A 72,089-nucleotide genomic window follows, 5' to 3' on the forward strand; every position below is an offset into this window, starting at 1 on the left:
TCTCTCACACAACAATTCCGTTGTGTCTTAGCGAAAGATTGAGAAGGAGGAGGAATATTTATGAAAGGAGGAATATTTGTTGAAGGAGAAATATTCTCATCTTTGGTAGTTGGAGGTGTAGGTTGAGGTCTTTTAGGTTGGACAAGAGGATAGGTGGGCCTCTTCTCTCTATAAGAGCAGGGAGGCAGAACTGTACTATATAAAGAAGGAATGTTTGGTGTAGGAAGGAGACCAGGTCCATCATGAGGAGGAGGTACAGGTCTAACCTTAGGAGGAATATTGTTATTCTTCTTAGGAGAAGGTATAGTCTCATTCATTGGAATAGGTTGGGAATCTTCCTTAGGAGGAGGGTTAGTTCTATCCATCAAGGAAAGAACCACATCTTCAAGAATGATAGGAATGCCAAGTTTTGAAGTTATAGGTTGGCTTAAGGATAAGATCATATCTTTCTTCCACTTTTGATAAGATTGAAAGAGAGCATCGCTTCTTGGTGGAAGAGATTAGAATTGTTTAGGCCAAAATAAATCAATAGGAACACTAGGGCTTCTCTCGGCTAGTCGAAATAACCTATGGTTAACAATTATGATTTCTCCATTGTGGGGAAATTTCAAACATTTATGGATTGGAGAAGCAATAGCCTTCATGGAAGATAGCCAAGGATAGCCCAACTTCACATGAAATTTCTCAGAGGAAGGAATGATAATAAAGTTGTCATCCATAGTTTTAGTGTGAACCTCAATAGGAAGTGTGATAGAACCAATGGAAGGACAAGAGATTCCATCAAATAAATTAACGACCACATTAGTGTCATCATAGATTAGTTTATGCAAATGTAAAGTGAAAAGATACTCCTTAGTGATGACATTAACTATGCAAGAGGGATCTATAAGCACACCACGACAAGGCATTTCTTGAATCTTTGAAACTATGGGCCCATAAGGTTCTCTAATGGTCTCACTCGGGTCAAATGTGATACATAAGTCCTTAGGTTTTCATTATTTCTCTATCATATTCACCAAATTCTGAATTGTAGTAGTCACATCAGAAGGAGAGAAAGAGGTATGTTCAGTCTCAATCACGTTAGAGGTATGAGAAGGTAAAGGATCGGCAAAAATATTAAGATTTTGATTAGGAGGGGCTATTGATTTGTTTCCCTTATCATTCACACATTCCACAGATATATTATTATTATAAATCAAATATTGAATCTTACTTTTCAAAGCAAAACATTTCTCAGTGTCATGACCTAGTTGACGATGAAATTGACAAAAAGAATTATTATCAAAGTAGGATGAGGCTGCCTTAGAAGGGTCAACTGTTTTTATTGGAGGAAGTTTAATAACATTTCTTTGTAACAACTGAGACATAATTCTATGTAAAGATTCATTTAAAGGAGTAAATTGTCTTTCTCTTCTGAAAAATTTAGAAATAGGAGGCACACCTATTGTAGCATTCACATTGTTGTTGTTGATGTTGTCATTGAATTTGATGAATCCTTTACTTGGTTTGAACTTTGCAAATGGTTGTTGAACACTGTCACCCTTATCACTTGGAGCCATAGGAGTGGATTTCTCGAGTTGACTCATAGTCAGTTGATAATTGTGAAGTGTTGGGCACAACTGAGGAAAGGAAGTAAACTCAGAAAGGAGAAGTTTGTCTCTAATATCTTTTTGCAAATTAGAAATTAAAATTCTTTGAATATCATTATCAAGAACTTGAAAATAAATTTGAGAACACAAATGCTTATATCTACCAATGAGATCAGTCACTTTTTCTTTAACACCTTGTTTAAAATGCATTAAATCAGTCAAAATGATTTTAGGACCTATGTTGTTTTGAAATTGTTGAATAAAAGCATTTGCTAATTGTTCAAAAAAAGTAATAGAATAGGAAGGCAAAGAGCAATACCATTGTAAAGCCTTATCTCTTAATGTTCTAGTAAACAATTTTGAAAGTAATCTTTGATCATAAGCAAAGTCAGTACACAAAGTTTGGAATATCTTGACATGTGTTAAAGGATCACCTTTTCCATTATAGAGTTCCAATTGAGGGACTTCAACATGTTTAGGAGGGACAACTCTAACAATATCAAGAGAAAGTGGGCTCTCAACATCGAACGTGGGCATACTAAACTTGGATTGACTCATAGAAGAGATTTGTTGTTGCAATGATGACACAATTTGAGCAAGATTATTAATGGTTGATTCGATTGAAGAATTCATATTAGATGTGTTTGATTGAGAAGGTGGTGTGATGTTGTTGAAAGAAGGCATTGATTGAGAATAAGGTGGAGGAACACTATGGTAAGTAGGCATAGGAGATGATTGAGTAGGAAATGGGACACTAAAAGGAGGAATAGAATGATTGGATGAATTTCCCCCTTGCGTTACATTGATTGGGTGAGAGGAAAGGGGAATACTTATTTAAGGCATGGATAAGGATGAAGGGCTTATTGAAGAAGAGGGATTTCCCCCATGACTAATGGTTGTAGGTATGATATTTTGAGTTGATGTAGTCATTATATTTGAAGTGAAAGTAGGAATACTAGCCATTGGAGTGGTCAAAGGAATATAATGATTGATTTATGTAGAAGGTTATGAATAACCTAAGTTCTCAGCACAACTCTTTATAGGCATGACATTAGAATCAACAATATGATAAATGCCACGCAATATATCAATTCCATTCTTATCACTTTGAATCATGCACTTGAGACCTTCAATTATTGGAAGAGCTTCACTATTAGGGCATCCTTGGGACATCCATTGTTGAGAGTTGTCAAATTGATTATCCAATTTTGAAATTTGATCAATAGATACTCTAGTCAAAGCTTCTTCATCATCATTGGAATCATCAATTGGATAAGTAAAGATGTTATTAGGATGAGAAGAGTTAGCATTATGCTCATTGAAGAAGTCACCCAAATTAGGCTCCATCTCCTCGATAATTAAACCTCGGGAAGCCTTAATCTAATGCTTTGTATAACGAGGATAGTATAGGTAGGGCTAATAGTGGTAAAACTCATGCACTAGGGGGAAAATTTGAATTTTAGGAACAAAGTTTGCAAAATTGAATAATGCAAAATTCAAGGAAATTATGATTACACAATTTGAACTTTGTTGAAAGGAGAAATGACACAATTTCCAAAATAATTTAAGAAATTGAGTATTAAAATTAGGGCCAATGGAATACCACTTAATTTCAAAATTAAATTTGTCAAAATTTGAATTTTTAAAATCAGGGCAGATTAACCACTTAATTTCAATTTTTTCCTTGAAAGTTGTGATATTGAAATTGGGAAATATTTTTGATTTTAGAGATAGCAAAATTCAATAAAATCAGCCAATTTTCTGGATTTAAGCAATTAGATACAGTCATAATAGTCTCCTGAAATTTCGAGAAAAAAGCTAGGGACTGTGTTGAAAGTGCACACAGTCCTCTCAACTTTTTTGGAAATTTTCAGGGATGAAAGTTACGGTGATTTTAAAGCTAACCCCCAAAAATTGGTTGATTTTACGAAGTTTAGATATGCAAAATTAAGGTTTGAATGTGAAAATAGGACCCTATTAGGGTTTTGAAAAAGACAAGAAATTGAATTGCAAATTTGAAAAAGGTCAAACCTAATGGATAGGGCCACCTTGAAGAATGTTTAAAAAACTAAAATTGATTGAAATTGATTGAAATTTGTACAAAATCCAATTAATTTTAAAAATTAGGGTTTTAGGAGCTAACCACTAGATTTTAAAATTTTGAATTTTGGAAAAGGGAGGGAAATTGAAAATTTGAATTTTAAACAAGAAGACAAATTTGAAAACAATCCTAAATCTGAAAATTAAATGTGAATTGAATTTTTGCACAAGTTCAAGTTGATTTTTAAAAATTAGGGTTTTGACAACTAACCACTTAATTTTGTAAATTTGAATTTGCAAATTGAACAAGACAATGACGAAATTGAATTTTTCAACGAAATAAATTTTTAGATCTAAAATAATAGATAGCAATTTTTAACAAGACACAAGTTCAATTCCAATTTTTGAAAACTAGGGTTTTGATTGAATTAACCACTAAGTTTTGTAAATTTGCAGGAAAACTAAACTTGTGAATGAAAATTATGCAATGATTTATAATGGTAAGCATGTAAGATGTCAGGTTCACCAAAATGTAATGGTGGTGAAAGAAGGTGATGAAGAAATCAAGAGGAAAGCTTTTCTCTCCTCAAGAGAAGGAGTGAAAGTTTCACAAAAGATTCTCCTTAACCTTTTCACACACATTACATTAAGAAGGGGGATAATTCACTAGATCCAATTTCAATAGGAAGAGATTGAATGCTAAGTGAATTGACAATGGATTTGGAAAGTAAAAGTAACCCCTCTTTTAGAATGTAAAAGGTTGAATTATGCGATTTAAGACTAAGTGTAAGAGAGACAAAGAAATGACCATAACTTGAGATAGGAATGTAGGATGAAGTTGTGCACTTGGAATTGGCAGTAAAATGTCGAGATGAAGCTCCCCTGCAAATTTGAGTGAAAGTTGTCAAGACTGTGTTGAAAGTGCACACGGTCCTTCGAAAAATCCGTGCGCCGAAAAGGGTGTTTCCGCCTTTGAGAATGAAGTCCGAATTTGCAAATACAATTGCACTCCTACAACCTACACACAGAAAAGAGAGGAAATAGGGTTGGGATTGGGGGTTTGCCTTCAGGTCAAACCCCAGTTTTGGAATTAACAATGATGAAAAGTAGTACTTGCAAGTAAATGTAAATGAAAGACTGAAACAGAATTCACCTCAAGGGAGGATGCAATTGAAATGTAGATAGAGTTGCTTATGTGGAATTTAATGATGAAAGAGATATCCTCTTCAATGGTTGAATCCTTGACTTGAATGCAACACCTAGCCTTGAAAGGAGACTTGAGAATGCTCAATTCTTGAAAGGATACTTGAATGCTTCAATTCTTGATTTCACTTAGGATCATAATTTCCACTTATTGAACTCATCCGCTTATTGAATTATGCCAAATGGGAGAGAGAATGCATCTTATATATTCGTCAATTAGGGTTAATTGACTGATTTTTTGTCATAGACTGACATAGGGAATTTTTTCCCACTTCCAAAATGCAAAGCCCAATGCAAAGTTTGAATGGTCGGGGCCCAAAATAGGGCAAGGAAAGGGGTACCACACCCCTTTCTTAGGGGGGACAGGGGTGCCATGCCCCTGTCCTACCCTTATCTAGGACAAAGAGAAAGGTTTAGGCAGTGCAGGATGCAAGAAAGTGCAGTTTTCAGGGATTGAACAAGTCTCAGGTTTCCAATCAAGCTTGGGGATTCAATTCACCAATGTGAAGACCCACATTTGTGGTTGAAAATTGCAAGATCACAATTTTATGATGCTACACTTGGAAATGTTTATTGTACTAGTGTTATCACACATAATTGAGATGGGCTCATTGAATGTTGTACCAATATCCTTCAAATTCGGCTTCATCCATAGAATCTATGTGCAACATGAGGATGCTGCAATATATTTTGCTTTAGCTATAGATAAAGAGAGAGAATCTTTCTTCTTACTTGACCAAGCAACTAACCGGGAGCCAAGAGAGAATGCTTCTTCTACTGTTTTCGGTTCAATCTCTAACAGTAAATATAACAAGACTTGTTCTTGAGCTACTTTGCTTCTTGTGATAATTCTTTTGTTCTTATCTCCAATAATTTGATCCACTGAATAACTCTTTTGAACATATCTTGGGGTTTTAAGTGTGGATGCTGGAGCTTTCTAAGTTTCCTTTTCTTCTTCTCCTTCTCTTGTTTTCTCTCCCCTTTTTCTATCAGCCGATTCATCAGACTCATATCCTACAAATTATTTAGACTCTTTAGAAATGTCTTCATCAACCTTCACATTTGCACTTTCAATGATCTTGTTCATCCTAGGAATATGCCTTCATCTACTCTGCTATCAAATTTCCAAGATTATCTTCATCTCTCCGGATATAGCACTTGCTTCCAAATACCTTAAAATATTTCACTGTTGGATTTCTACCATGCCATAGCTCATATGATGTCTTTCCATGTCTTTTTTGGTATAGAATTCTATTAAGAGTGTATACTATGATGTGAATTTCTTCTCTCCAATATACTTTCACAAAATCTGATTCTTTGATCATTATTCTGCTTGCTTCTTGTATAGTTTGATTCATCCTTTCTACTAAACTATTTTGTTGTGGTGTCCTAGGAGTAGACAATTGTCTTCTAATACCATGTTTCTCACAAAAGTTGTTAAACTCATCAGAATTGAATTCTCCTTCTCTATCAAACCTCAAACACTTAATCTTTCAGTCAACTATATTTTTAACTTTAGCCTTGTAAATATTGAATTTTTCTAATGCTTTTAAGTTCTCTCTTAAAAATGCAACCAATGACATTATAGAATAATCATCAATCAACAACATGAAATACTTCTCACTTTGTATACTCCTTGTTCTGGTAGGACCATATAAGTATGTGTGCACTAAGTCCAACAAAGTAGTGGATGAATGCTCCTTCCTCTATATGTTACTTTCGTTTGTTTTCCAACTTGACATTCTCGACAAATGTTGTTATGTAGTTTGGTCAGCCTTGGTAAATCTCTCACTGCACCTGATGAACTAATCTTCACCAAGTTATCAAAGTTGATATGACACATCCTCCGATGCCAGAGCCAACAATTATTGTTTTGAGATAACAAACAATGTCTTGTAGCTCCTTCTAGTTGATACATGTTTCCACTGGTCCTTTTCCCTGCTACAATAACAATTTTAGATCCCTTTTGGATCTCACAACCATCATCCTAAAAAACAACATTGTAACCATTTTCTCACATCTATCCCGTTGGATGAAAATTTTGTCAACTCAAGAAGTGTTTACAAAATTATGGTTTCAACCATAGCAACACGAGATTAAATCTCTTCCAATTATTAAGGGAAGACTCCCCTTCTGATCTATTACTCTATTCTAGAAAAATAAGATATAAATTTCTAACTCCTATTCTAACATGGGTGGTACATCATCCTATCCTCTTTTTTCAAGATAGATGCTATTCTTTCCTCTCTTTTCAAGAAATAATTTACAACAATAGTCAAGATATGACACAAAGTTCACAAGTTAACAATTGCTTCTACACTTTAATAATATTCTCTCAACACACCTTTACTTGAACAATAAGAATTTATAATGAAAATGACACAAGAACATCCTCACCATAAACACAAATGAATCCAACATAAAGTCTAGATGCCAAAGCTTTCTTCTTATTTCATCAAGTTTGTAAAATCACAAGAGGAACACAAAGTTTCACTTTTGCTCTTCACTTCGACAGAGTTTCAACATATAGATTAACGATAATAGATTCAAATTATAATGAGCAACCTCATATATATAGAAGAAAGGTGCAACATGAAACTAGGAAAATACTATGACTAATTCAAAGAAGAGTCCTTATTGACTTTGGACTCGTGCATTGCCTAAGTACAAAAACTAAATATAAAATTGACACTTGAGGTGTCAATGTCTTATTAAAAAATGCATCTACTGTGAAAAATACTAAGTATCTTTAGACACTCCATTCTAATCTTGCTTCATGAATTCCTAGACCTTTTGTAGAACTGCTTTAATTTGTTCCTTATCAGGTCCTTTTGTATGACTTGTGTAGATGGATAAAAATGACCACTTTCTTAAGTGAATATTTAATATTCATTTTAATCTCATTCCTCTATTTAATTAAATTAAATTAAATTTAATTTAATCATTCACATTCATCTATTTGATTAAATAAGTTATTCAATTTAATTAATTAAATTCACCTAAGTCTCTCATAGCCTTTAATTAAATAAATCACTTTGTTTAATTAATTCCCCTTTCTCCCCTTTTTTTAATTAAATTTACATTTAATTAAATTGTTCATTACAAATAAATAAATTTAATTTATTTATTTAAATCCCCCACTTGTATTTATGCAAGTTACATCTATTTTAATTGAAATAAAGTAATTTATTTTAATTAAAATTACCCTCCATCCACTTGTATTCTCCTACATCTCCCACTTGCCTCTCTAAATCCCCTTCTAGATTCTTCTAATCAATTCTAAATTAGCCTAACCTATCCCCTAAATATTCTCACATCCCTAAACAAAGGGAAGTCACTTCTCAAACCCTCAAAGTCTTTGAAAACCATTAAAGGCTTTATGTCTTCAACAAGTTAACCTTGAAAGTCTTCCAAACCATTAATGGTTAACTCAACCCTCTTGCATGATTAGAGACTTTCTCTCTAACTCAACCCACATCTAACCCAGGGCTCTCATCAAGCATTCATTGCTTTGACCATGGTTATTCCTTTAACCCTTGCACAAGAGTTTATCCTTTGGGTAAAAGCTTTGTCCAATGGATAACCTTAACCTAACCTAAACCCTTACCCCCTAATCTAACCATGAGGTCTTCTCAAGCATTTAATGCTTCTTACATATCCTCTCAAGCAGTCTTATGTTGACAATTGTCACCATTTTATTGGTGAGAATTATAAACATGGATTGATAACTTTCAATCCTGGCCCTTGTTAAGATTATCCAATCTTGACCTTCATTGCCCTGTTTTTCCTATAAATAGAGCCCTCATTCCTCCATTTTCATATCCAAGTCTTTAGTATCAAACTTATAGACATTTTACCCATCTAATCTAAATCATTTTAATCAAGAATTTAGCCTCTCTTTGATAATCTTCATAGCATCTTAAATAGGCATTTGCATTATCACATAATAATCATCTTAGACTAGTATAACATGTTAGGATAGTTTTGTTACTAATCCTTTCATTTTGTTATCATATCCATGCTAGTTTAAATCATGTTAGATTTAGTATCATGCATAACTAGGAATGCATCCATGCTAGATTGATCAATATCCCTTGTTTTCCTGATTGTCATCCCTAAGTCACTTTGCTCAGTGATCTGAGAGCAAAGGCATTGGCTTGAGGGGTCTTGTGAAATAGAGAATAATGTAACATCCCTTGGGAAGTTGAGTTATTCAATATAAATCCATAACTTGCACCAAGAGTCCCATTGGTGTGTGGACTAGTTTGAAATCACATTTTCCATTTCATCCCCTCACTTTTCCCGCACACATTTTTGGTGCCCACCGTGGGGCATAACCCATTTAAAAGATCATTTTTAATGCAGGACTAATATTGCAGGTACGCAAAAAACATGAATTAGTGCGTTGATACCATCCTTTAGCGCATCCAGTTTGTCTGTTGGTGCATATCGCTCACTGCTTAGCGCGTAAGACTCCAAATTTAGCGCATTCCAAATTCATCTTAGTGCATAATGTTTCTGCCAATAATAGATAACCTTGGCACATTAAAACATCAGTTCAACCTATCCATGCAACAACATAGCACATCTGGGTCTTCTGTTAGCGATTGGTGTGCTTCTGTAGCGTGTAGGGTCTGCAGATTAGCGCATAGAGGATATTGAGGGAAAAACACAGTTTGTAACCGAGACAAAAAGTTGGACTTGTAGAAGTTCACCTTTAAAATCCTTTTTGCTAACTGGTTTTTCGTTGTAGGTCACTAACATCTATTTTGCAGGATTGGAAGATTTTTTTTACTATTTTAGGCATTTGATTATTTTCTTGTTTCTAACTTTTTTTAAGTTAGTTATTAGAAGTTTTTCATTTTCCTTATTAGTATAAGAATGAACTCATTTTCCTTTGGGGTTAAAATCATCTTCTTGCTTTCTTAGGGAGAAAAACACTTCATTTTTGGGATTTAAAAAGAACAAAGACAAATTTTACTTTTGCAAAGTTTTAAAATGAACCTCACCATCCTTTGGTGTTTAAAAGGATCCACTTCATTTATTGTATAAGTAAAAGAACCTCACTTTTAAATTCTAGATAAAGCAAAAGAGGGAAATCTTTCCCCTTTCGAATTTATATTTGTTGACCATATCGAAAATTTGCTTTGTTGACCAGGATTTCTTTACTTAGATAAAAAAAAAATCATTGATTTGAAAATTAAAAAGAACACCATGCCTTTTTGGAGCAACATCTCCCAATAGAAGTTAGCAAATCACTGAATTGAAGGATAAAAAGAACTATTTTGTGCCTTGTCTTGAAAGTGGAAGGTATATGCTCTCCCCTTAAATGGGTGATCAAAAAGACAAACCACTCTTAAGCTTTCTGTAATTCAAGCATTTACATCCTTTAGTAGGCCTAGCCTCCCGAGTTGCTCTTAGAAGACCATTTAAATGGTTGGTGAGAGGGGAACGATCTAAGTGGGAAATGACTTTATCGCCAAGTGTTCCAACCCACTATAATCAAAAGTGGAGGATGACGAAAGTCCCTTCAATGGTTTTGCTCAGCGATTAGCCTTCCCCTAGTATCTTTATGATACACAAAGCCTTTGTTCTAAAGGTTGGGAAGCCTCCTGAGGGAGTTTATCACTGAAGACTGAACATGAAGCTTGATTACAAACTTTAGCAATAGAAACCTTGAGCCGAGTCAGCATCCAAACATCCTCAATATCATAGTGCAAGGGTGGGGAAGAATCCACCCCCAAGATTACTCACCATATATCTCCCAAGATAACTACCCAATTGTGAAGCAATTCACTTTGGGTTAATTTATGGCAAAAGACAGAAAAACGGGCACCCCCTAGGGGGTGACACGACTGTTTGAGCTGACGGAGTATTGAGACTAGTGGGCTATGGTATTGTTGATGACCTTTGAATAAAGAGTCTGTCTGAATTGTCTTATTTGTATCCAAACTTGTGAAAACATTGGGGATTTGAACACATCCTCGTAGAACATACACTCTTTGTTTAGAATAGGTAAAATTGGTTGTCTTTTTCTTGTCGTGTTTGCAAATTATAGTTTCAGAAAACCATCCATCAAAATCAAGCAAGTATTGACAAAATTCCAAAAATGCCAAAAATAGAGCAAACATAGCAGTTTAGCGCGTAGGAGCAATCTCTTAGCGCATCTAGAACATACTTTAGTGCGTACCAGCAAAAACATAGTGCACTAACCCTTCCAAATAGCACATAAAAGTCTAAAAATTTGGCAAACCTTTTATTAACGCTTTGTGCTACCATATTTGTGCTTTGAAGCATCAGCCTAGCACATTGGGGGCAAACCTTAGCGCTTTGAATCCAAACTTTAGCGCATAGTCAAGACATATCAGCGCATAACCCTCTCTATCAAAACAAAATTCAAAACTCCGTGTTAGCGCGTAACATAGGTAGTTTAGCGCATAGGTGGATTTGAATAGCGCATTTGGATCACACAGTAGCGCATTTGGTCTCTGTCTTAGCGTATAGGTAAAACTTGGAAAAACAAAGAGTGAGCTGAGTGTTTTTGAAGAATTTTATCATCAATCTTGAATACCCTTTTGGATCCTTAGTCAAACTCACCAATCAAAACTTGAATCAAAACATCAAGGAAATATTCCAACAATCAAGCAAGTTATTCTTAGAACAACATTTGTCAAAATCCAAAACTAGCTAGGGGTAAAACTTTCTCCAATCAAAACCAGGTAACATCATCACATTGATCAAAAGGTCCGCCAATTAAATGGATTCCATCAACTAAACATACGTAGTTTAAACTTAAGTCATCAAATCGAGTCTCCATATTGTGAAACTCTTATTCCATATCATTTGACACACTTTGTCGTGGGGGGACATCTAAACCTCCAATTGATAAAGTAGGCTTAAGTTTTCAAACAAAGTATCACAATCCAAACAAATCAAAGGAAATCATTGATCACTTGTGTATGACCACTCCTCATATTTTGAGAAGAAAAAGTCTTCATCACAAAACTAAGTTGAAGAAATGACAACCTAGTTCTCAAAAACTTGCCATAAGGAATAGATTTCTATAGCAATCGCCAACTCTTCAAATCACATTGCACCTTTCTTCGTCATATGCAATTGTATCTTCAAGACAAGTCAAATGAATTTGATGAAGAACCATTAAAAAGCAGAGCCTTTTGCCAAAAATCAACATTCAGTCAACGCTTGAATCATGGAGGAAAGATCAACCCAAATTTCTTCCCAGAAGCTTGCATCACTTATAACATAGCTTGATTTGAACCACCAACCCCCAAACAAGAAGAAGAAGAGGAGTTTGTCCCCTTTGTCATGGAAAGTTTCTACTAAGTGCCCGCCGTCACTCGATCTCAACGAAATAAACAAAGCGAATCACAATCAGAGTCTAGTATGGGTCGAAGATTATCAAACCCATTTGATTATACTGATCTAGGAGAAACAAAGATCACTAAGGAGCTCCTTCAAGAATGTCAAGAAAACCCCTCATTTAAAAAACTTATGGAAAGACTCATAGAAGATGACAAATAAAAACACATGCTCATGCTAACAAGAAAAGGAGTTAGACTTCTTGAAGACTTCGATACTGAAATCTTTAGGACAAGGTCTCAAAATTACGCTTATCAAGAACAATAGAGAGAAGAGGAAAGCCGTGACCCTGAAAACATACCTGAACACCAAAACATACCCGAACAACATAACATACCAGAACACACCCATACTCGAACTAGGGATAATGAAAGGGAAGAACCCTTCCCTCGACAAACAAATGCACCCCTGGTTGCTCTTACACAACAAATGCAAATTCTGCAAAGACAAATGCAGGATATGCAATAGGGGAGCATAGTACGATATTCCTTAAATGAAATTTGTCCTTACCCCTTTGATAGGAGATTAAACATGATACCTTTTCCCCCGAATTCAAATATACCCAAATATGATAAGTATGATGGTAAGAGTGATCCCCTTGATCATGTTCAGGAGTTTTGTACCATGAGCCTTGAATTTTCCCATGATGACACTTATTTGATGAGGATATCCCCAAGAAGTTTGGGAGGGCAAACAATGGAGTGGTTGTCTAAACTTACACCTCCCATTAGATCCTTTGATGAGTTGGTCAATAAATTTATCACACAATACTCCTCCAATATTTAGCATGCAATCACCATGCTGGATGTCTGTAATACCAAACAAAAAAATAATGAAACATTCATGGTATTTCTTCAACGTTGGAGACAGATGGTTTTGAGATATCCTTAAGATGCACCAGAAAAGGAAAAGATGGAAATCTTCATCGACAATCTAAATAGTGAGATGAGTTATATACTCAAGCTCCAACGTATACCATCTTTTTCCAAGTTAATTGAAAACAGATTCCAAGTAGAGGAAGCATGTGTCAAAAAGGGAACATTGAAGTTATTCAAAGAAGGAACTAATTCATCCAACTCTCACTTTAACAATCAGAACAACAACAACACCATAGACAAATCAAGATATTGGATCAGAAACAAAAATGTTGTTAATGAAGGAGGAACTGATGGTAATGATATGAAGTCCAAACAACCAGTATTGGCTTTATCAGGTAATCCTCAGGCTACCAAGAATCAAAAGGGTTTTAACCAAGGCACTAACACTTATCCACCAAATACCAATCATGGACCTTTAAATACAAATACCACCAACAATACCCAAGGCAACAACACAAATCAAGGAACTAATCCGAATCCCAGGGGTAACACCAACAATTTCCCAAATAGATGCATTTACACACCCTTTGGGTAATCCTTAGAATCAACATTTCGCGAACTCCTAGAAAACAAGATTATCACATTGCCAGCCATAAACAATTTCGAATCCTAGATCAAACCACCTTGGTGGAATGACTCAAATTTATGTGATTTTCATCGAAACAAAGGACATCACACAAATGATTGCATGAGGCTTAAAAACATTGTTCAAGACATGATAAATCAAGGTGATTTAATAGTTGATGGTCTCAAGATGAATGGTGATCATGACACTTTTAAAGATCCTCTTCCAAATCATAACAAAGAAGTAGCTTCATCATCAAACGATACACGAGGAGCTCGCACAAATCATCTGTACAACAACACTATCAAACACATATCAACAGAGGATAATTAGATAAACGTCATAAAGATCAAAGACAAACAAGACCATACATCAATAAATGTGACAACTCGAGCTCAAAAATATGTTTTGAAAGGGCATACATCAACATCAACCACTATCCCCAAGACTCAATATGATTTAGTAAGTCAACTGCGGAGAACTCCTGCTCAGATATACATACTCTATTTACTCAAACTCTCACCAAAACATAAGGACATTTTGGAACAAGCACTAGTTGAAACAATTGTACCTCAAGATCTGGATATTGACAAATTTCAAGCCATGGTGGCTCACATGATAGGGCCTCATAATCTCACCTTTTTCGAACATGATAATATCTCTTTGAGCCATCCACATAATACTCCCCTTCATATTGAAGTCTTAGTCTACAAACATCGAGTTAAAAGAGTACTAATAGATGGAGGAGCTGGTCTCAATATCTGTACCTTAAAACTTATCCATGCATTAGGCTTCTCTGAGCAGTCTATTGATCCACACAAAAAGATCACCATCAAGGCATATGATGAAGAAGAGAGATCATCCAAGTGAACAATGATACTACCTATGCAGGTAGGACCGATACAAAGAGACACTATGTGCCAAGTCTTAGACATAGAACTCACATACAACATTTTATTGGTCATCCTTGGATACATGAAATGCAAGCATCATCGTCAACTTACCATCAGTGTGTCAAATTCCCATATAATGGGTAGGAGATTTCTATATCAGCAGATAATAACCCCTTTCAACATTCCAATGCTATGGGGGCAGCCCAAGAAAACTTTTCCACATAATAGGGTAGCTCAAACTTCCTCAGCATTAGATCATCATCAAGAAAAGCTCAAATATTTATCCATGGATTTCAAACAAAAGATGAAAATCAAAGAGCAAGGCATGGGAGAGTACTCTTTCAAACCCATGTGTCTAACCAAATTACCAGCATCACTAAAATCTCATGGACAACCTTCTGCATTGACACATCAAGCAACACAACCCATCACCGAGTTTGATGGCAAGTTCATTCAATTGGGTACAGTAGCACATGAATCAAAAGAGAAAGACATCCTTAGTTGGCTATACAAGGATGAGAGAGAAGACAGAGCTGCTACTATGGAGGTAGCCATACCAACACAATAGTATGGAAAAGGATTCCTAATCATGCAACGAATGGGATACAATGGCAAAGAACCTATAGGAAAGTGTCAAGAAGACATTACATAACCATTGGACCCTCCTTCACAGTTTTCTAGAGACAATATAGGACTGGGATATGGACACAATCTACCCCCAAGGCAGAAGCAAAATAAATATCAAAAATCTCAGTGGAAAGCAAAGAAGAAATGCAACAAGGACTCATGGAAAGAGGCACTACACCAAGTAACAGAAATGATAAGGAAAGAGCGAGAGCACCAAGAAAAAGAGAAACAACAAGAGGAGTTGGCCATTCAAAGAGAAGAAGCATCTTATGAGGAAGTACACCAAATTCAAGAACCTATTCAAAACAAAGTAGAATCACCTCCTGAAGAAATCACTACTTCCCAAGGAGAAACAATATATGAATAGATGCAAAGAGTACAAGAAGGTTCTAATATGAAATCAGAGAAAACTACCAGACTAGTATCAATTATCAGGGATCTCTTTTCATCTTATAACATACCTATCAGCAGCACTGAAAGACTCTGGGACAATACTTCTGAAACTGATTCTAATAACTATGAATGGGGAAGCTATTCAAATGTTACTGAAGATATTCCTGAAGGTGCTATTCATACACCCCTTTCTTAGGAAGGACTAGGCACAAAGTCTAGACTACTTGAATTTGGTCCACAACATATCTACGAAGCTAAGGAAAACAAGTAGCAACACTACGAGCAAGTCTACATAGAAGATGATATCATCGAAGACCTTGACAATATCATTAACTTATCCAATATCCCAGACAACCTTAATGATACCTCTACCATGACACTTACCGCATCCGACCTCGACCCACCCAATGACTCTTTATCGCTCGTATTTCCTGATCTCATAGATTGGGATGAACCTGAATACGATGACATACCTATTTTCCCAGATGACAAATCTATTGTCCATTACCTATGTACTGTCAAACCAGAAAAAGACTCTACCAGCAAACAAAGTAACAATATCTGCAATCAGGAGGATGCCAAGTCTCTCAGTCGCAAAAATGAAAGAAATAAAGGATCAATGCTGAAAACCAGTCAATGGCAGCACTAGACCACAAAAAAGTCAAAATAAAGGACGCATATGAGGGTGAAAACCTTTTAAAAAAACCTAAGGATGAGAGACTTGACACTCTTCCTGAACACTATCAGGAGCGATCACCCATATTGATTGAGCCCACTCAATCAATCAACATTGGTACAAAAGAAACGACTAAAACCATACACCTAGCAGAATCTCTGACATAAGAAGAAAAACTAGAGTTTATCAGATTCTTCAAAGAAAAGAAAATCAATTTTGCTTGGTCCTATGCAGATATGCCCGTAATAGATCCAAACTTAATCATGCATCTATTGCTTCAGGAGCTAAGCCAGTCAAGCAAAAGTTAAGAAAGATGAATCCGCATGTAGCATTAATGGTCAAAGATGAACTAAAGAAGTTATTAGACGTCGGATTTATTCAACCTATAGACTATGCTGAATGGATTTCAAACATTGTTCCAGTTTCAAAACCAGATGGAAGCATCAGGATATGCACAGATTTTAGAGATGTTAAGAAAGCTTGTCCAAAGGATGACTTTCCTTTGCCCAACATCGACATAATTGTAGACCTCACAGCAAGCTATACAATGCTATCATTAATGGATAGTTTCTCTGGCTATAATCAAATCAAGATAGCTCTAGAGGATCAAGATAAAACAACATTCACCTATCCTTGGGGAACGTATTGTTGGAATGTCATACCTTTTGGCTTGAAGAATGTTGGAGCAACTTATCAAAGAGAAATGACGATAATCTTTCATGATATGATGCATACCTTCATGGAGGACTATGTGGATGATTTACTGGCTAAGTCCTTTACCCGGGCAGAACATCTGGGCATATTAGCTAAAATATTTCAAAGATTGAAGAAATTCCAAGTTAGGCTAAACCCTAAGAAGTGTGTCTTCGGGGTGACGTCAGGCAAATTATTAGGCTACATTGTGTCAGCAAAGGGCATTGAAGTAGATCCAGCGAAGGTACATGATATCATGGAGATGCCACCTCCCAAGAACATTAGCCAACTTAGATCTCTACAAGGATGGCTACAGTCTATCAGGTGATTCATATCCCAATTAGCAGATAAAAGTCTACCATTCAATCATTTTCTACATAAAATCATACCATTCAGATGGGAAGCCAAGTGTGCATAATCATTCTATTAAATCAAGCAATACCTAATGAACCCACTAGTTTTAGTACCACCAATAGCAGGGAAGCCACTTATTCTCTACATATCAACGTCAAACATCTATCATTGGGGGCATTTTTAGCACAAGAAGATCAAGAAGGCAAGGAACGAGCTATCTATTACATCAACAGAACATTAAATGGACATGAGCTGAATTATACATTCATTGAGAAGGCTTGTTTAGCTGTGGTATTCACCTTTCAAAAGTTCCAACATTACATGCTAGCTCACACAATCAAGCTAGTAGAAAAAAATGATCCTCTCAAGTATTTACTCAGCAAAGCATCTCTCACAGTCAGACTAGCTAAATGGGTCATGATTCTCAGTGAGTTTGATATCCAATACACAGAGCATCAGGCTATCAAGGGACAAGTAATTGTAGATCAATTAGCTAAAGCACCACTACTAGATAAGCAACCAATGGAGATAGAATTTCTAGATAGGGATGTCCTTACTGTTACCACCAAGCAATGGACCCTGTACTTTGATGGTTCCTACACTCAACATGGCTCAGGTGCCGACATCTTGTTCGTCACTCCTGAAGGACACACCATACCAAGATCATATAGACTCATGTTTCCATGTACAAATAACATCACTGAGTATGAAGCACTAGTTAGAGGAATCAAAATGGCTGTGGAATGGAGAATCACAGAATTGAAGGTCTATGGAGATTGCCAACTGGTTATAAATCAAATTAACAATGAATATCAAACAAAGGATGACAAGCTGCTGCCATACAAAAGAATGGTAGATGACGTCAAACAATATTTTGTATACATCACCTTCGAGCATATACCAAGGTTGGACAATAGAGTAGCCGATGCAATGGCTGCTATCGCTTCACTAATACAAATTCCAGAGCAACAGAGTCGTTATGAGTTTCTGGTAGAGCAACTGTTTTCCCCAGCCCATGAAAATTTTGTATCCCATGTTATCTATGCCTTAACCAGTTCAGACTCTCCTTTATATAGGACAATATATGAGTATCTTAAAACCAATACCCTACCCATTTACCTATCTTGAAATAAAAAATGCAACTTTATCTGGCAAGCCGCCCGTTATACCTTAACTGCTGATACCCTTTACCGTCGAGGTCTAGATGGTACTCTTCTTCGTTTCCATGATCGTAATGAATTTGACTCTGCTTTACATGAGCTTCATGAAGGTATCTGTGACACACATTCAAGTGGTCCTACTCTTGCTAAAAAACTTCTAAGAATGGGATATTACGGGCCGACAATGGAGAAAGACTCTTATCAATTTGCAAAGAAATGTCCTAAATGCCAAATCCATGGCAATCTTATCCATGCACCAGCACATGAATTGTAGCCATTTACAACATCTTGTCCTTTCTGTCAGTGGGGACTTGATTTAGTAGGAAAAATACATCCTTTCTCTTCAAATGGACACAAGTTCATTATCACTACAATGGAGTATTTTACAAAATAGATTGAAGTAGTCTCAATAAGCATAGTAACTGGAAAACAAATTGCCTCTTTTATTCTCAATTACCTAATTTGCAGATATGGCATCCCAGTTCTATTATAATAGACAACGGGTGTCCCTTCAAAAATTAGGATGTACGAGAATTATGTGAACGATTCAAAATCCAACATCATTTTTCTAGACCTTACCACCCACAGGGGAATGGTCAAGCAAAGACATCAAATAAAACAATATTGAAAATCCTAAAGAAGACAGTAAATGATGCAGAAAAGGATTGGCATGTACAACTCAATCGTGCACTCTGGGCATACAGGACTAGCATCCAAACACCTATAGGATCTACGTCATGTTCATTGGTATATGGATCAGAAGCAATTTTACCTCTCGAGGTAGAAATTCCACCACTCAAAGTATCTTTAAAAGGCCTCATTCCAGATGAGGAATATCGGGTCAACAGATTGCAAGAACTCGAGCTTCTGGATGAAAAATGCCAACATGCCTATAATCACCTCAAAGCATACCAGCAACGCATGTGCAGAAGCTACAACCACAAAGTCATCCCTAAGATTTTTTAAGTCAGCGATCTCGTACTCAAAGAAAATCCCAGAAGTCAACAGGATCGAGAAAAGAAGGGGAAATTTGAGCCTAACTGGTTGGGTCCCTATGTCATAATATCAGCCTATGGATTAGGTGGCTATCAACTTACAAATTCAAAAGGTGATGTACTCGATGAACCAACCAACAACATCCATCTGAAGAAATTCTATACTTGAGTGGTCTAATGCACGGAAAAAGTGAAAAATACAAAAAAAAAAGCAAAATACAAAAAAATCAAAATACAAAAAAATCAAAATATCAAAAAATCAGAAAAATAACAAAAAAATCAAAACAATAAAAAAGTGCAATAAAAACAAGTAGTGAAAACCTAGCAACAGGCGCTATTTGTGAGGGAACAACTCCTCTATCTATCATTACTCATATCTTTTTGCATCCGAAGTCAAAAATACAGGCCTTCGCCCAACACTTTACACGCAGTATTATCCCGGACATACTTAGCGGATTCATTGTCCTTGCTTATCTAAAGATCAGTTCATTACATCCCACCATGGCTTGGTTATCATTGTACATATCCACATCGATTGGTATCTATAACTAGGGGCAACATTCATCTGACTTCAAGCAAGCAAGAATTGCAACATGCCAAACAAATCCTGTCAAGCCAAAACTCAACAGCCGAGAAAACAAAACACTGACCCAATCAACAACTTCAACACACATGATGGATGATTTTCTGAAATATAATTTGTTTACATCTCGCATGAATTTTTTACTATTTTGCATTGGAACTTTTTGAATTATTGGATCTCCTCAATTTTCTCAACGATGCATCGAGCTAGAGGAAGTGGTCGGAGACTCTGATAATTTTTTGGCTTTCTATCCGTGAGGCGATCACTTGTATTGTGCAAATCTTGTCTTGAGATGTGATTCAAAACATATCATTGAAGACATTTTCCCACTTTGCGCATACAAATAGTTCAATCTTATCTGTTTATACACAAGCAACACTCAGGTCATCTTGGTTTAATTATACCTCGACGCTTGTGCCATCTTGCAATATCAAAAATCATGTAAGTTTTACTTAGGTCATTATGGTTCAATTATACCATTATGCTTGCATAAACTTCCAACATTTCAAACGCTCAATGATGATAAACAAAAACAAAGCAAAAACATGTGACTATAAGGGAATGCCAACAAGAAAAAGAGGGTGATCAATTAGTTGCATATCATTTTAAACTTGCATTAGTTGCATATCATTTTAAAGTTGCATTAGTTGCATATCATTTTAAACTTTCATTAGTTGCATATCATTTTAAACTTGCATTAGTTGCATATCATTATCATACATCTCATTTTTAAGATACATCTCACAACATATCATTATCATACATCTCATTTTCAAGATACATCTCACAACATATTATTATCATACATCTCATTTTCAAGATATATCTCACAGCATATAATTATCATACATCTCATTTTCAAGATACATCTCACATCATATCATTATCATACATCTCCTTTTCAAGATACATCTCACAACATATCATTATCATACATCTCATTTTCAAGATACATCTCACAGCATATCATTATCATACATCTCATTTTCAAGGTACATCTCACAACATATCACTATCATACATCTCATTTTCAAGATACATCTCACATCATATCATTATCATACATCTGATTTTCAAGATACATCTCACATCATTATCCTTATCATACATCTCATTTTCAAGATATATCTCACATCATATCATTATCATACATCTCATTTTCAAGATACATCTCACATCATATCATTATCATACATCTCATTTTCAAGATACATCTCACAAATCAAATAGGTCATCACAAAAACCTATCATTATATCATTGCATCTTCATCATCAATCATATCAATCAATATCAAATCAAAAGCATTTATACAAGCATCACATCATCATCATAGAAACATCATATCAATGCATAAATCATCATCCATAAACACATCACATGTGGATCAGAAAATCGATGTCATATATATATCTCAAAAATGGTCAAAATATACAAAGGATGTCATGTCTGTCAAAATACAACACAAAGATCAAAATACAAACAAAGACAAGTCTCTCAGGTATGATTATCTCCTGAGACTGATAGTCTCATGATAGATGTCCCAACTGCTGGATCTTCGAGTGGATCACGTCGAGAAGGCCCTGTAGTACCTCTGCTCTCGGTCCCCGACTGACTCCGAGCTGATCGACTAGAAGTAAAACTAGGATCCCTCTGCTCTCTAGGGACTAGATCCTCATACAACCACCTATAGTACTCAACTGCCATGTTAGTGTACCATATCTCCCTCAGTATGTCTCTCATAGGGGCACTAACTATTTCTCTTTGCAGTCTGTCTACAAGCTCCTCTACTTGACCTAGGCGCTCTATCACCGTATCTCGCTCTGCGATAATCTGCATAATCTGACGCTGCTGAGCTAGTACTTGTGCCTACAACTCCTAGACTGTCACATGCAGTGTTCAAATTTGTGAATCTTGTCCATGCGATGGTACCCTGATCTGCACTGGTACTTGGGTGGTAATGCTGCCTATCCCTATCCTAGGCCCCAGTGGAGGTAAAACATCTGATCTCTTCCGCTGGGTCGGCCGCCTAAACTCCTCTATGCCACCCACAACTTCTAACACCTTGCCTGCTCTGCCAACCTCGCTAGCTCCAAGAACCAAACCTCCCCTACCTCCATCACCACCTAGTCGTTTGACTAATCCAATTGTCCCCCCCTCTCCTCCATCTCCCCTCCCATCTCCCCCTCTATCTACTCTCTTCCCCCCATCTCCTCTCCTCCCTCCATCCCCTCCTCCACTCCTCCCTCTATCTCCTCCATCTCCTCCTCTATCTCCCAGTCTACCTCTACCACCTCCCCTCCCATCTCCCCTGTCATCTCCTCCATCATCCCCATATCCCTCCTCCATCTCCTCTCTCCGTCTCACTAGCCTCTCTAGCTTCTCATCCTCATCATTGTCAAAGGGAGGAATCATCTCTATCGGATCTGATATCCGTGCCATGAAGAATGCTACAAACTCCTTCGTCATCCCAACATCCACCACTCTGAACTTGTAATCCCATATTTGTCCAGCCAAATGCATGTACTCCTTCCCAACCGCTGCACTATCAATAATCAGACCCCACTCTAGCACATCCTGTCTCCGGTGAGCATATAAGCATGCTCCCTGCGGTTACCCTGTTGTCGACCATACTATCGCTAAACTCAGCTATGCAAGACCCTCGCAATGATAAAAGGTGTCTGCCCAATTATGTATCTCGACATGTAAACATAGGGAATCTCTAGCCCATCCTTAGCCCATACCTTGCAGTCCATATACGGTCTCCAGATGACCGTATCAATATCATCCAACACCTTCCTCCAATGCTCTAGTTTGCTCAGCTTTCACTGGATAACTATTCCTGTATACCCATATGCATAAGCTCGACCAATCGACCTATCCCTATCTGCAAGTGGCCTTGCTGTAGGAATGTGCTCCCAAGCCCACACTTGTAGTAATGTGACCCCAACTGATAAACTTGTGTATCCCAGATACACTACTTGGTGCAACTCCCTGTATAGGTGTGCTAACATACAGGATCCCCAAGCGAACCTGCATCCCTATGTCACCATGTCCTCCAACACCAATCCCCAACCACTGCCAATCCCTTCAATCTACGGTCGGGACACAAGAATCCACCTACAAAACCTGCCAGTATAGATGATAATGGAGCATAATCAAAATCTATGAAATCCTGCCAAGGAATCTCATATCCGCAAATTTGATCATCATGGAATATCCAGTGAAGAGCCTCTGTCTCATCCTCCTCTATCTGCTCATATGGAAATAATGTCCCAATCACTAGAATCCACAGAATCCGATAACAGTCCTCTGGAGTGACTATTACCTCACCCATAGCCAAATGAAAGGTGTTCATGTCACTGTGCCACCTCTCTGCCAAAGCTTTCAGCAAACCCCGGTTAATGATATACTGAGGCATGTCCAACAAAGAGGATAGACCACACCTCTCAATAACATCTCTATCCACCTGTGTCAAATGTGGAATCAAGGACCATGGTCTCAGAAATCACTCTTGCTTCTGAAGTATGCCAAGCTGTGTGTGCAAAACAACAAATGTCCAACATCAGTTCCCACATCTATCTGATATACCCAATCACAAAATCAACTTGAAACAACGAAGCATTAAATCAAGTTCTATATCAAAAATCAAGATCCATAGCGAAATCAATCCCATATCGAGAAATCAAATCAAGGACCCATAACGTAAGCACCATATCGAGAAATCAAATCAAAGACCCATAACGCAAGCACCATATCGAGAAATCAAATCAAAGACCCATAATGCAAGCAACTCACAAATCCATATCGTGAAAATCATATCAGGAGCTATATCGAAAATCAAGAATTGGAACTCATATCGGACATCAAATTCAATTGCAAGGCAAAACACAAAGATCCAAATTGAAAGAAAATTAGGATCCTCATAAAAAACAAACACTCAAATCTAGCAATCCATATCAAAGCAACAAAATCTGACATTTGGATAGCAGACACGACCTTGACACAACTCAACAAGCACCTATTCACCCCTAAATCATCTCCCTCATCTATTTTCCCCTCGCAACACCATCTTCCCACACCTTTCTAGCTATTTTTCTGCTCACGCGCTAAGATAACCCTCCCACGCGCTAGGCTGCCACCTATGGGCTAGCTAAACTCGGCTACGCGCTAAGACCTTTACTCTATGCACTAGGTTAACCCTATGCGCTACTCAAATCACCCCTCGCGCTAACCTAAAAACCCTATGCGCTAGGTTAACCCTACACACTACCCTGTTCCCCACATGCGCAAACCTGTTATCCCTATGTGCTACCCTAAACCTACGATGCACTACAAGATGACTCCTAGACGCTACCCTAGCTAAACAACCCTATGTGCTAAAGTTTGTATCGTATGTGCTATTAAAGGATTCCTATGCGCTAAACCGCAAAAATTCAAAGCAAAAAATTAAAAACGTGACCAAAATCGACAAAACAAAAAACAAACAGGGCAAAATTAAGATAACTTACAGGTGGACCATATGTGGTGGGCCTCCGGTATCGGCGAACGCGCTTGAAATGGTGAGAAGCATAGTGAACCGTCATTTTTGTCACTCTCCACATGTCACTCTCACAAGAAGTGAAAAGGTGCAAATAATCCAAATGAAATCACTTTTTACCTTTTATAGGGTAAAAGTCAACTCGGGTTAGTAGGTAGGGCATGTATTTTGCTCATTTTCTCACTTTTAACCCCATCCAACATCATTTTTTCGGGAGATGAATCAATAAACTCTGCATTCAACACAATCAAAATTTAAAAATGCAATCAATTCAAAAACGATTATTAAATCACCAAAATTTTAAAAATACTTGATTCATCTCCCGAGGGGGCATCATCAATATCGTTCATCAAATTTGGGGCATGACATCATCATATCAACATCTCGACACAAACATCACATTCGACAATTTTCTTTGAATCAACATGTGCACACACGGCACTTCAAAGAGGGGCAAAATGTAGATGTATAAAAATGACCACTTTCTTAAGTGAATATTTAATATTCATTTTACTCTCATTCCTCTATTTAATTAAATTTGATTTAATTAAATCATTCACATTCATCTATTTGATTAAATAAGTTATTTAATTTATTTAATTAAATTCACCTAAGTCTCTCATAGCCTTTAATTAAATAAATCACTTTATTTAATTAGTTCCCCTTTCTCCCCTTTTTTAATTAAATTTACATTTAATTAAATTGTTCATTACAAATAAATAAATTTAATTAATTTATTTAAATCCCCCACTTGTATTTATGCAAGTTGCATCTATTTTAATTGAAATAAAGTAATTTATTTTAATTAAATTTACCCTCCATCCACTTGCATTCTCCTACATCTCCCACTTGCAACTCTAAACCCCCTTCTAGATTCTTCTAATCAATTCTAAATTAGCCTAACCTATCCCCTAAATATTGTCACATCCCTAAACAAAGGGAAGTCACTTCTCAAACCCTCAAAGTCTTTGAAAACCATTAAAGGCTTTATGTCTTCAACAAGTTAACCTTGAAAGTCTTTGAAACCATTAATGGTTAACTCAACCCTCTTGCATGATTAGAGACTTTCTCTCTAACTCAACCCACGCTCTCATCAAGCATTCATTTCTTTGACCATGGTTATTCCTTTAACCCTTGCACAAGAGTTTATCCTTTGGGTAAAAGCTTTGTCCAATGGATAACCTTAACCTAACCTTAACTCTTACCCCCTAATCTAACCATGAGGTCTTCTCAAGCATTTAATGCTTCTTAAATCTCCTCTCAAGCAGTCTTATGTTGACAATTGTTACCATTTCATTGGTGAGAATTATAAACATGGATTGATAACTTTCAATCTTGGCCCTTGTTAAAATTATCCAATCTTGACCCTTCATTGCCCCGTTTTTCCTATAAATAGAGCCCTCACTCCTCCATTTTCATATCCAAGTCTTTAGTATCAAACTTATAGACATTCTACCAAGCATCTAATATAATTCATTTTAATCAAACATTTAGCCTCTCTTTGATAATCTTCATAGCATCTTAAATAGGCATTTGTATTATCATATAATAATCATCTTATACTAGTATAACATGTTAGGATAGTTTTGTTACTGTAGACACCTAAAATTGTCATGTCTAATTAAATAAATATTTTATTTATTTAATTATCTAAGCCTAATTCTTCTATTAATTAAATAAATATTTATTTATTTAATTAATTCATTTATCCTCTTCTAGCCTTATTTCTCATTTAAATAAATACATTTATTTATTTAAATTATCATTTTCCTAAATTAAATAAATATTTATTTATTTAATTGATCTCATTTCTTCTATTAATTAAATAAATCTTTATTTATTTAATTAATTCATTAGCCTTTTCTACCCATGACACATGTCACTCATCTCTTAATTCATACACTACCTACCCCTTTCATTATTTTGGTATTTCTTTTACCTACCCTCTAATCATAGCCGACCTCCTTTTACACCTCTCAATCTTATCCCTCCATTTCATATTGTGTCTTCTATTTAAGGAGATGCTTCCTTCATTATCAACCCTAATCAAGCATTCTAATGACCTAATGATCATTTTGACTACACTACGATCCTACTTGCAACCACATTCCATTCTTTGTTGAGCTCTTGTGCATATAAAATCTGAGAGCAAATATATATCAAGCAAGATCAATGGAGATAGGAAGAATGGAGATCAAAACCCTATTGGACATGTGATGGTATAATCTTTGTGATTTCATGTGATTTGCATTGTCTTAGGTAATCTTCATATGTTATGGTGGATCTTTGTTGATTGTTAGGCTAGGGTTTTGTGGTTGGATTCATTTAGCCTTTCAATATTGTTATTATTGTTATCCATTTTCACCATACACATTTTGGCACTGCTTTTTCCTTGCCGTCAGCAATTTGTTGTGCTAGGAGTGCCCCCAGTGCTGTTGGAGTAGCTGATATGTATAGTAGCAAAGGTTGATCTGGAACTGGTGGCATCAAAACTGGCAGATTCAAAAGATAATCTTTGAGTGTCTGAAAAGCTTGTTGACAGTTATCGTCCCATTGACATTTGATATTTTTATGTAGCAGGTGTTGAAAAGGATTGCACTTATCTGCCAGTTGTGCTATGAATCTTCGAATGGACTGGAGTCTTCCTTGTAAGGATCGAAGTTGACTGATATTTCTGGGTGGCGACATGTCCAAGATAGCCTTGACTTTTGCTAGATCGGCTTCGATTCCTCTTTTGGACACAATGAATCCTAGGAGCTTCCCGGAGGTTACTCCAAAGACACATTTCTTGGGATTTAATTTTACTTTGTATTTTTCCAACCGATCAAAGACGACTGACAGTATGTCCAGATGTGTATTTCTGTCTACTAATTTACCCAAGAGATCGTCAACATAATCTTCCACAGTTATGTGCATGAGATCATGAAAGATAGTGGTCATTGCTCTTTGATATGTAGCACCTGCATTTTTCAGCCCAAAGGGCATGACGTTCCAGCAGAAAGTTCCCCACGGAAAAGTAAATGATGTTTTGTGTTGATCCTCGGGTGCGATTCTAATCTGATTGTAGCCAGAGAATCCATCCATTAATGATAGCATTTCATGACCTGCTGTAAGATCAACAATCAAGTCAATGTTTGGTAATGGGAAGTCATCCTTTGGACAAGCTTTGTTGATGTCTCTGAAATCTGTGCAAATTCTGATGCTACAATCTGGTTTACTGACAGGTACTAAATTGGAGATCCATTCAGGATAATCAATTGGGCGTATGAATCTGACATCCAATAACTTCTCCAGCTCTGCTTTGACTAGTAATGCCACTTGTGGATGCATTTTTCTTAATTTCTGTTTTATTGGTTTTGCCCCAGGTTTGACTGTCAGATGATGCATTACCAAATCCGGATCTAGTCTAGGCATATCAGCGTATGACCAGGCGAAGTTGATTTGTCGCTCTTTGAAGAAACTTATGAATTTTGACCTTTCAGACTCTGTCAGTGATTGAGCTAGGAATATGTTGTGCGGAACCTCTTCTGTACCGATGTTTGTTTTGATAGTTTCTTCTACCAACATGGATGATTTTTCCTCATATGATGATGGGAGAATGTCGAGCCTTCCATCTTTGGGTGCCTTAGAGAGATTTTCACCCTCAGATACGTCCTTTCTTTTTACTTTTTTGGAATCAGATAGCGCCACAGTGTGGTTTTCGCCATAAGACCCTTGATTTGCCCTTATTTTCACATTTTTGCGATTGGAAGGTCCGACACCCTCACCAAAATATGCCACGCTATTGAGTTCTATGGTGTATCCCGCTTTGTGGTCTCCAGGGGGAAGATCATTTCATATGCCTAGATAATCAATAAAAGCTTCATCGTTTTGGAATGTATCTAACTGTGTAGGTCCTTCATTATCCCAGTCAATGAGTTGGTGATGAATGAGGGGAAGGCCGTTAATGTCTTCAAAGTTAGCGGGGCTAAGAGTGAAGATGTGGTTATATTCGGGTATGTCAAGGTAATTATCGAGGTCATCGATGGCACTCTCCTCATCAGTCTCGATCACGAGCGAGTCCAAACTATCATTACTGGTAGCGCATTCCGGAACAGGTGTTCTCATCCTATGTGATTTCAACCTAGAACCTTGAGACAAGGACTGTGTAGACTCCTCATGGGTTGTTTCTTGACCAACTCCGAATTTGTTATAAAACTCCTCCTCTTCTGTGGGTTCATCTGGCTCTCTGAATGTCTCGGTGAGCTCATAGTCACTGGAGGATTTGTCTGAACCCCATTCCCATTCGTTAGAGTCTGTGGAATAGCGATCCTCTTGTTGAATTTTGGCAATTTTGATTTGTGATGCCTCTTCTGTCCTTTTAGTGTGGATCTTGGAAGTCAGAAAACCAAGTCCCTTCGAGCGTTCCCTTTTTATAGTCAATTCAGGTTGTAAGGGCTCCATGACGCCTTCTTTGCGTAACCCAAGAGGCCTTTTTCCATCATACCCAAATTTTTGCAAAATATTGAAGCCTTTGCCATATTTCTCACAGGGTATATTGATCTGATCTTGTGTGTCATCTTCAATGTCTTTGTAGAGCATTTTGTATAAACCTTCCCCTTCCAGTTCGCCCCATCTTTGAAAGGTAGTAGGGTCCCATTTGAGCGTCATGATGAATGTTTGCTTGTTAGGATGTGGCCTTCCATATTCTTTTGGAGAGTTCATGACTTGTCGTAAATACATGGTCTGATTTAAAGTGTATTCTCCCATGCCTTTGTCCTGAAATTTGCCTTTAAGTTCACCTTGTTTTGATGTCAAAGGTTTTAATGACTCAGGATCAATGTATGCTGAAGAAGAAACAGCTTCACGATTACTGGGAATGATGGTCTCAGTATGTGATCTCAAGTTATTGCAATATATGAATGGATTAGGATTGCCATTAACTGTTACCTCGACTCCATTGTGAGGAAATTTAATGCATTGGTGATATGTCGATGGGACTGCCCTCATTTCATGAATCCAAGGACATCCTAGCAATATATTATAAGTGAGATCTAAATCCAGGACTTGACAAACTACATCCTTTGTAACTGGCCCAATTCTTAGAGGTAAGGTGATCGTGCCCTTAGATGAGCGTTCTTCATCATCGTATGCCTTGATGGTGATTTGATTTTTTGAATTCATAGCTTTATCGGAATATCCCAATTGTTTAATTGTGCTCAATGTACAAATGTTTAGACCTGCTCCTCCATCTATCAGGACCCATTTTATTCGATGTTTGTGTATGAAGGCTTCAATGTGTAATGGTGCATTATGTGGCTGACTTACGGAGGCGTCATCAGCTTCTGTGAATGTAAGGGAATGTGGAATGGAAAGGTATCCCACCATGGCTTGAAACTGGTCCACGTTCAGATCAGTAGGAACGATGGTGTCTCTCAAGATTTTGTCAAGAATAGCTTTATGAGCGGGGGATATGCGTAAGAGCTCAAGGATGGAGATGAGCGCGGGTGTCTTCCCTAATTGTTCTACAAGGTCATACTCAGGTTTAGTAGATGAAGAAGTGGTGTTTTTAGTTGGAGCACCTTGCAAAGTAATTTTACCTCGATGAGTTGTAACGTGACATTCAGAGGTAGGTTCGGAAGAAGATCCAACACCTTTTAGGACAATCTTGGGTCGCTGAGGAGGATTCTCAGGGTTTTTGTTCTTGATGGTAATAGTAGAGATATGATTGTCCATCGAGATGTGATTGATAGTTGAATCATAGTTGTAAGGTGCTCTAGTATAGTTGGCCTGATCATCTGTGACTTGGGCTTTTCCTTTGTCATGCTTTGGGAATGGTTCCTTAAACATCTCATGTTCTTGATTAGATGAATGTCCCTCAATCTCAATGTCACCTCTATCAATGAGATCTTGTATGATGTTCTTCAATCGATGACAATTTCCTGTCTTATGACCCTTGCTCTTATGAAATTCACAATATTCATCATCATTCCACCAATTTGGTTTAACCTTTGGTTCATATGAAGGAAAATCTGGAACTGTGATTACCTTGTTTGCCACTAGCTTCTTAAAAACTGACTCAAGTGGTTCTCCCAATGGGGTGTACTTCCTTCGTGATCTGGAAGTTGTTTGAGTATTCACTTGATTGTTTGTAGAACTTGATCCTGAAAAGACGAATTTGGGTCGCACTGTGTTGGCATCAACAACACCATCATTGACTGTGTTCTTGTTTTTATTCCAAAATCTTGGCTTGTCTTTTCCTTTAAAGTCATCTTTGTTTTCCTTGAATATCTTAATGACTCCTTGCTCAATTAGGACCTTTTCTATTGCTAAGCCCTTTTCAATAACATCCTTAAAGGTGGACAAACAAGCTTTCCTTAGATCATAGCCAATGTCCTTGTTAACGTTTTGTGTGAACATCTCTACCATTTGTTTTTGTGGAATTTCACAAGAGCATCTGCTGGCTAGATTTCTCCATCTTTGTAAAAATGATGCAAAAGATTCTCCCTCTTTTTGCTTGGTATTGCACAAAGTAGTGACTGATATGTCTATCTCTATGTTATAGGAGAAATGTTGAATAAATGCCTCTGCTAAGTCACCCCATGACTTAATACCAGGTGGAAGTTGGGAGAACCATTCCATAGCTTGATCACCTAAGCTTTGTGGGAATAATCTCATCAAATATGTCTCTTCTACTGCTACCTCAATGCAAGCTGTGAAAAATTGTCTTATGTGTGCCTTAGGATCCCCTTTTCCTCTATATTTGTCAAATTTAGGCGTCACAAAATGTGTAGGAAAAGGAGGCATTGGAATGCTCTTGTCAAATGGATAAGGACATATGTCTCTCATTGTGTAAGTTGGCTTTGGTGTATTTATGTCCTCCATTTTCTTTTGTAAGTCCCTGATTTGTTGCTCCAAATTGCTCTTAGGTGGAGATCGACTTCTTGGACCATATCCTATGTTTGAGGTACCCATTGGAGGAGGTACATGTTGCGTATATGGATGATATTGATCATACACATGTTCATATGGAGGAGGTCTATAATGATGTTGCATATATGGACCACTTGGTATAGATTCATGTTGAGGAACACCATATCTATTTTGTGCATGTATACCATACTCTACAGGCATGTCATGTTCTATTGTATTGCCCCCAAATTTGACATGAGGTTTCCTTGTGTCCAAATTTTGAGCATGCCTTGGAATATCCCATTGCTTTGGTGGTTGATCCTTAGCATTGATATGTGATTGAGCATATTTTTCTCCATAAGACTTCCATAATGGTCTGCAAAGGTGAGTATCATATGTTTGACCATGTGTATGTGGGACCTCTGGTTTTTGAAGCAAAGCTGATGGTGATTCAGGTACCATGTGTGGTCCTCTATTTCCTCCACTATTAGGTCTCCTTTGATCCATATTGGAGTGAGGTTGTTGCAAAGGTCTATGTTCCATTATTTGAGACATGTCAAAATCATGAGGTATCTTGGCTCCACTTTGTGCCATCATGTGTAAGAAGTATTGTCTATCTCTCCTCATTATTTTCTCAACCAATCGATTGAAATGTGGATTCATAATGGATTCTTCCACATCTGCTGAATGTACTGAAAAGTTGTCCACATTGTCATTGTGTGTAGCATTGTTGTTTAGAGTGTCCATGTTCTCAACATTTGGAATGTTTCTATAGACATCCATGTCTCGTAATGTAGTATGATCAGAATTGAAAAAGATCTCATTGTCATACTCATAAGAACTCATGTTTGCGGACTCTTGAGCCTCTTTAGTTTCTCTCCTAGATTTTTGAAGACGGGTTTCAACCATGAACTAGGTATTGACCAAGATGTGAGAGACTAGATGAAAAATGGAAAGAGTATGGAAGACCAAGAGTTGAATGGAATGTAAATGAGTCTGAAGTGTACTTGTAATGTCCAAAGTGTAAGACCAAGTATGTATGTAGTAGAGTAGGTGTGACTTCCAAAGAGAGGATAGTTTCTCTTGATGAGGTAAGTTGACCTTGACTCTAAGTAAAACCAAATGAGACCCAAAGGTAAGAAACCTTGATGAGGGACCACTTAGCAAAGTGTTGTTGTAAGTAGTGTGTTGACAAAGTATGATGAGGACAAGCAAGTGACCTTTTGACTCAAGTTTAAACAAGTGTGAATGTAAAATGAGATGTGAAGCAATGATGGACTATGTGAGACCCAAAAAATAGGTTGAATGCTAGATGAAACCTGAAGAAACAACCTAGGAAGCTCAAGTATTCCGAAACTGATTTCTTGTGTTTGTTGGACTCTGAAATTTTCTTGCAATTTTGAACATAGACACGCCTGTATACTGCACAGACGTTATTTCCTGACCCAGATGCTACTCTGCCCTTTACAGACGTGCTTATGAGATTTTTCTTGTTTATGTTCGCTGGACTGAAATTTTTTTTGTAATCCTGGACACAGACGCGACTGTATACTGCACAGACATGATTATCTGACCCAGATGTGTTTCTATTCAACACAGACGCTATTATAAATACAAACGCTATTCTGCACTTCACAGACGCGCCTAGACAACACAGACGCGGTTAAAACAGACATAGACGCGTTTCTGTAAACTTTGTGCAATTTTTTCCAATCTGTGAAGTTGTTTTGTTGTGACCAAATCTGACTGTTTGACTATTTTTCGTGACAAGAGGACACAGTGTTGATGAGGACTCAATGTTTGCTAGAGTTTAGACTCCAAAATGACTCCAAGAAAAGTGTGTTGTTTGATGTAAAAATGTTTTGCATACACTTGAAGACAGAAAAGACACAATGTTTTGTTGTTTGGTCTTGATTGTTTGAATGTTTAACATAAGTCAAGCACAATTCTTATGGCTGGCCAAGACAATAGTTGTTGATCCCACATGGGGTTTTACCCCCGAGGCTACGCTATTCAGAGTGGATACTTAGATGCTTGACCTCACTGGCTCCACCCTCGGCACTCACTTCTTGGGTCAGCCAAGCATCAGTCCCCATGAAAACTCCCCATGGCGAACTTTGTATCTCTACCAAGAACCGTATGTGTGTGGGCCGCTACCAGAGGTCCGACCTCCTGCCCCAACAACTAGAAGGATTTGGGCCTCTAAAACAAAATGGTGCTAGTAAGGGCATCCGCTCGTGTGGCCATACATGCGGCACTTTCAGCTCTGTAAATATAGAAGGCTCCCAGCCGGTAGGGGTTACGCCCTACAAATGATCAAATAAATTTGATCAAACGAGTTTATGGGGAGACATAGTGTCGGTATGAACTAATCAGCACACGTTATCCATAGTTTTCACCATGAATACATTTGATTATAGTGGTTCGGATGAGGTGGGTTTTCCTCGCTACCACTTGGGTCGTTCTCTTCTCATTAGTAGTCCTAATGACCACACGGGAAGACAGGCCCTCTAAAGATTAAACAAAAAGAGCCTATTGCTCAAGACACAAAAGACAATGATTCAATTTTAGTGCACCAATGGAAGTGTTTGCTGGTCTATGAAAACAAGGCACATAATAAAAATCCAAAACCCTATCCAAGGACCTGCAACAAAGAGTTGTTAGTAGTTTTGGTTTTTTGAAATAATCACCCCTTCCTGCAAGCACACAAGTTAGGTAAATTTTAAAACCCAAAAGACTTTGTGAAAATAGGGGCCTTCAACCAAACGATTTTGCTTCCAAGACAAGCTGCACCAATTTTGTTAGCTAGATCTGAAAGTGTTAGTCCAAAAAATAAACCAGGTCTGAAACCCTAAGTACAAATTCCGAAAATTGAATCAACGAAAAATTTCAAAATTCCGAAACAATAAATACACAGACGCTGTTACCCTCAACACAGACGTGTTTGTATAACGCAGACGCGGTTCTGTTATGCACAGACACTCCTAAAAATCACAGACGCTCCTTTCCGACACAGACGCGGGTGAATGCGACACAGACGCACTTCTGTAACACAGACGCAGATAGAAAAGACACAGACGCGCCTATCCCAGAACCTGCAAAACGAAATACTGACGAAACACAGACGTGGATAAAGTTGTCACAGAGGTGCCTGAGAATCAAAAACGCGATCCGAAGGTGCGCAGACGCGAAAATACCAAAAATGCTGCCGAAAATGTCCGATCTGCAACTTCAAAACACAAGATTTGCAACAAGGAGGTTAAATGCAAAGGGACAAGCAGTCCCACCGGGCGTGCCAAAATGTGTATGGTGAAAATGGATAACAATAATAACAATATTGAAAGGCTAAATGAATCCAACCACAAAACCCTAGCCTAACAATCAACAAAGATCCACCATAACATATGAAGATTACCTAAGACAATGCAAATCACATGAAATCACAAAGATTATACCATCACATGTCCAATAGGGTTTTGATCTCCATTCTTCCTATCTCCATTGATCTTGCTTGATATATATTTGCTCTCAGATTTTATATGCACAAGAGCTCAACAAAGAACGGAATGTGGTTGCAAGTAGGATCGTAGTGTAGTCAAAATGATCATTAGGTCATTAGAATGCTTGATTAGGGTTGATAATGAAGGAAGCATCTCCTTAAATAGAAGACACAATATGAAATGGAGGGATAAGATTGAGAGGTGTAAAAGGAGGTCGGCTATGATTAGAGGGTAGGTAAAAGAAATACCAAAATAATGAAAGGGGTAGGTAGTGTATGAATTAAGAGATGAGTGACATGTGTCATGGGTAGAAAAGGCTAATGAATTAATTAAATAAATAAAGATTTATTTAATTAATAGAAGAAATGAGATCAATTAAATAAATAAATATTTATTTAATTTAGGAAAATGATAATTTAAATAAATAAATGTATTTATTTAAATGAGAAATAAGGCTAGAAGAGGATAAATGAATTAATTAAATAAATAAATATTTATTTAATTAATAGAAGAATTAGGCTTAGATAATTAAATAAATAAAATATTTATTTAATTAGACATGACAATTTTAGGTGTCTACAATGCCTTTTCTTTTTCCTTCTCAATCCATATCGGTTTGGTTTCCTTCTTCTTGTCAGCTTCTATTTTGTGCTCTGGTTCAACTACTAGTTTTTTATCAGGATTTATTTTCTTCTGTTTGATCTTTCTATTTTTACAAAATTTTGGTATATGTCCAAACTCTTGACAGTTATAGCATTTCACATTTTCATTTAAAGATGAATCCTTAAAATTATTATAGGGCATTGGTTTATTCTTCCTACAATCAAAAATCCTATGACCATATCCATTGCACTGATAATAGACAACGCTCATATCCCAAAGTGCATTAAAAGGGTTTCTACTTTCATAACTCATAGAGGGCTTATTAGTTAATCTATAGCCAACTATTCTATGCCCAAATTTGTGACACCAGTAACAATAACCATAAAATTTTGAAACATACTAGTTAGGTTGCCTTGGTCCTACAATTGACTGCCTCATAGGGCATCTTCCCTTCATGTTGTTGACTCTGGTGAATCCTTCATGGTTAACTCTTGCATTTGTCCTTGGATCTACATGTCAATAGAATGAGTGTGGCCTATGGTTCATTGCTTGTGTATACCGGTTTGTGTGGCGATTTTTAACAACATTTGCATATGTCTTCTTACCAGTATCCTTGCTTATAGTGAATGTCTTCTTCTCTTCACCTTCATTTGAAGAGGTGAATTGCATATCCTTACTGGATGTGTCTTTGCTATTTAAACTTTGACCTTGTTCAAAACCTAAGCCACTTGTATCTTTGGATTGCCTCTGTTTTCTCAACATCTTATCTAAGGATTCAGTGATGCCTTCATATTTGCTTCTTACTTTTATTTCTTCCTTACTTTCTTCAAGTTCCTTTTCGAGCTTCACTATTTCTGCTTCCAGATCACGATGCTCATTTTCCTTCTTCATTAGATTAGAGGATGTAACTTCATATATTCTCTTGGTTTCTTCTAGCTATAGTTTCAAGTCAGATATAACTTGACTGGACTCATCCAAGGATTGTTTCAAGAGTCCTTGTTCATCTACTGCAACAAACTTGAACTTCTTGAGTTCTCTTCTTATTTTATGCAGGTTTTCAAGAGCACTTATAAGCTCTCCGTCTAAATCCACTTCAGTCTCAATATCCTTTTCTTCCTCATCCACACTGAACGATTCATCAAGTACCATAAAGAGATTAACTTTTCTGTCATTCTCATGGTAGTCATCTTTTGATGCACTTTCTTCATCTGTGGCATCATCCTTAATAGTATAGAGGCTGTTATGATTCTGGTAGCCTCTTCTTCCTTGCCGGTAGACATTTATTTCTTTATCTTTGCTAGTAGATCTGCTGAACCCTCTTGACTCATCTCTACCAGTTTCATTATAAGGATATTTTGTAGCAAAGTGTCCAACTTTACTATAGTTGAAAAATTTGAGTGGTATCTTTCCTTTATACTTTTTGGATCCTCTTTTGATCTTTCTGACAAAGTTTTCTACTTCCGCATTAGAGTCTTCACTGGATCCTTTATGAGAAACTACTTCTTTGCCCTTCTAGATGGTTGTGAACGCTACCTCTTTCCTTAAGGATGCATCACTGATTGTTCTTATTTAATAGGCTGTTAGTGAGCCAAATAGCTCATCCATTGAAAAGATCTTCAAATCCTTGGCTTCTTCTATGACATAAACCTTTTCTATCATATTTAGGTGTAAGGGACCTAAGTACCTTCTTGACAAGGATCTCATATGCAATTTCTTCCCCAATTCTTTTGATGGTATTCATAATTTCATCAAATTGATGAAGGTAGTCTACAATATTTTCATCATCCTTCATCTTGATGCCTTCAAGTTGGCCCCTTAGTGCTTGCAACTTGGCCTCTTTGAATTTTTCATATCCTTTGAATAACCTCGACATTTTATCCCAAGTCTCCTTGGCAGATGCACAGTGCATGACCTTGGCAAAATCATTATCAGACAACCCACTCATAAAGAATGTTTGGCCTTTCCATTAATCTCATACTCCTTCTTGGCATCAGGATTAGTGGGAGGAACACTAGGGACAACACTACCCATTTTTGATAGATATCCATACATCAAAACCAAGGGAGGAAATATATGTCTCCATTCTTCTATTCCAAAAAGCATAATTGGATCCATCAAACATGGGGCCTTTTGAGGAATCAGACTCATTTCTTGTCATTGTGTTCAAAGTCCAGAATCTACCAAAGGGTTTTAAACAACTAGGAACCTAAGCTCTGATACCAATTGTTGAACACAATGTACCATTGAGAGGGGCGGGGGTGAATTAGTAGTTCTTAAATTCTTCTCTTTTAAAGAAACCTTAGTATACCGATTATTATCCTAAGCATTAAACAATCAGACTGGTAAGACAAATGAAAATACCAAAAGAGACAATCACACAAATGCAACCCACAATACGAGATGTATGAGGAAAACTTAATATGGGAAAAACCTTGGTGATAAATGTTGTTAGAGACTACTGCTCCAATCCAGCCTCACAAGTAAATCAGTGAATTACAAAGATTTAGGGCACCAACCCAAGGTGCACCAACCCAAGGATCACCAACCCCTACACCAAGCTCCAACTTAGTGATGTACATTGAAATACAATTTAGATACAATTATAGCTTCTTGTTGTAAATAAGTTCTGCAACTCTTGATCAAATAGGTTACTGTCGGCTGATAGTCTTCTCTTCTTTACTAAATCTCGCACTACTGGTTATGAAATCACTCTCTAATTCTTAGCCTCCTCCCTCTCTCTCTCTCTCTCTCTCACACACACACACACACACACACACACACACACACACACACACACACACACACACACACACACACACACACACATAGCCTCACCACTCACTACCTCACACTTGGATTCCTTCTTGATCAATCACACTTCGCCAATTTGCTCATCTGTTAGACCCGCTACATTTATACCGGTACTCTATCACTGCCGGTTAAACCCTCTCACCGGTTTTCTTGTTAACTCACTATGCAACTTTCTTAAAATAAATTCTAAGGGAGATGATTCTTCCCCTCTAGCATACATCCTTTCTGTTTCAAGCTCATCTATTTATATACGTGGATTCTGGCCAAGAGCACATTCAAACACTGTCGTGTTAGGTTTTTCCTTCTCCAACTCGATCCGAATCCGATTTGATTTGATCTACTTTTCCAGGGATAAGATATTCATGACAACGATCAATACCTACAAATATTCACATTCCAATGTGCATTTTCTATGTCTAGATGTTTCCACCATGCTTTTCTTCTTTTCTTTGTCATTCGCCATTAATGGATTTGCTGTTTCCTTCACCAAACGAGTACAAAGTTCAAATCTTCTTGCATGATCTATTCAGTCGCATTGCCAGCTTGCCTTCCTCGAGCCGCAATCCCTTGGCATCCTCCGTGACTTGCGAGTTCCTCATAAAAGATGACCTTCTTGTAGATTTGTTACGTCGATGCACACTCCACCAACCTATACAATATCTCCACCTAGTATCTAGCTGTCATGCTTGTTGATATCCACCTTTGCTTGGATTCCCATGTCGGTTTGACATTCTTTATTGACCAAGGTTGACTACATGTTTAGTTAACCTTACCGGTATGACCAACAAAATGCCTTTGTACCAGTCACCACTTCTTACTTACCGGTGACCTTGCCAAACCGGTTTGACATCAATGACAACTTAATTCCAATAATACCAACATCCCCCACATCTGACTCTACTCCTCCATCCGTGTTCTCTTTTGTAGTACAACATGCTTTATTTTCTACTCCCTCTTTATCAAGAGTTAAGGTCAAGCTCGTATGCCTTCATGTCCATCAAGGACCATGTATCCTCCAATAGTATTTTATATTCCTATGGTTGTTCCTAACATAGACAAAGAAAAGGCATCCAGACTAAAAAGTCTAAGGCTTGCTCTCCATTTCAGTTCAAGTATCGTCATTGTAGATATTTCTTTTCCTACTTTGTACCACAAGGGTAAATATTCTCCATGTACTCACCCATCTCCTTTGGAACCGATATCTCAATCTCTAAGGGCTCATCTGATTCCTTAGACTTCTCCTAGAATATAAAATAGGAAAGGTATCTACAACCAATTCCACAATTCTTGTTGTTGTAGCACCTCTTACCTCATTAGTGTGGCATTCTTCTCTGCAAGTAATGGCACCAATGACCTCTCTTAAGGATCATAATGTTACCTTATCTTCTCAACATTATCTTCCTAGTTCCTATCTGTCATAACCATCTTCCATGAAAGTGTAAGTGTCATCAATAGTTGAAGAATAATGAACATGATGCTACTTTGAAAGCTGGGGGTAAATATTTGGTGTCTACTTTTGCTACATCTAAATCCATTCATTTTATAGCTTATGTTGTTACTTACTTTTTGCACTTTTGTTTGCTCCATATTTTGTGCTACTTCTAGTTGCTTTAGGGACTATTAATGCATCTTGCCCTAAGCAAGTATAGGTATTCATTTCTCCCTCCTTGGACTCACGGTTATCACCTCTCTTCCTAATATCCTTCTATTTCTCAACCTATAGACATGTTGCATACACAGGTAGTGTCTAGTGAAAAATTGTTTATTCCCCCTTGTTTCCTCTCTACATCTCCATCATATCTGTATGCCAAAAAAGTGGTATCAACCTGCAAGAGGGGAAAACATCTAAAACATAAACATGAAACATTATGTTAGAGGTTATAAATCAAAATTCAAAACCAAGAGCTAGTTTTGAAAAACCAATCTCTAAGCACATCCCATGTTCTTCTATCTCTTAAGATCCTCAAGGTTCAAGGTGGCCCTCACTTGGAAGAGCACTTGATCTCTTGGATGAAAACCTAGAGAATGAGAGATTTGTATGATTCTAAGATCTAAATGGAATGCAACTAAGATCTTAGTGATATGCTAAGATGAGATGATGAAGATGAAATACAAAACTAGATGATTAAGATGCTAGATGAATTCCAAATTGAAAGTTAAGATGATGCTAGATGAGTTAATTAAGCTATGTGAATATGCCATGCTAGAAAAGATGTAGAATCAAGCTAAAATATGAGGTCAAATGAATCTAAATTCTATGAGATGGATGCTTGATGCTAATGCTTGGATGCTTGGAGATGACAAAATGAGGTCCTTTGATAACCTGCAAAAGACTATAATTTTGATGCACAAGATTGGGATTTTTTTATATGAGATAAGAGCTCATATTATAGAGTTGAAGACTTAGGAATGGATGGACAAGATTGATTACCAATCAAGGGTCAAGAATGAAGGGGGAATGTGGTCCCAAGTTGGAAGGCTTATCCTTGTGAAAAATATCACAAGGGGGAGAGGGCGAGGATCAATGTGGTCCCACAAGTGCAGTCCCAGATTTGCAAGCTTAGCCTTGTGACAAGTGTCACAAGGGGGAGAGGGTGAAAAGTAAATGTGGTCCCACAAGTGTGGTCCCACCTTGGGAGAAAGGGGATATGTGCTCACACATGTGTGAGAAACCTAAGAAGAAATAAAATGGATCAATTAGGATAACACGGGGATTAGATAGGTTCCAGAAGGATGATTAGGAGGCAAGTGGGAGATGTAGGATTTTGCAAGTGGGTGAGAGAAAATAGATTTTTTAGTTAAATTAAAATGATTTAATTTACCCAAAAGGGATGCAACTTGCATTTGTAGGATTTTGCAAGTGGGGGGATTTACAAATAAATTTTGACTTATTTAAATGCAAAGGGATTTTTCAATTAAATGTGAATTTAATCAAAAAGAGAAAAAGGGATTTTAATTAAATAAATAAGATTTTCTCAATCAAATGGGTAAGGGTACTTAATCAAACCTTAGTTTAATTAATAGGTTAGGCTACAAGAAGGAGATTTAATCAAATCTTTAATTTGATTAAAAGGTCAATTAGAAGAATAGGGATATTAATTAAATCTTAATTTAATTAATTGGAATAATTAGGGATAATTAAATGAATAAAATTCACTTAATTCATTGTGCAACTTTTAGTTGTCTACATTTTGCCCCTCTTTGAGTTAACGTGTGACCACATGTTGATTAAAAAAAACACTCAATTTGTCATCAAAATTTTCTGATATGATGTTGTCGCGAGAATTGTCGATATGATTCCTTGGATATGAAAAATTGATTTTGATAAGATGTGTTGATGTGACTTGATTGGTTGATATGAAGCTGATATGAGACCGATGATGATGTTGATATGATGGTGATGATATGCCCCCTCGGTCAATAAATTGAGAAAAAATGTATCTTACGAAGCACAACGATTTTTTAACGTTTAGCGATTTTTTATTTTTTCGATGTATTTGGATTTTTTAGATTTTTAATTTTTTAATTTTTAAGGATAAATTATTTTTTGATTTTTTTTGATTTTTTAAAATTTATTGCTCTACAGATTTTAGTAAAAAATGATATTTAAAAATGGGGTTAGGACTATGTGGGGATAGTGCATACATGCCCCACACGTCCACTAAGGCATCACAACCGCCTGCATCAACATGGGCTATATAAGCCTCCAAGGGCCCATTTCCACCTCATTTGCACACTTGTCATTTGAGAATTGGAGCTTTGGAGTGAAGAAGAGAAATGACACCTTCCTACCATCTTCATCGATTTGAGCAAGTTCAGCGATTTCAGAGGCCACCGAAGTATAGCGCACCTGTAAGTTCAACTTTTAACCCTCTTTGTGAATTTTTAACTTAGTTTTTGCTAGATTTTGCAAGTTTTATGAATTTTTCTAGGGCTTTTTCTGCTTTTTTAGTTTTTGAATGTTTTAGCGCATTTAATTTTTCTTTTCGCGCATTCGAATTTTATTTTCGTGCATTTGATTTAAGTCATAGCGCATTTGAATTTTTAGATAACACATTTGATGTAGATTATAGTGCATTTGAGTAGGATTATCACGCATATGACTAGGATGTTAGTGCATATGAAGTTTATTGTTGCTCATATGATAAAATTGTTAGTGCATATAATGAGATTTTTAGCGCATATGATGAAAATTTTAGCACTTTTGAAACTGCACATATGATGACTTTTTTAGCACATTTGATACAGAGCGCCATTTTTTTTTAAAGAGATTTTTGACATGTGCGTTCATTATGAGTTTTCTCACCTTGTTGATGTGTCAGTATGGTTCATTCTCATTGTTTTATTATCGATATGTTGATGTTTGTGTCTTGAGTCGATATGATATGGCTCATTTATCAATATGGGTCAAGTTTGGTCAAAGTTGATATGTTGTGAGGTCGATATGGGTCACTTGTCGATATGAGTCAATTTTTGATATGAGTCCATTTATCAATATGAGTCAATTATCGTTATGAGTCCTGAAGCAATATGGGTCATGATTTTGATATGGTTTTGGGTTTGATATGAGTTAAATTTTGATATGGGTCCTGATTTCGATATGGGTCTCTTATTGATATGGGTCCTGATTTTGATATGGTTTTCTTATCGATATGGAACTTGGTTTTTTGATATGGTTCTTGATTTGGTTTTCAATATGGAGATGATTGATTGATTGATCTTCGATATGAGTCTTGATTGATGATATGATAATTGTTTGATATGAAACTTGATTGATTGGTTTTTGATATTAGTCTAATTGATCTTTGATATGGAACTTGGTCGTTGATATGATACTTGATTTTTGATATGAGCCCTGGAATGAAGTTGTTGATATGATTCTCAATATGATGCCTGAGTTATTGATTGATTGATTAGATAATCCTTGTGTAATTTTGTGATTGTCGTCACTTGATAGATGCCTTTATTGTTTGATTGGTGATTGCTTGATGGCTTAAAATAGATAAAACTGAATAATACCTTTTGTTGATATAGATCTAGTGAGGGGTTCTCATGCTTTGAGAGAAATACCTGAAAATGTTTGTCATGAGAGATCGATTGACTGTCGATGATTTGGCAATTATAGAGGCTTGCGGTCTCATTCACTTGTTGCACATGTTGCCCTATCAGAAGAATGGGGCACTACTCACCATGCTAGTCGAGAGATGGAATAACGAGCATAATACTTTCCATTTACCGATAGGTGAGATTATAGTGACACCCGAGGATGTTTATTGAATTCTTCAGATTCCGATTACAAGAGAGCTGGCCGTGTACGATGTGGAGGAGGTTGGTGGGACAAATGCTCTGCGTGAGGTGTTCAGTGATCCTCATATTGTTGGTTACTCAGTGGCTTGGCAGGACATGGTGGATAGCTATGCCCCACTCCCTTCAGTATTAGCAGGCTTGATCAGTAGCTTCCTGATTCCTAACAGGAGATCTCATGGGTTGTCGGTTGGATAGGGTTGAGTTATACAATAGATAGTGCAGTCAAACACATGATATGTGTGGGGGATATGTTTGCTTGCACACTTATATCATGAGCTCCATCAAGTAATTTATGATGATGCAGTCAGTTTAGCTTTTGGGTGCAGCCTTCTCCAGATTTGGGCATGGGAGCACATAGCAGTGATTTGTTCGCTTGGGGAGAGATTCAGGCCAGCAGGGATATCGTATGTGATAATGTATATCTAGGTTGCTTCCCAGTTGGTGCTCAGGAAGTTGGAGTATTGGAGGCGGGCTTTGGATGACATGGATACAGTGGTGTGGAGACCATATCGACTATGTGAACCTTGGCCCGAAGATGGTTTTGAGGTGCCATACTTGTATTTGAGTAGATTCCTCTTAGGTCACACCCCTATGTTGTAGAGTGGTTTATTCTTCCTTGAGTTTACTGGTGTATACACCTAAAAATGGCCTGAAGATAATTAATTAAATAAGCAATTATTTAATTAATCCCCCTTCCTAATTTAATTGAATTCATCAACAATTTGATTAAATTCCCCCTTTCATCTACTTATTAATAAATCTAAGGATTTATTTAATAGGTTCATTTCAATAATCCCCTTTGATTAATTAATTCAAATTAATTAATTCCCCCCATCAAATTCATTTCTTCTAAATCCCCTAATTAATTAAAACAAATCAATTTATGAATTGTTAAGATTAATTAGCCTTTTCCTATTATTTGAATTTTTAAATTCAAATTCTCCTAACTTCTAACCACCTAACCTAATCTCTTCTAAACCTAACTCATTCCATCTAACCCTAGGTTTAACTAACTCCATCCTAGCTTGCACATCCTAACCACCATGTCCCCTTTCCTTTAACACTTTGCCCTCTCATGAGCAAAGCTTTGTGACACTTGTCACTAAGTGTTCCCTTTCATCCAACTTCTTCTAGAAGTCTCTTGACACTTGTCACCATAGAGAAGACAGATGTTCCCTTTAATCTAACCTCTTTGCCAACCTCCTCCAATTTAACCACTGATATCTTCAGACTTAATCTTGACCGTTGATTCCTACCACCTCACCCCTAGCCTTGAGAATCCTATATGATAGTTCTGATACTTAATATAAGTATAGATCCGATAGCCAACAAGATGAGAGGGGGGGGTGAATCATACAAACTTAATCATTAATGAAAACATTAGATTCAACCTCGGTAACATATATCAGTCATAGAATAAAAACTGTCAAACATGCAAACTCAAAAGCATATGAACAATATAAACCTCATAACACCAGATTTAACGTGGAAACCCAAATAGGGAAAAACCACTGTGGGGTTTTGGACCCACTAAGAAATATACTCTTCTAGAGTATGCTCGGTTAAAAGCCAATCCTGTTAAAGATTACAAAACACATTGCTAGATGTGACCCGGTTAAGGGATTTCCCTCAAATCAGTTAGGATCTTCACTTTGTTAGAAGTGACCTTGTCAAAGGATTTCAAACACTCATTTAGAATGTCACCTTGTTAGAGGATTTACTTATAAGACTATTAAGTCCACTCGGTTAAGAGATTTCCTGTTACTTTCACAAGCTAACAGTAATACAATCTATCTGCAACTTTACATCTAAAATGCTAAAGCAGATTCTTATTTGTTCAACACAATCTAGACATAGAACTATTCTTGTCTATTTGCTGGGCATCAATACTCTGTTATTCCAACAGGTCTTCAAGCTTCTGTGCTCGGTGATCACTATGTAGCATCCCTGTGCATACACTTGCCCGCATCCACTATTTATCAACAGTTCCTTATTTATAAGAAATCATCTAATCGCTTAATCTCCTTGATCACATTTCCCATGATCAATCATAGCCATCAGATCTTCAATCTTGTCCAGGTTCATTGTATCTTATGATCTAAAAAATGTTTTACCCTGCCTCAGAACTTGCACAATCATCTTGGAACTTGTGTTAGGGTAATGTGGTTCAATTTGAGCTGTAGATATTCTTGCCGACTTTCCATTGCCTTAGATTTGTTAACAAACTTCTTCCACGGCTTGCCAATCATTGATCCGCTCCAGCTCATTAGCTTCTTTCATTAAATATCACATGTAAACATTTAATGCATTCTGTTATAGCTCGGTTACAACTCAGTGAATACTGAACTTTACTCGGTAGACATTTTGTCTTCATTAACCGACTGCGATAACCTTAGGGTTTACCGACTAGGTTCCTTAGGGTTTATCAACTAGGTTCTTTGCCTGATAACATAGTGTAGTATTAACCTTTACATTTTACAACATATGTATGATGTTAAAACAATCTAAAACATCAAGATCTCATCATTGTTTGACTCGGTAGAGTTGCCCATTGAATAACTTATCCCTTTATTCATCATATTCTTTCCTGTGTCTTTACCGACTTCTTTATAATCTTCATATCATGTTTCTTAAGATATGGCAACATCATACTGAATTAGAAAATCAATTTCTTGACATCAATGACAAAATAATAATATCAAAACAGTAAAACATCTTTAATTAGTTATGTCCATAATCATCAACAACCTTCTCAATATCCTTGTTATATTGCCAACACTATAAATAGACCCCATTTTGGAGTTCAAAGGATCCCATCCCGAGTCCCATCTCATTTACATTCAAGCATTGTTACTATAGGCATATACAATCTTAGTTTATCATTTTAGCATTGTTATCATGATCAATTTTAGCTTAATTGCATCTTCATTCTACCTTATTTTCTAGAATAATCATGAAATCATGTAGCTTAATCATGCTATCATTGCTAGCTTATGCATCTTCATCATTTAAATCCTCCATTTAAGTGTAGTCAATTCACTGGAATTTGCATAACCAGATCTGAGAGCAAAATTCATACTCGCATTTACTAGGAGGCAATAGATCGATTAGCTATGGTTTTATCTTTCGTTGATTAATTTTCTAACCATTGTCTGTAATGATTTATTGAGTGTTTTGTGTTGCAGCTGCAGGATCACACTTCACAGGCATGACATTTTGGCACCCACCGTGGGGCCGAAATTATCATTTTTGGCCTCTCAAGCTTCAACAAAACTTCTTTCCTCCCGGATCTGATTCAGAGTGTCGTACGAGTTAATTATTTATCTCGTACAAACTACCTTTTAGGCTGGGATGAAACCTAATTCTGTTTCATACGAGTATCTTTATTCTGTCGCACGAGATCTAAATGCATGTCATACAAATTTCTAGCTGGTAAATTCTTGACTCATATTAGCTCAATCTTGTGTCGTATGAGTCTATTTTGGCTTCTGTCTGAAATCTAAATCTTTGTCATTTCAGAGGTTAAATCATGTCATACGAGTCTCTGTATCTGTGACTTTTAACAGACTGCATTTTCAGGGTTTCAGGTTTTAATCCAAGCTTTATTAATGCTAATCCTGACCTGTTTATGAGATTTTTGGTAGCCTAACAAGTTTTGCAGGACGTTGTCAAAGATATGCTTGTCAAAGACTAAATTCAAAAAAACCAATCAATGACTACTAATGGATTTATTTTGAAGGTTGTCTAAGAATTCAACAAAACTTTGTGTATTTCTTAAAAAAATTTAGGCACACTTATCTTTTGCTAAAGGAATGAACAATCATATATTTTGTGTCTTTGATGATAGGTGAGTATGCTCTCACCTTTCGTAGGTGATCAGAAATCCAGGCTCATCTTTTTCTTTCATTAGTGCATATCTTTAGCAGGCCTTCCCTCCCAAGGAGCTAAAAACTCTTAAAGCCATTATGGCCGATGTGAGGGGAACGACCTAAGTGGGAACGGCTAACGCCAAGTAATCCGACCCATTATAAAATAAATGTGATTTGATGAAAATCAAGTCAATGACAGTGCTCGAGAATAGCTCTCCTCTGTACCTTCGGCTATATCAAACCTTGGTTTTCAAGGTTGGGAGATCTCTTAATTGAGTTTATACCCCGACGCGCTGAACGAATCCCTTACTAGTGCCGGTTAAAATAGAAGCTACCCGATTCACCTTCGAAAGGGTGATAATCTTTGTGCAAGAGAGATAGTAACTCTCCCAAGACACTTTCCATATCCTGCTCCCATTAGCATTTGGAGTCAGATAATATGGCGTTGAGAATCCATTATGTGATGCTCAGTGGCTGTATTCTGATTAGCTATTGGGTGTGTACCTAAGTCAGCAAGCAAAGGTTTTCATTCTCAGCCAATTTCCTTAGGGTTTAGCATGCTTGGAGTCACTCATCACATCATGTGTTTGTTATGTATTCATTCCTAAATTGAAAAATCAGACATCTAAATCTAGAAAACATAAGCAAAACACCAAAATTCACTAATCAAATTCGGCAAAAACAAACATATTTTTCATTGTCCTGTTCTCTGTCATACGATTCAAGTGATCTTTCGTATGAGATATCTGTGGTGTCGTATGGTTTATAAATTTTTGTCGTATGAGTCTCTGATCTTTCAAAATAAATTTTTTATTTGTCGTCAGGTATTGTATATTTTGTCGTATGGTTCATGAACTATTGTCGTACGAGTCTCTATGTTTACCAGTCCAAAACTGCTGCTTTGCATGACTTTTTCAGGTCTGTCATTTTGCTTGATTAGTTTGTAGTATTCATAAACATCTGTTATCTATTATTTTGTGCTTGGATTGTCTCCTTTGTTGGCTTGGTCAAGTTATCATCCGTCAAAATTAGACTTTAGAACATAAACACCTTAGGATTTTCAAAGTGCTCACCCTTAACAAGTTCAAGATCTAAACATCTCAAAGTGCATTATCACCCTCTTTGGTAAACTGATCACTCAAACATAGTTTCTCATCAGGATCTATCATCCTCCATCACGAAACTGAAATGTTTGGTTAGGATAATCTTGTCCCACATCGTAGGATATATTGTTCCTACTGGACTTGGTTCTTATCAAATTACCATCATTGCACTCCAAAATCGAAGATCGAAAAACTTGCAAACTTTTAAACACTTGAATCATATTTACATGTCCTATCATTCTAGCATATCTACATTGACCGTTGATCACTTATCAAAACAACTTTTAGACAATTAAACCCCTGAAACGGAAATAGAAACATTTGAAATAGCTGAAAACCATATCAACATGACATACCAAAGAAAAATACAAGTAATAAGTCAACATATCAGAGAAATCAAACAAGTCCAAAATCAAAATCCAACTATGTTAAAACCTCACAAGAATTCAAATACATCTCAAAAAAATCGTACACTTATGTCTAGCAATGGCTCATCCCCCTATAAACAAATTGACTCTCCAAAGGCATCTATTCCTACACCTCCTAAAAGCTTGCAAGAATCTTCCATAACATCATCACCAAAGAATACATCCAAAGATGAAGTTCCCCAAGGGATATCCATAATTGCCATCAAACCTATTTCAGAGGATCATATTCAAAGCCCATCTCCTTCATATCCAAGCATTAATTCATTGTAGCATCCCCATAATGCTCCCTTGCAAATTGAAGTCCCCATTCATAGAACGCTTGTTAGACGTGTCCTGATAGACGGGGGAGATGCATTGAACATATGTTCTTTGAGTCTTGTCTGTGTTCTAGGTTATTCAAAATATACAGTTGATCCCCAGAAAAAGATAAAAATCAAAGCCTCTAGTTAAGAAGAACATTACTCTAAAGGAATTGTGGTATTACCCCTCAGAGTGGGACCTTTGCAAAAAGACACAACATGCCAAGTTTTAGACTTGGACCTACCATACAATATACTCTTGGGGAGACCATGGATTCATGACATACAAGCTATTACATCAACATGTCATCAGTGCTTAAAATTTCCATACAATGGACAGGAAATCACAATATCAGCAGACTCAAATCCATTACAATGTTGTAATAATCTGAAATCAGATCAAGAGGTCATTGTTTCACATAATAGAGAGGTAGCAACTTCAATCACACAATCCAAGGAACAATCATTTGCATCAATTTTGTCAAACATGGAAAAACAAATACAGCTAAGAGATCAAGGGACCGAAGAATATTTGCTATCATGAAAAAACAAACTAGAGCAACTTGAAATTGAAAGGGAAGAAGAAGATGTAGACGTTGATGTAGTTCACACATATGTAGGACAAATGTTAGGAACTAGCCTACTTGAATCAAAATCACATTCGGTTGACATGGACTTAACCGAGGACGATCAAGAGTTTCTTATGCGAGGTCATTCTGACAAGAGTATCATTCTAGACATCAACATACATATCAAAAGCTCTGTCGTCTCTATCATGACCCCAAATATCTTTGACATAATTCAATCTGAAGATCATTTATCCTTAATCCTTCTTGAACCTATGGACTGGGAAAATGAAGGACATACTTCTATTGATACCTTTCCAAATGACCAGGCCATATCTTTATGATAAATCAATGATGACCAATTAGTACCAAACTGGTATTGAGAGGGGGGAGTGAATCAGTATTGATAAAAACAATTTCTCTTGAACCGGTTAGACTGAGAATCCTGCCATTTGACTGGCAAGCAATAACCTGATCTAAACCAAATTACTACCGGTTAAGCATAGAGAAAGACATAAACTGGTAACTCAACTTTACACACAATCTAGCATCTTATTTACACTTCACCCATATGCATACACTAGTAATACTTTAACAAGAATGTAAAGACTTACAGGTTCAACATGCTTTACCACTTAACAGAAAATAACAAAGCATCATATGAAAAGCATCACACATAACACACATACTTTTCATGTGGAAACCCAACTGGGAAAAACCACGGTGGGGATGAATACCCACAAGCTGTTCTTTGAACTCTTTTGAAGTCCGCTCTATTAGGAGCCTAGTTCGGTTAAAGACTTTACAATAGGTTCTATTAGGAACCGATCCTGCTAGGGATCACCCGGTTAAGGGATGGCTAACATACTTGGTTAAGGGTTAAACCCGGTTAAAGGTTACCTTGTTAGAGGATTTTTAGAACTCAATGATTTTGAGTCATCTTGTTAAAGGATTTACAACAAGTCGGTTAAAGCTATCCTGTTAAGGGATTTTCCAACTGTTGAAGTGATTAGAGGTCAATAGGTATTATAATGATTTAGTAACAACACTCAATGCCAATGCAGATCCTCTTCAGTTCCTTCCTTCTGCACTCACACTATGCAGGTATCTATTCTCATATCTGGTCTGGCAAGAATCACGTATCTTTGCACTTAGATACACACACAACATTTGCCAACATTCTCAACATGAAAAACAACATTGACCTTATAGGAAACAGATAGGTCGGTAGCATAAACCCTAAACCCTAAACATTTAGGTTAAGCAATTCGGTCGGTTCAATCCTGACCATTGAACACTTTGCTTTGAATACAATGGTCTTGAACAGATCTCAAGACATTCTCCATCATTCGTTCTTCACCGCATCTTGGAGGAAATAACCCATCACGCGTTCTCCACCATTTGCAGAGACTTCGCATATTCTCGAGGTAGATAGGATCAATCTCCTTCATGCAAGATCCTTCACGTGCACAGAGCTGACGTGGCAACACAATCTGTTTTTCATTACAATGATAACACATCACACAATGTCATCGGTTGACTTACATAGTCATAGAACACTTCAACTGAAAACCCTGAAGCTAAGGCTACCAACTGATAGTCATACCATATGAAACCTTGATACAAAACATTCCATATACCGGTTCACATTCCAACATACCGATTCTCTTGGACAAACATACTGCTTCACTTGTTCACATATACTGGTTCACATTTTTACATATACCGGTTCACATTTCAATATACCGGTTCAATTGGACAAACATACTGCTTCACTTTTTCACATATACCAGTTCTCTTGCAAGTTCTTACTTTAATATACCGATTCACTCTTCATCATATTGACATCAATGACAACAAACTCTGCACATATGCCAACAATCTCCCCCTTTGACATTGATGGCAATATACAAAGATATCTATGAGCTTTACATCTTCTCCCCCAATACTGCAGATATCTTCTCCGCTTCACATCTTCTCCCCCTTTGACAACAATGCCAAAGTGAAGGCATAAACATCTATGATCTACTATGCTGCTCCCCCTAAGGAGTAGCATCCTTCAACACACCAATCCTAAGAAAAATATATCAATGTAAGTCCTAATTGATGTGGAACACACACCTTTAGTTCACCTCTTCAAGGGCCAACACCCCTAATTCACCTCTCAAACAGGTAAAAGTAGCCTTTGGTAGAGGCTTGGTGAATATGTCTGCTAACTGCTCCTTACTGGAAACATGTTCCAGTACAAATTCTTTGTTCCAAACCTTTTCCCTTAAGAAATGATACTTAAGCTCAAAGTGATTGGTTCTAGAATGTAAAACTGGATTCTTGGAGATGTTAATCGTACTTGTGTTGTCACAAAATATGCTTACCGATTCAGATACAGGAAATTTGAAGCCATTTAATACATGCTTCATCCAAATTGTCTGGGTATAGTTCATAAATGCTGCAACATACTCTGCTTCTGCTGTAGACTAAGAGATACAACTCTATTTCTTACTCATCCATGAGACTAGTCTTCCAGCAAGAAAGAATGCACCACCGGTTGTGCTCTTTCGGTCATTCACATTACCAGCCCAGTCAGTATCTGTAAACACTTTAAGCTTGAAATCATTACTGTATGGATACCATAATCCATAGTCAATAGTTCCCTTCAGATATCTCAGAATCCTCTTGACTGCTACCAAGTGGGATTCTCTTGGGCTTTTCTAGAACTATGTGGCAATGCCCACTATATGTGCAATGTCTGGTCTGCTATGTACTACATAGTGCAATTTACCAATCATTGATCGGTATTCCTTCTCATTTACTAACCTCGAGTCATCCTCTTTGGATAATTTACAACCAGTCACCATCGGTGTACCAACCGGTTTGTTGCCTTCCATGCCAAAGTTCTTCAACACCTCTTTGACATATTTGGACTGAGTGATAAAGATTTCATCTTTCATTTGTTGAATCTATAGTCCAATGAAGAACTTAATCTCCCCTATAAGTGACATCTCAAACTCCTTTTTCATCTCATCTACAAAATCATGACTCATGTTGTCATCTTCTCCAAAGATTATGTCATCAACAAATACCTCACAGATCAGAATCTGATCTCCTTCTGACTTTAGGTAGATATTACTATCCTCACTTGTTCTCTCAAATCCAATCTTCACAAGATGGGAGTGCAAGCATTTATACCTTGCTATAGGTGCCTGCTTTAGTCCATACAAGGCCTTATGTAGCCTACACACCATGTCACTGTCTTCTGATAGTGCAAACCCATCTGGTTGCTCTATATACACCTCCTCTTCTAGTATTCCATTCAAAAATGTAGACTTTACATCCATTTGATATACTTTGAATCCCTTGAATGCTGCATATGCAAGAAGCATACAAACTCCTTCCAATCTGGCTACTGGAGCAAAGGTTTCTCCATAGTCTTCTCCTTCTTCTTGGGCATATCCTTTACACACCAATCTGGCTTTGTTTCTAATCACTGAGCCATCTTCATTCAACTTATTTCTGAAAACCCATTTGGTGCCAATGACATTTTTATGCTTTGGTCTGGGTACCAAAGACCATGTACCATTTTTTTCTATCTGGTCAAGTTCCTCTTCCATCGCCTTGATCCAGTTTTCATCTTTATGCGCCTCTTTGAATGTTTTAGGCTCAAATTTAGAGATCATGCAAGAGTTTTCTCTGATCTTTCTTCTTGTAAGAATTCCTGCATCCTTGTCTCCTATGATGTTCTTTGGATCATGATTCAGATTTACATACCTAGGAATGATCTTAGTTGTTTCCTCTTGATTTTCTTCTTCATCCTCATCTTCATTAGCATCAACATCCATCGGTGTAGGAGCACTGTTACTGGTGCTTGGCTGTTTTGCAACCGGTTCCCAGAAGGTTACCACTAGTTCATCTCCTACTTGCACACTGCCAGTTTCCTCAGATTTCTCAGAGGTTTCATCAATTCTAACATTGATGCTTTCAACAATTCTCTGAGTCCTATTGTTGAAACATTTGAGAGCTTTGCTCTTTGTGGAATACCCTAGGAATATTCCCTCATTACATTTAGCATCAAACTTGCTCTGATGTTCACTCCTCTCAATATAATATTTACTACCAAACACTTTGAAGTAGCTTACCACTGGTGTCTTACCAGTCCAATACTCATAAGGTGTTTTGTCCTTACCCTTTTTGATGAGTACTCGGTTCATTGTGTAGACTACAGTGCTCACCGCTTCTCTCCAAAAGGTGTGAGAAACCTTTCCTTGGATCAACATAGTTCTAGTTGCTTCAACCACAGTCCAGTTGTTTCTCTCTACTGGGCCATTTTGCTATGGAGTCCAGGGGGCAGATAGTTGCCTCTTGATGCCATTCTCTTCACAGTATGGGTTGAGTTCACCGGAAGTGAATTCTCTTCCTTGATCGGTTCTTAAGCACTTAATCCTCTTACCACTTTCTTTTTCTACAAGTGCTCTGAAGGCTTTGAACTTTCCAAAAGCTTCAAAATTTGTCCTTTAAGAATGTGACCCACATCATTCTTGAGCAATCATCAGTATGAATCATAAAATACCTATCTCCCTGCAGACTCCTAGTTTTCATAGGACCACACAAATCAAAATGCACAAGATCAAGTAAATTGTCTACAGTGAAAGGTTTACCTTTGAAGGTTGAGGAATACATTTTCCCCAGTTGACACTCTCTGCACAAAGGATTTTCTAGTTTGCTTAGCATAGGCAATCCTCTAATTGCCTTGATCTTACTAGCCTTCACAATATTGTCAAAGTTTACATGGCAGAGTCTCCTATGCCATATCCAGCTATCCTCAAACTTAGCCATAAGACATGTACTAACATTAGCATTTAGCTGAAATAGGTTACCTTTGGTCTACATATCGGTAGCCATCAGTTCACCACTCTTTCCTTTGATTTTACACACTCCATTTTTGAATTCTAGAGTGAGTCCATTATCATTCAGTTGAGCAACACTCAAAAGGTTGTGCCTTAGACCTTCTACCCAATACACATTGTCAGCACTGCTTCTTCCATTCAGAGAGATGGACCCTCTGCCTTTTACCATACATGGTGCATCATTACCAAAATGAACCACACCACTAGCATACTCTTCCAGAGATAGAAACTTACTCCGGTCACCAGTCATATGGTGAGAACATCCACTATCAATAATCCACTCATTGGAATTATCAAAGCGGGAGACAAGAGCCTTCTTGTCTGACACATCTTCCTTGACTGCTACAAACACAATATCTTCATTTTCTTCATCTTCTAATTCCTCATTAGTGACACCTTCATCAACTGCTACAAAATAGTTTCTCCGGTTTCCTCCTTTGAACTTCTTGAACCTCTCCGGTTTATCCTTGTTGTCACCATTAGGGAAATTTACAACAATATGTCCTATCTGGTTACAAGAAAAGCATTTCAAAGGAAGCTTACCTCTATATTTACCGGTTCCCTTGGGAAGTCTCTTGGCAAGAAGAGCTTCAAATTCCATCAGGATCTCCTCATCATCTATTTCTCTACTTTGTCTTGGTTCACAATTGGTACTAGCTTCTTTGCCTTTTCTGGATGGTGCAGCAGATGCTCTGAAGGCTGATTCAGTCTTCTAAATACTGCCATCATAATTATTTAGCTCATAAGCTATTAAATTTGCAATGATGGAGTCTAGGGATACCTTTGTCTTGTCTACAGACCTCAACTCCTGAATAGCAGCAACCCTTATTGCATAGACCGGTAATAAGGATCTCAAAACTTTGCTAACAATAATGGAGTCCTCCATTTTACCACTCGCACTCTTGATATCTCCAACAACAGTTTTGATTCTTATTCCATATTGTTGAATGGTCTCTCCTTCAACCATTCACATGTCTTCAAGCTTTCCCCTAAGGCTTTCTTCCTTAGCTTGTTTCACATGCTCATCACCGCCATAGATATTCTCAAGGGCATCCCATACTTCTTTGGGATTCTCTTTGTCCTAAACATCAATAAACTCAATGTCAGATAAACTACTAATTAGGGCTTCCATGACTTGCCCATTCTCCTGAATCTCTCTCTTTTGGTCATCGGTGAGAGTATCAGTAGGGATAACATAAGCATTCTCAACATAGCTCCAATGTTGAGCACCCATACTTCTGATGTATATCTTCATTCCGTCCTTCCATATTTTAAAGTTGTCTCTGTTGAACTTTGGACCTTCCCTCTTCATCATTAGAGTAGGATCTTTACCTTAAGCGGTTAAGTTTACAACACAGAGGACCTGGAGGATGCTCTAATACCAATTGATAAATCAATGATGACCAGTTAGTACCAAACCAGTACTGAGGGGGGGGGGGGGTGAATCAGTACTGATAAAAACAGTTTCTCTTGAACCGGTTAGACTGAGAATCCTGCCATTTGACTGGCAAGCAATAACCTGGTCTAAACCAAATTACTATCGGTTAAGCACAGAGAAAGACATAAACCGGTAACTCAGCTTTCCACACAATCTAGCATCTTATTTCCACTTCACCCATATGCATACACTAGTAATACTTTAACAATAATGTAAAGACTTACAGGTTCAACATGCTTTACCACTTAACAAAAAATAACAAAGAATCATATGAAAAGCATCACACATAACACACATATTTTTCACATGGAAACCCAACTGGGAAAAACCACGATGGGGATGAATACCCACAAGTTGTTATTTGAACCCTTTTGAAGTCCGCTCTGTTAGGAGCCTAGTTTGGTTAAAGACTTTACAATAGGTTCTATTAGTAACCGATCCTGCTAGGGATCACCTGGTTAAGGGATGGCTAAGATACCCGATTAAGGGTTAAACCCGGTTAAAGGTTACCTTGTTAGAGGATTTTTAGAACTCAATGATTTTGAGTCACCCTGTTAAAGGATTTACAGCAAGCCAGTTAAAGCTACCATGTTAAGGGATTTTCTAACTGTTGAAGTGGTTAGAGGTCAACAGGTATTACAATGATCTGGTAACAACACTCAATGCCAATGTGGATCCACTTCAATTCCTTCCTTCTACACTCACACTCTGCAGGTATCTATTCTCATATCTGGTCTAGCAAGAATCACGTATCTTTGCACTTAGATACACACACAACATTTTCCAACAATCTCAACATGAAAAACAACATCAACCTTATAGGAAACAGATAGGTCGGTAGCATAAACCCTAAACTCTAAACATTTAGGTTAAGCAATTCAGTCGGTTCAATCCTGACCATTGAACACTTTACTTTGAATACAACAGTCTTGAATAGATCTCAAGATGTTCTCCATCATTCGTTCTTCACCGCATCTTGGAGGCAATAACCCATCACCCGTTCTCCACTGTTTGCAGAGACTTTGCACATTCCCAAGCTAGATAGGATCAATCTCCTTCATGCAAGATCCTTCACGTGCACAGAGCTGACGTGGCAACACAATTTGTTCTTCATTACCATGCTAACACATCACACAATATCATCAGTTGACTCACATAGTCATAGACCACTTCAACCGGAAACCCTGAAGCTAAGGCTACCAACTGGTAGTCATACCATATGAAACCTTGATACAAAACATTCCATATACCGGTTCACATTCCAGCATACCGGTTCTCTTGGACAAACATACTGCTTCACTTGTTCACATATACCGGTTCACATTTTCACATATACCGGTTCACATTGCAATATACCGGTTCACTTGGACAAACATACCACTTCACTTTTTCACATATACCGGTTCTCTTGCGAGTGCTTACTTCAATATACCGGTTCACTCTTCATCATATTGACATCAATGACAACAAACTCTGCACATATGCGAACACCTTATATCTTAATGAAATCAAACCTGCAACAACTTTCACCAGGGATTCTACTAACGTATCTTAAGGTCAAGTGAGTGTTAAATCTTCTAGTTGCAAAAGTGAAAATAAAGAAAGCAATATCAGGTCTAATGTTGAAAACCATTTATTGGCAACATTGGACCGAGAAAAAGTAAAAACAAAGGACGCATCTAATGGTGAAAACCTTCTTGAGGTGCCAGAAGATGGGAGATTTGACACCTTACCTGAATTTTATCAAGAGAAGTCATTTATACTGATAAAACCAGTAGAGGCAGTTACCATTGACACAATTGATCTACATCCAACAATCTCTTTATCAGAAGTAGCAAGGCAAAAATACTTGGAACCCTTCAAAAGGAGGCAAAACAATTTTACCTGGTCATATACAGACATTCCAGGGTTTGATCCATATCTTATAATACATCACCCAAATATCAGTCCGAGAGCAAGCATCAATAATATAACACAACATGGATCAGGAGTAGGCATTCTATTCATCACACCACAAGGTCATACAATTCCAAAAGCATACAAATTAAGCTTTGCATGCACCAACAACACAACATAATATGAAGCTTTGGTAACAGGTATCGAAATGGCTATAGAATGGAATATTACACAACTTCAAGTCTTTGGCGACTCTCATCTCATCATCAATCAAATCAATGATGAGTATCAAACAAAGGACGAAAAGATAATGCCTTATAAAAATATGGTTGATGATATCAAGAAATACTTTGTAGAAATAACTTTCAAACAGATTCCACGAAATGACAACAAAGCAGCGGATGCCATGGCTACACTTGCTTCTCTCCTTCAGACATAGGAAAATCAACAACATTATGAATTCCTGATGGAAGAGTTGTTTTGCCTTGCCTATAATTGTCCTGATTCCCAAACCATTTGTCAACTTATTAGACATGATTCCTTCCGGTATGGCCAAACTTACACATACCTAAAAGATAACATCTTACCTCCCGACTTATCGAAGAACCAAAAGAGAAACTTTATTCGCCAATCCTCCCATTTTACTCTCGTCGCAGATACCCTATTTAAAAGAGGTCTAGACGACACTCTTTTAAGATGTCTTGAACAAAAAGAATCTGAGAAGGCCTTACGTGAAGTCCATAATGGCATTTGTGGCACTCATTCAAGTGGTCTTACCCTTTCAAAAAAACTCATACACTTGGGCTATTGTTGGCCGACAATGGAACAAGATTCTTTTCAGATAGCTAGAACATGGAAACAATGTCAGATCCAAGGGAATTTGATCCATGCACCTGCACAAGAACTTCATGATTTAGCAACATCTTGGCCTTTCTGTCAATGGGGTCTTGATATAGTAGGAAAAATAAATCCCTCTTCATCTAATGGTCACAAATTCATCCTTGCAGCTACAGAATATTTCAAAAAATGGATTGAGGCAGTACCTCTCATAAATATCACAGGAAAACAAATTGTTGCATTTATCTTGAACTATATCATCTGTCGCTATGGAATACCAATAACCATCATCATTGATAATGGGCGACCGTTCAAGAATCAGGATGTACAAGAGCTATGTGATAAATTCAAAATCTAGCATAGATTCTCCACACCCTACTATCCACAAGGGAATGGGCAGGCATAATCGTCTAACAAAACTATTCCGAAAATTCTCAAAAAGACAGTGAACGATGCTGGCAAAGATTGGCATATTCAACTGAACCCTTCTCTATGGGCTTGCTATACTAGTATTTGTACACCAATAGGTGCCACACCTTTCTCTCTTGTATACAGATTAGAAGCAATATTTCCAATCGAAGTAGATATACCTTCTCTATGAGTATCATTAAAAGGTCTCATCCCAGATGAAGAACAATGAGTATCTAGACTACAAGAGTTAGAATTGATCCATGAAGGAAGACAAGATGCCTTTGATCATTTAAGGTATATCAACAAAGAATGTGCTGGAGCTATAATCATAGGGCCAAACCATGAATCTTTCAAGTAGGGGAACTAGTACTAAAAGAAAATCTACACAATCAGGCAGATCGAGAAAAGAAAGGAAAGTTTGAACCAAACTGGTTAGGTCCATTTGTGATCACAATAGTATTTGGATCAGGAGCATATCAGAGATCAACACAGGATGAAGATCAACTTGAAGAACCCATCAATAACATGCATCTGAAGAAGTTCTATGTCTGAAAAAAGAAGAAAAAATAAAAAAACAGTGAAAAAAGCAGAAAAAATCAAAAACAGTGAAAAAGCAAAAAAATCAAAAATAGTGAAAAAGCAAAAAAATCAAAAATAGTGAAAAAGCAAAAAAATCAAAAACAGTGAAAAAACAAAGAAAACCCCCCCAAAAAAAAATATGAGAAAAAGTTCAATAAAAATAGATGGTGAAAACCTGGCAAACAGGTGTTATCTGTCAGCTATCTCTTCCATCTATTAGTTCATGCATATTTCCGCTTGCATTCATTCATTTTCCATCAGTGCTGATCATCATAAAGCCTTTATACATATGCAGGCATTGCAACTGCTCTCTCACCATGGTTTGGATCATTGGATATATCAAAATGAATTTGTTTCTAGGCTTGGGGCAAAATCCTGCACTTAGCTGGGGGAAAAACTTTGGATCAATTCTGAGCTTAATCAAATAGGTAGAACAAATAGTTAGTCAACCCTTATCAAGCAAAAATTGAAACACATCCAATGGTGAACACGAGATCAAATTATCAACCATCAAACTATCACAAAGTCATTCTAAGCACATCACACACTTTTCAAAGGATGATATCTTTTGGATAATGATTTTAACATGATTTTTTAACTTTTCTATAATCGATTTTCGCTATCATGATTTCTGAGTAACTCCAGGATGTCTTTGACTAGAGGAACAAGGAAGAAACATGATATTTTTCTTGTTTGTTATCTAAAAATTGATCATTAATATGTGCAAATTTGTCTCAAGATATGATCACCAGAGTATCATTAAAGACATTTCCGATTTGCATATTGAAATTATTAATACTGCCTGTTTTATGCAAACAACACTCAGGACATCTTGGTTCAATTATACCTCGATGCTTGTGTTAACTTTCCATATCAAAATCCAGGAAAGTAATGCTCAGGTCATCATGGTTTAATTATACCATTGATGTTTGGACTCACTTCCCACATTTCAAAAGCTCAATGATGACAAAAATGCAATAATCCAGTGACTGGTCCGGTCGTAGCTTTGCATTGCATTTTAGCTTGCATTTCATTATTGCATGGGATCCCACATGCTTCTTTTATCCAAGGCTAAATCTATCATAGGAATCATCAAGGTATCATCATAAGTGTATATGCAATCAGAATGTTGACTCATATCTCTCTAGATATTGTTGACCAAACGAAAATTTTATGCTACCCTCTCATCAGAACCAACATTAGCATATCTAACTCTTACTGCAACTTGATATCAACAAACTGTCAGTTCTTTATCCAATCAATCTTATAAATTCTATCAAACAATCGCATCTAAATCAATTTTCTCATGTCTTATACAGGATGTATCTTTCCTGAAACTAGACGTTTTGATCATGTCTTATACAGGATATATCATTCTTGAAACCAGACGCTTTGATCATTTTTGTCTTATACAGGAGGTTTCATTCCTCAAACCAGACCGAATCTCGATCTTATCAATCTAATCAATCAAACTTTATCAATAATCAAGAACCACACCACCACAATCGAAGAACTCACATTTTCATCAATCACAGTTGCAGACATCAAATCATTTCTAATCGGGACATCAATTTCGCATAAATCCAAAAACTCCAAAAATAAATTATCTCAATTGATCTCCTGAGGGGGATCATTGTATCACAATTTATCAATCAATAGCTGGGGCATCCTATCAAACCAAGATCAACATCAAAATGAGATTATTCTTTGAATAAATGTGCCACCACACGTTGCTTCAAAGAGGGGCAAAATGTATACACCTAAAAATGGTCCGAAGATAATTAATTAAATAAGCAATTATTTAATTAATCCCCCTTCCTAATTTAATTGAATTCATCAACAATTTGATTAAATTCCCCCTTTCATCTACTTATTAATAAATCTAAGGATTTATTTAATAGGTTCATTTCAACAATCCCCTTTGATTAATTAATTCCCCCCATCAAATTCATTTCTTCTAAATCCCCTAATTAATTAAAATAAACCAATTTATGAGTTGTTAAGATTAATTAGCCTTTTCCTATTATTTGAATTTTTAAATTCAAATTCTCCTAACTTCTAACCACCTAACCTAACCTCTTCTAAACCTAACTCATTTAATCTAACCCCGGGTTTAACTAACTCCATCCTAGCTTGCACATCCTAACCACCATGTCCCCTTTCCTTTAACACTTTGCCCTCTCATGAGAAAAGCTTTGTGACACTTGTCACTAAGTGTTCCCTTTCATCCAACTTCTTCTAGAAGTATCTTTACACTTGTCACCATAGAGATGATAGATGTTCCCTTTAATCTAATCTCTTTGCCAACCTCCTCCAATTTAACCATTGATATCTTCAAACTTAATCTTGACTGTTGAATCCTACCACCTCACCCCTAGCCTTAGGAATCCTATAAATAGACCCCATTTTGGAGTTCAAAGGATCCCATCTCGAATCCCATCTCATTTGCATTCAATCATTGTTACTATAGGCATATACAATCTTAGTTTATCATTATAGCATTGTTATCATGATCAATTTTAGCTTAATTGCATCTTCATTCTAGCTTATTTTATAGAATAATCATGAAATGATGTAGCTTAATCATGCTATCATTGCTAGCTTATGCATCTTCATCATTTAAATCCTTCATTTAAGTTTAGTCAAGTCACTGGAATTTGCATAACCAGATCTGAGAGCAAAATTCATACTTGCATTTACTAGGAGGCAATAGATCGATTAGCTATGGTTTTATCTTTCGTTGATTAATTTTCTAACCATTGCTTGTAATGATTTATTGAGTGTTTTGTGTTGCACCTGCAGGATCATACTTCATAGGCACGACAACTGGCAGTTTGGTTGCGTACAACCTATGCTGTAGGGGATGACTGTGTATGCTAGGGTACTCATGGAGAGGGAATATTGGGGGCCTACATTGGATTTTTCTACAACGTGGGCCTATTTTTTCTCTTTGCCTTTTTGTGTATGAGACTTCATGGTAGACGTGGTTGATGCTAGTATGACTATAGAGTATACGTAGTATTTTATGACACATAGGTTCCCATGACTAATAGGGCCAGGAGAGCCTATTCCTTCTCTTGAGGAGGTGGATGATGATGATGATCAGGGTGGAGGGGGAGGTTGGTGAGGTGGTAGGAGAGGACAAGGGAGAGGCAAGTGGGGTGGAAGAGATATTAGAGGTGGTTCGATTGGTCACGACCAGAGAGCAGGTGGTGGTGGGGGTGGAGGAGGAGATGAGGGAGGGGATGGGAGTGGTGGTGGGCAAGGTGTGAGGAGGAGAGGAGGAGGATGGAGGCAACACTTGGTATGAGGAGGGCTGGTGCAGTCCAAGGATGTTTCTACGGTGGAGGCCGAGGAGAGGTTAGGTGATGATGGATCTAAGGAGGAGATTGATGATTCTTTTGATGAGGAGACCGAGTCTGAGGAGGTTGGTGGTGGAGGAGGAGGGTTGATTGGATTGGGTGGGATAAAATTGGAGGAGGAGTTAGAGGAGGAGGATGTTCAACCACTTGCTCGATTAAGGAAGATTAATATGCCCCCTTCTGCCCCTCGATAGATTGGTAGTCAAGATCTACAGTCATCATAGCCATAGGGTTTATAGATTAGAGTGCCTCTGCATCAGCAACAAGCACAAATTGCTGGATTACAAACCTTGCTACAGAGGCAACAGGGTCTACTCACTCAGGCTCAGGCACATGTTGTGCAACTATAGAGATAGGTGGTGATAGTGCCTGAGTGCCATTAGAGAGGGATACCACTCGAGACAAGAGAGACATAACACAACAGGGTTTATAGGCTGCCTAGGCTCAGATTACACAGGTTATAGCAGAGTGAGACACTGAGATAGAGTGTTGAGGCCGAGTCGAGGAGATGGTTCAGACTCTGCAGAAAGCAGTCATGGGGGTGACAAGTGAGACTATTCAGACTCTTGTTTATCAGTTGAAGCGGACCACCTATTATAGGGACTTATACTTTGCAGCAGTGTCGACAACTCAATGGGCTCCTAGCTATGCAACCAGCTCTCAGTGGGGTGGATCTCGTAGACATGGAGGAAGTGAGGGGGTTATCGAACCTAGGAGGGATGCTCCTAGCAGCAGTATAGGTTTCGGTAGCTCGAGCTCTTGGCCAATAGGTTCCAAAGGTGGTCACACTGATCCTACCCCTTGATTGTGCTAAAAAATGTTGTATTTTGTACCCCAATTTACTTTATTGATATACAGACATCATTGTATTTTGATTTTCCTCTCAATATAATTCATTATTGTACTTTGATCCTATTTATATGATACTCATTGATGTTCTGATTTGATGCTCTGATGATCTTCTTTATTTCCTTGATACTAATGTTGCTTGATTTGATGGACAATGTTATTGATATATATTTAGGGACTTTGGATAGTTTATTGTTTCACTAATGATTGGATCTAACTTGTATCATTGATTTTCCTTTGGATCAACATGTGGTCAAACATATGGATGATGATATGATAGATATTCTTATACTCATTATGGATGCAGCTATTTTGATTTTGATGAGCTATATGATATGCGTTTGATCTATATGACTTTTGCTTTGATGATGATGTAGATGATGTGATGTGTGTGTTTTTTAATTTTATGATCTACATGCTTTTATGATGATTGTAATGTATTTCTAATAGATACTATATGTTTCAAAGGTGAGATGCTTATGATGGTAGGATTTGATGAGTGCAAATTCTTATGATTATGCAAATGTTTTTAACATTTTTTTGTGCTTTCATGTGCATTGGATAATGCGATCTATAATGCCACTTTTTTTTATTGGCATTGCTGTTTTGTCATTGATGTCAATACTAGCTGTTATCGGTAGGCAATTTTACACTGGCTGATATGGATGATTATTGGCAGATAGGTTACCAGTATAAGATCTAGTGTTACGGGAAGAAGAGATTATCTGTTGGACACTTCCATCATGTTTGGATCAATGAAGTATATTGGATTTCATGAGTTATATGCTCCATGAGCATCTTTTGGTCAGTTGGTTTTGGCTTGGTAATTGGATGTTATCATACACTCTTGTAAACCCTTACTGACATTGGTTTAAATCTTTATCGACAAAACTTTCAATGAGGAATCATGGTAGGATGCACAATTGGTGTTGGTGCAACTTCTTCAAGGATTTGAGAATGTTGAAGATGTTCGTTGGTTGTGTTTCAATTTCTTGAAGACATTGCTTTGGCGTGATGGACCCATAATAGATCTGGTACCTATCTAGGTTATGGACCGGTATCATGCTAGCGTGTACTCTACACATTACCTGGATGATTCGAGATGTTTTTATTGTTTTGATCTTAAGCCGACATGGCATATCATTATAATAAGGAATTATGTAATAATTTTATTATAATATCTTTAGGTGTCTGACTTGATTGGTTTAGGCCTTAGGGTTTGTATAAATAAGAGGTAGAAACTCTTTGTAAAGTATCATGATTATTGAAAAGGTCATGATCAAGTAATGTAATGTGAGAATATTGTAATATCGTTTAGGAAAAGGAGTTGATCGATCATTGGTGATCAGATTGGTTTCAGAAGAGTATTTATTCCTCAGGCATTGAGCTTAATCAGGACTGTAATCAGGCATAGTAGATGCTATTTCCAGTAGTTCACTCTATTAGATTGTTATCCATTTATCTTGAGAATGTTGTAGCCTCTCTGCAGTTAGTCAGACTCTTTTGTAATGAGCAGTACGCTCTAGGCAGTGTGCCTTCCTGCAAGTGCAGGCCCCTTATTGTAACACATACTTTTTGCAGAAGTATCATCTAACTGTGGGTAGGCTTCCCACCGTGGTTTTTCCCTTTCTTGGTTTTCCATATACAAATCATGGTGTTATGTGGTATGGCTGCTTTGCATTGATTATCTAGTTAATTGTTGAGTTGTATTATTTACCGGTATCTATTTCTACCATCATTTGTTTGTGCTTTACCGATACTTGATTTGTTTAAGGTTATATTATGGATTAAAAGTTATAATCTGGTAACAACTGATTCACCCCCCCCACCCCCTCAGTTGTTCACTGGCTATCCTAACAATTGGTTTCAGATTTTTGGTCCTCTTTTGCAGAAGCTTAACCACTTGAGGTAGATCCTATGACAGCTAACACTTCTAATCCACTGACAACTATTTTCAAAAGAGAAATCCCTAAACTTGATGGAAAAATTATGGGATATGGAAAATTCGAATGGAGACTCATCGTAGATGTCTTGGCAAGGATATTTAGGAGATCACTGAGAAAGGATACACACCTTATGATCCGACATCCAAAAATCCTGCTCCTGCAGACATGGATAAGAATATTGAAAATAATTGCAGAGCTAGAGAAGCCCTCTTGTGTGCACTTACTGATCAACAGATTATGGGATTGATTGAAAAATCATCGGCTAAGGTTATATGGGATAAATTGTAAACTCTGAATGAAGGTGACCCTACTGTCAAAACTGCTAAACTTGATGGTTACCAGGTAAGGTATGAAAACTTGAAAATGGAAGAAAATGAAAGAATTGCTATGTTTCTGGAAAGAGTAAATGAGATTGTTATGGGAATGCAATGTTTTGGAGGATTTATAAGTGAAGATGAAATAGTTTCCAAAGTCTCGAGAGCCCTTCCACCAGCTTACAAGATGAAGGGAACTGTAATTAATGAGCTAAGAACAATGGCAAACACTTCAGTCAACAGAGACATTCTGATTGGGAAATTATCTTCTTTTGAGCTTGAAGAATTTGGATCTTCTAGAGCTATGAAGTTTGAACCTTCTTTTATTGCATCATCATCAACATCCATCGGCAAAAGTGATTGTAGAGTCCTATATGCAAAAGAATTGAAAGACATGAGGAAAGAAGATGAAGAGCTTAAGCAACTTGAAGCCTCATTCGCTAGAAGAATACCCAAAGGTCCAACTGGAAGTAAGTATGAAGGAAAAGCACCTTTTCAATGTTTTTCATGTAATAAGATTGGTCATTTTGCATCTAGATGTCTTGAAAGGAATGCAAGGTTTGAGGAAAGAGTTAAGAAAATTTTTAAGCCTAACCTGAAAAAATATAGATTCAAGAAAAACAAACATTGCTACATAGCAGACAAGGAAGGAGTAACTGATGACTCTGGAGATGAACCGACATAATAATTTGGTAGTGGATCTGGAAATGGAAAGGAATGGGTGTTCTATGTTTTGAAGGAAGATGAACTAGAACCAGCTATCAAAAATGAAGATAAGGCCCTGGCAGCAAAAGTTGAAGATAAGGATGAATGGGTAATTGATAGTGGATGCTCACATCATATGACTGGAGTTAAAAGGAAATTTATGTCCCTACAAGAATACAATGGTGGTCAAGTTAGATTTGGAGATGACAAAGCATGTATGATCAAAGGTAGAGGTATTTTTTCTTTGGATGACAAGCATAACACTGATAATGTCTATTATGTAGAAGGTTTAAGGCATAATCTTTTGAGTGTTGGTCAATTAGTTGATATCAACTTCAGTTTAAAGATAGAAAATGCAAAATCATTAACAAGATTGGTTTGGAGATCGCAACCAGTATTCAGACAGGAAGTAACATCTTTCACCTGAATAATGGTAATAAGACATGTTTGATTGCTCATATTGATGAGAGTTGGCTATGGCATAAGAGGTTGTGTCATGTTAATTTTGATTGTATTGTTAAGATTAGTTCAACCAAGGCAGCCAGAGATATACCTAAGATTATGAAGCCTCATAATCCGGTATGTAAGGAATGTCAATTGAGTAAGAAAGTCAGAAGTTATTTTAAAAGCATACATGATAAATCTATTGATGTACTTTATTTGATTCACACTGACTTATGTGGTCCAGCAAGGACTAGAAGCTTTCAAGGTGATAGGTATTTCATGCTGATTATTGATGACTATTCTAGAATGATGTGGGTGACTTTTCTAAGGGAAAAGTCTGAAGCTTTTGAGAATTTCAAGATCTTTAAAGTGAAGGTTGAAACAAAAATTGGATTGAAAATTAAATGTCTAAGATCAGATCATGGCGGTGAGTTCACTTCTCATGAATTTAACAATTATTGTGAGACAAATAGAATCAGGAGACAACTATCTGTACCTAGGACTCCTCGGCAAAATGGAGTGGTTGAAAGAAAGAACATAACTATTTTAGATGCAGCTAGATCTATGATGATGGAAGCCAAATTTCCTCATATCTAATGGAGAGAAGCAATGAGTACAATAGTCTACACACTGAACAAAGTTCACATCAAAGGTGAAACCGGTAAGACCCCTTATGAAGTATGGTTTGGACATACACCTATTGTTAAGTATTTCAGAATTTTTGGAAGTAAATGCTATATCAAAAGAGATTATTCAATTGGAAAGTTTGATCCTAGATGTGATGAAGGGATATTTATTGGTTATTCAATTCAGAGCAAAGCATATAGATGTTATAACAAAAGATTGCAAAAAATTATGGAAAATGCTAATGTGAAAGTGGATGAACAGTATAGAAATCATTCTATATCATATCACATGGAATCGGCAGTGGGATTGATTATATTTGAATCAGCAATACCTCAATCGATACAGGAAGCTGAAACAGTTACACCGGCATAGTCTGAACATTCAACTGTGACTAATGATCAGAGTGGTGAACCTGAAGTTCAAAAGACTCCAAGGTATGTAAGATTAAATCATTCTAAAGATCAAATCATTGGAGATAGGAACAAGGGAGTAACGACAAGAAGAAAACTAGCAAATGAAGAGGTATGTCTTATTTCTCAAGTTGAACTGACAACTATTATTGAAGCTTGTAAGGATAAACATTGGTTAAAGGCTATGGAAGATGAATTAGATCAAATAGAGAAGAATGAAACTTGGTCTTTAGTTTCTCGACCTAAAAATAAGAATGTTATTGGAACTAAATGGGTTTTTAGAAATAAACTGAATGAGGATGGTTAAATTGTAAGAAACAAGGCTAGATTGGTTTGTAAAGAGTATTCTCAAATGAAAGGAATTGATTATGGTGAGACATTTGCACCTATAGCTAGAATTGAAGTTGTTAGACTATTTCTTGCCTATGCAGCTTATAAGAACTATAAGGTTTATCAAATGGATGTCAAATGCACATTTTTGAATGGTGAGATTGAGGAAGAAGTTTACATTGAGCAACCTGATGGATTTTCACTGACAGATGACAAAGACATGGTTTGCAGATTGAAGAAAGATTTATATGGTTTGAAACAGGCTCCTAGAGCTTGGTATGCAAGGTTGGATAAATATCTTTTGAAGCTTGGTTTTACTAAAGGTAGTGCTGATAGTAACCTATATTATAAGATCATTGACAATGATATTCTGATTATTGAAGTTTTTGTTGATGATATCATTTTTGGAGGAGAAGATAAATTGAGCATCGAATTTGCTAACAACATGAAAAATGAATTTGAAATATCCATGATTGGTGAGATGACATTATTCTTAGTTTGTAGATTACTCAAACTGACAAAGGCATTTTTATCTGTCAAACTAAGTATTTGAGGGAATTGTTGAAAAATTTTGGTATGGAGAACTCTAAACTGGTAAGTACTCCTATGGCTACAAATGAGAAATTATCTATCAAGGATACTTGTTCACCGGTAAATCCGACAAGGTATAAATCTATGATTGGTGGTCTATTATATCTAACTCAGACTAGACCTGACATTATGAATGCAGTAAGTATTGTTTCAAGATATCAAAGTAATCTTAAAGGAAATCATGAAAGTGCAATAAAAAGGATATTCCAGTATTTGCAAGGAACAATAGAATATGGTTTATGGTATTCTAGAAATGATGATTTCACTTTATGTGCATATACTGACTCAAATTGGGCAGGTGACACTAATGACAGGAAGAGCACTTCTGGTGGAGCTTTATTTCTTGGAAAGAAACTGGTTTCATGGATAAGCAAAAAATAGTCATGCATTTCTTTATCTACTATAGAAGCTAAGTATGTTGCAACAGGAACTAATTGCACTCAAGTTTTGTGGATGAAGCAAATGTTGAAAGATATCAGTATAAATTACAGTGAACCGGTAGTTATCTACTATGATAACTTTGCAGCTATTGACATGTCCAAGAGTCCGGTATTTCACTCTAAGATTAAGTATATTTTAATAAAGTATAACTTTTTGAAGGACAAGGTAGAAGCAAAGGAAGTCAAATTGGTTTATGTGAACACTAAAGAACAGATTACAGACATATTCACTAAACCGTTGTCTAAGGAATCATTTGAATACTTGAGAGACAGGTTAGGGGTTTTTTCCCCTCTGACAGAGAATTGATTAATGAAGTTTGTCATTAGTCCGACATAAAATTATTCATTCCGGCACTGATGAATGGTGCTACTACTTAGGGGAGTAGTTAGCTTTGAGATTTAGAGGTTTATATCATTGCTTTGATATTTTTGTCAGATCTCTGGCATTGATGTCAAAGGAGGAGTGATAGTAATGTGAAAAATCATTCTAAGCCTTATAGAGATATCATTCACAGGGGGAGAGCTATTGATTATTGGTTGTCTTCCACAGGGGGAGACTTGTTTGGCATTTCTTGGTACTTAGATATTTTTCACATCTAGTGTTGTCATCAATAACAAAGGGGGAGATTGTTGGCATTATGGATGAATTGATTATGTGTGGCATTGATGTTTTGTCATTGATGTAAACACTAGTTGTTACCGATAGACAATTTTACACTGGCTGATATGGATGGTTACCAGTATAAGATCTAGTGTTACCGGCTGAAGAGATTATCTGTTGGACACTTCTGACATGTTTGGATCAATGAAGTATATTGGATTTCATGAGTTATATTATCCATGAGCATGTTTTGGTCAATTGTTATTGTCTTGGTAATTGGATGTTATCATACACTTTGGTAAACCCTTACCGGCACTGGTTTAAAGATTTACCGACAAAAATTTCAATGAGGAATCATGGAAGGCTGCACAATTGGTGTTGGTGTAGCTTCTTAAAGGATTTCAGAATGCTGAAGATGTTCATTGGTCATGTTTCAATTGCTTGAAGACATTGATTTGGCATGATGGACCCAAAATAGGTCTAGTACCTATCTAGGTTATGGACCGATATCATGCTAGCGTGTACTCTACACGTTACCTGGATGATTCGAGATGTTTTTATTGTTTTGATCTTAAGCCGACATGGCATATCATTGTAAAGGAATTATGTAATGATTTTATTGTAATATCTTTAGGTGGCCGACTTGATTGGTTTAGGCCTTAGGGTTTGTATAAATAAGAGGTAGAAACTCTTTGTAAAGTATCATGATTATTGAAAAGGTCATGATAAAGGAATGTAATGTGTGAATATTGTAATATCATTTAGGCAAAGGAGTTGATCGATCATTGGTGATCAGATTGGTTTTAGAAGAGGATTTAGCCTTTTGACATTGAGCTTAACTAGGACTGTAATTAGGCATAGTAGATGCTATTTCCAGTAGTTCACTCTATTGGATTGTTGTCCATTTATCTTGAGAAGTTTGTAGCCTCTTTGTAGTTAGTGAGACTTTTGTAATGAGCAGTACACTCTAGGCAGTGTGCCTTCCTGCAAGTGCAGGCCCCTCATTGTAACACATACTTTCTACAGAAGTATCATCTGACTGTGGGTATGCTTCCCACCATGGTTTTTCCCTTTCTGAGTTTTCTACGTACAAATCATGGTGTTATGTGGTATGGTTTCTTTGCATTGATTATCTAGTTAATTGTTAAGTTTTATTGTTTACCAGTATATGTTTCTACCAACATCTATTTTTGCTTTACAGATACTTGATCTATTTAAGGTTATATTGTGGATTAAAAGTTATAATCTGTTAACAACTGATTCAACCCCCCCTCTCAGTTGTTCACCGGATATCCTAGCAATTTTTGGTATGATATGTAATGTACTTACAATGATATGGACATGATTATGATATGGTAGGAAAATGGAACTTAATGCAATATGAAAATGATAATGCAATTTTAAAATGATAACGTGAATGCACCTAAATGCAATATTAACATGATAATGATGTGCAACCTAATG

This window comes from Cryptomeria japonica, chromosome 3 (genome assembly GCF_030272615.1).
Source record: "Cryptomeria japonica chromosome 3, Sugi_1.0, whole genome shotgun sequence".
Classification (NCBI taxonomy): domain Eukaryota; kingdom Viridiplantae; phylum Streptophyta; class Pinopsida; order Cupressales; family Cupressaceae; genus Cryptomeria; species Cryptomeria japonica.